General features: G+C 41.2%; 3 protein-coding genes and 1 pseudogene across 4 annotated transcripts; all 4 read right to left on the bottom strand.

The window, feature by feature from the left end:
- Positions 1-20,006: 20,006 nt before the first annotated feature.
- On the bottom strand, positions 20,007-28,851 carry LOC116046110 (annotated as a pseudogene).
- Positions 28,852-29,346: 495 nt separating this feature from the next.
- Positions 29,347-40,206, bottom strand: LOC116046113 (zinc finger protein 239-like). Its single transcript, XM_031294322.2, has 5 exons — positions 39,715-40,206; positions 35,387-35,492; positions 35,199-35,301; positions 34,156-34,420; positions 29,347-32,150 (listed from the first exon to the last, which is right to left on the bottom strand). The coding sequence occupies exons 1-5, from the start codon at positions 40,009-40,011 to the stop codon at positions 30,807-30,809; spliced, it is 2,115 nt and encodes a 704-aa protein (XP_031150182.1). The 5' UTR covers positions 40,012-40,206; the 3' UTR covers positions 29,347-30,806.
- An 817-nt stretch (positions 40,207-41,023) lies between these two features.
- On the bottom strand, positions 41,024-46,722 carry LOC116046111. Its single transcript, XM_031294321.2, has 5 exons — positions 46,192-46,722; positions 44,395-44,494; positions 44,190-44,313; positions 43,839-44,103; positions 41,024-43,545 (listed from the first exon to the last, which is right to left on the bottom strand). The coding sequence occupies exons 1-5, from the start codon at positions 46,582-46,584 to the stop codon at positions 42,226-42,228; spliced, it is 2,202 nt and encodes a 733-aa protein (XP_031150181.2). The 5' UTR covers positions 46,585-46,722; the 3' UTR covers positions 41,024-42,225.
- Positions 46,723-51,372: 4,650 nt separating this feature from the next.
- amotl2b (angiomotin like 2b) lies at positions 51,373-59,452 on the bottom strand. Of its 2 annotated transcripts, none has more exons than XM_031294318.2 (10): positions 59,232-59,452; positions 57,879-58,649; positions 57,197-57,356; positions 55,705-55,849; positions 55,470-55,559; positions 54,260-54,555; positions 53,970-54,145; positions 53,559-53,857; positions 53,168-53,299; positions 51,373-52,683 (listed from the first exon to the last, which is right to left on the bottom strand). In XM_031294318.2, exons 2-10 carry the CDS (start codon positions 58,559-58,561, stop codon positions 52,601-52,603), a joined length of 2,064 nt encoding a protein of 687 aa, XP_031150178.1. In that variant the 5' UTR covers positions 58,562-58,649; positions 59,232-59,452; the 3' UTR covers positions 51,373-52,600. The 2 variants fall into 2 exon arrangements, with proteins under 2 accessions (XP_031150178.1, XP_031150179.1); XM_031294319.2 differs by having other exon boundaries at positions 53,559-53,809.
- Positions 59,453-72,089: the final 12,637 nt, after the last annotated feature.

Raw genomic sequence — 72,089 nt, 5'->3', positions numbered from 1 at the left:
AATTTGTGAGATTGAGAGGTGCTGGTATTTATTTTGGACAGAGCCATGCTAGCCGTTTCCCCGTTTCCAGTCTTTGTGCTAAGCTAAGCTAATCATCTCCTAGCTCTACCTCCACACTTTGCGTACTTCTGATCTAACTCTCAGCAAGAAAGCAAATAAGTGCATTTCCCAAAATGTTTAACTATTCTTTTAAGCCTAACACAGAATTACCTTGTCTGGTTGATCAGCATCGAACCTTCTGATGAAGGAAAAATATGTTGGAAGAGGTATCATCTCTCACAACCACTTGAGAAAAAACACTAATTTAAACCATTCGATCACACACACGACAAACATCTCAACATCAACATTTGTGATCGCTGCAAAATGGCAACACTCTTCACTTCAAAGTTAGCAAATAATGGAAAAATCTGAAAACTCTTTACAGGAGAATTGAGCCAACTTGGCATGATTGCATTTTTGCTGAAGTGCTGACTGAAGATTCATCTCTTGAGAATGCAGTAATTTGTCTGCATGTGTAATTAGTAGAGAAACACACAAGGATGTGCAGACCTGAAAGGAAACCTGGTTTTTCTGCTTGCTACAAAAATCAGATAAGTAAGCAGGAGTACAAATGAGGAGGGTGGCTTTAGTGTAACAGATGGTGAGAGGTAATATAAAACGTTACACATGCAAATGAGCATCTAACCTGGCTACAGTGTGCTGGGATGCATACCAGGAACAAAATAATTACAAAAAACATTTGAAATGAAATCCTGAAATTCCTTTTTATCCTGAAGTATAATTGTTCTCAGAGAGCCCTGAACTGAAACTGAGATCTAACAGCCACTCTGATTCCAGAGGTGTTGTGTTGCCTCTTCAGTGTTGAAGTGAGCAGCAGGGATTTCTGCTGCCATCGTGTAACGCTGGAGGGCTTTTTCCAGTCAGCAGTGGCTGACCATGTGGATATGTGAGCTCTGTTTGGCCTCGTGCACCCTTCTCAAAGCAACAACATTTACAGGAGAAACACTCTCGACTGGACAAGCTCGACTGAATTATCTTTTCCTATGTTTGAGACAAGGACTTGAGCACATACAGTAACAGCTTTGTCTTGATGCTCAAGTTGCTTTTATTTCATTTTCAGGGATTTTTAAGGAGTAGTAGTACATATTGGAAAATGCTCTTATTTGCTTTATTGCCAGTAATTACACGAGAAGATCAATATAACTATCATGTCTGTAATGTAAATATATAGCCAGCAGCTGGTTAGCTGAGCTTATCACAAAGACAGGAAACAGGGGAAAACAGGTTAACCCTTAACCTGGCTCTAACCAAAGGCAACAAAATCTGCCTACCAACACATCTAAATTGCTTATTAATTAACATGTTATCTTGTTTTATTTGTACAAAAAACAAGGAGGAGAGGACAGAGAGAGAAAATGAGAGCAGAAGAGTAATGAGGAGAAGCAAAGAAAAGAAGGGAGAGGAGAGAAAAAGATTATCGATTCCTCAAAATCAAAACATTGTGAACTTTTTAAAGGTGTGTGTCTGCACTTTTTATGGAAGGTCACAGGCTAAAATGTGGAGGATTCAAACTCCTAAGGGACTGTTAGTTATTTAATTAAGGGGCCACTGGAGGAGTTTTGGGACCTTTAGTCAAAATAGACCTGACCCTCCCTTCACCAGAATTAAATTTTGGATGACCCTCCAAAATGATTTGGTGAAAAGGAACGACCCTCCCCCAACAACTTATTGTACTGTTTTGTGCTTGACAAAGATGTACAGATTACCATTGTTTTTCTACAGCCGTGATGTATGTAACTAAACCTCTGCATTCTCATCTGACGCATCACACTCCACTGTTATGGTGTGGTGGCCATTTCAGTAGATTTACTCTCTAACATTGTTGTGGAAACACAATAAGCATGGAAACTAAATGCACACTTCATGCATTACTGCATTACTTCAAATACTAAGTTATTCATCTAGTGAACTAGTATTCACATGAAATAAAACAATAAAACATTGAGACCATTCAGCAAAGCACACTGGGTAATTCAACACTGGTTGCTATGGACTCGTCACTAGGCTTCCTCAGTCATTGTATATTTTAGCATAGGTAAGCTTGCCGAAGCTGAACATTATCCAAAACTCAATTTCTCAGATGAGCGTCAATTTGGGAGCTTGCGTGTCTTCCTTCTCAAATGCCTTGAAAAGGCTGTCGTTTGCACATTTTCACAAATAATCACCGGGACCGAAAGGATATACCTCCCGTCTCATGCCCTCCCGGCTGCCGGCTGGTGCTGTCTGTGGCCCGAGTTTCGGCTTTTCAAATTAAAAGCTCGCGTCTCGTCAGCTATGTTTTCGTACGGTGTTTTGGATGTTTTTGAACTAAGCAGTACACCAATCATGCTAATGAATACAATTATTTTTTCAGCAGATGTCTTAGTTACAACACGATTGAGCTAGCAAAGCAGTTTTGTGTTTATATGTGCGAGAGGGATTTATTCAGTTTGGGTAATCCCACAGGTCTGGCTGACTAAACAGGGAGGGATCCATCTGCTAGCGATAGGGGCCGAGACTGAGAGAGCTACATGGAGCTACATGGATAAATATGCACCAAACAAGCCACTTTGAATTTTGTTCTACTCATGAATACAAAAGTTGGGTGACCCTTCCCCGTAGACTAAAAAAAATTGGATGACCCTCCCCTCGACAAAGAATAAAAAGACATGACCCTCCCCTATTTTTCTCCGGTGGTCCATTCCATAAATACCGAACGGTCCCTAAGAACTGTCATTTTCAGACGAGCAGAGGAGAAGAAGTGATTAAAACTTGAGTGTTTGGTGCTCTTTGTCTGGAAGAGAAGTGTTAGCCAGCAGAGAAAGAGAAGAGGGAGTTAAGTGGAAAGGAGGAGCAGCAGTCAAGGCCTCTGCCAGCCACTCTTTTCTCACATGGGATGATGGCTGTGATTAATTTGGACACTCAGCTGCTGGGTGGCATCAGCAATAACGTACGTGTGTGTGTGTGTGTGTGTGTGTGTGTGTGTGTGTGTGTGCGCGTGCGTGCCCGCCCAGGCCTTTTATCAGTGATGACATCTCCTGCACCCTCCTACTGAATGTTGCCCTTGAGGTGGCTATTTGCATTAGTGTCAGAGCAGGGCACATACGCTAGCTGACACACACACACACACACACACACACTGATATTTTACCATAAACAGACAAATTCAATATCATTAGGTTTGAATTAGGATACATTTGCTATTTGTTTTTAAGTCTGTGAAAGTTGTCATTGATCCTCTACCTCTGCAAACCTGCAGTTTGAAATCAAAACATGGTTATTAAAAATACATTCATGCCTTTTCAGGGCCATATAGGGCTGCAGGGCTGCAGCATATGCCAGGATACCATGAATACAAAGTGAATAAACTCCCTGTATAGGTCACCAGTCCATCCACAGAGCTAACATAAATGATTAAATAAAATATGAGTGTGAGTGATTGATTGAAGAGCAGTTCCCCTGGACTGCATGTCTTTAAACTGAGGAGATAGACGAGGACAGAGCAAGCAAGGAAAAACCTCAGAGTCTTCCCTGGCAGAGTATCAATCCATGAGTCTTTCTTGTTATGTTTTACATATGCACATCTCAAAGGAGGGTAAAATATTATAGAGAGCAACATCTTTATGAGTGCCAGGCATTAGCCAGCGTGTAGTCTCGGTTTGCCAGATCATCCACACACTGCAGAGCGGAGGAGGGTCTGGCTAGTCCACACAGCATTGCGGGATGGGAGAAAAACGTGCTCTGGTTTATTGGCATTTCTTTAAACCAATCACAATCATCTTGGGTGGCGCTAAGCTCTGCACAGAGCTGCTGTGAAATAGTCATGCAAGAGAAAACTCAGATTGGACAGATAGTCTAGCTAGCTGTCTGGATTTACCCTGCAGAGATCTGAGGAGCAGTCAACCATAGTCCTCATAAATCCACTGGAGTTTAAAATTCCAACACAAAGAAAGCGGAAGCAAACGGACATCGGCAAAAACACATGCATCTGGCGGAATTTCCTGCGGCTTCGGAGCAATCCTGGAAGTGGATTGTCAAAGATATAGACTAGCCAGCGCGTGACCACAACCACCTCCGATCATTTCAAAAACAACATATCTAGTTAATGAAGAAGAATAAAACCAAACTCATAGAGCCATCTGATTTTGTATATATGTATATCAGTCAAGCAGATAACAATTTTTTTTTTTTTGGCCACTTGGTTGCAGGGCCACAAGCTGCAAACACTGATATATTATCAACATAAATCATTACAGCAAACATGTTAGTAAACAGTGTCCAGGAATTATGAAGTAATATTAACTTAAATTTGCCGTGTCGTGTTTCTCGCCACCGGTTCCAGTGTTTACATTCCTTTTCGCTGTGCTTTGGTCTCCACTAACCCCTGAGGGAACAGGGAACTATCTCAGGTAGCTGCTAAAACAGCAAAGCTGCAGGCTGTAAAACCAAAACAATGAGCTGGGAGACGTTAAACCATTTTATAGTGCTGAGGAGAACTGCTAGGTGATAATTCTATGTGTATGTACTTTTTTCACTACAAGTAACCCCTTAAATATTACATGAAGTAATTTCATCCATTGTTATTACAAAAATACTCATTAGTGCAGCTTTAACTTCTGCATGAATTGATGATTGGGAGCAGAAATGTCATGTAGTGGTGATGACCATTAGGGCATGGATATGACATACTGTAATAAAGCAATGAGTGCAGTCAGGTAGCAGCAGTCTAAACCAACAACACTTTCAGCACTTCAGATATAATTACAATATAGCAAGCTGTCACATAAACCCAGTGCTTTGAGTTGAAATGGTTTTCTAATGCTTCACTGAATATGAAGTAACTTAGCTGATGAACATATTATTATTAGCTGAAGAAATATTCCTTCACAAAATGATTCAAGCAACCACTGGAGCAGATGCAAAACCATTGTATGCATTTCCTCATACTGTTATTTATCCAGGGAAACTATTGAGTACACTTGGTTCTTTTCAGTGACATGTTTCTACTGTTGGTGACTGAGATGAATGTTTCAGCAGCTGGGACACTCTCCCCACCAACTCCGCAACTTCAAATATGAATTTTACACTTTCTACACTCAGTTACTTGGAGTCTGAAGTTACTTTCACGCCAGCCATCAAAGAGCAGCTCCTGCAGTTACTGTATGTGAATTTCAGCTTCCAAACCAGACCGGTTTTTGGAGCTGTTGTCACTGTGAATCAGTTGCAACAAATTGCTAACATGAATGTGCGTGACTATACACTGGGGAATAGGAAATGTAACTGTCTGTGTGTTGGCTACACAGCATTTGTTTTCTGGTGTGGTTCAGAGATTCCTCTGGGTTTAATTCATGGGTTAGGGTTAAAAGGATTGTGGGACTGAACACAAAGTAGGTTTAGCTACTGCATCATAATTTTTTATTTCATATGCTTTTTCTGTCTGTCATCTGGACCAAATATCTACATATTTTGGGTAATAAACAAATTAAAATGCTGGTCAAATTAACTAAAACAAGGCTAATCGTGACTGGGCTCATTCTTGACAGTGTAAAAAGCTTTGCTTTCTGTGAGAACCTGAGTCAAGCCACGTATCCTCTATGGTGAGAGGAGCCAACTCTGGGGGCTCATGCTCCTCATGAGGCTGCTTCCAGGGTGTTTTTCACTTGTGGCTGACTGGCATGTGCAGAGCCTGGACACACTGGAGGGATTTCTTAGATGGCTTGAATCATCCAGGCAGCCCAGCATCCCCAGGAATAATGACCTTAATCTCAATAACCTGAAGTATATGTTTTAGTCGCCTAAAACTAACCATGCCTTAAAGAGATGTTACAGCAATTTAGTATTACTCTTCCATAAAGTTTAGGGCCTCACAAAGGACAGAAAAAAAACAAAAAACTTTTTAGTCTCTAGTATGGATCAAACACAAAAAACACTAAGTATCCTGTATTTCCCATAATGCAATTTAATAGCAACTTTCAACCCTTGCCTCTTAAATATTACAATATTTATTTTCCATAACTATAATCTTTACCTAACTTTAACTACAGTTGCCAAGCATAGATATTGCAGAAAGCAAACATAAAAAACGAACAACAAAAAACACCATATTTGGACGTAATTCTGGGTTTTGCAGAATTGATGTTTTTGTCTGGTGATAGGGTTGATAGGATGAGAAATTATTGAAGAGAGATTCCTACTTTCCCCTGAGACCTTGGCCCAAATGGATGAAGAGGTATCTATTTTTTTGTTTGAATGATAACTCACTTAGTCCCTGCAGTAAAGAAGGTTCTAAATGCATGCTTACATGTTCAACACTGGCTGTTAAAAAGGACAGTTAAAGGTCATTTAAACCATTAGCCATGATGGGACCTTGTTTTGCAGTCATTTTAAGTTAAACTAAAAATTAGTGTAATATGAGGAAAATGTGAGTGCAAGTGCACTCTTGTCTACTCACCAGAGGGACCTCGACATAAAATAATGTTCTGTCAATTCAAATTCAAAATGTACCCGTTGGGTACCAAATACTGGACTACAGGTCTGGCTCTGACTGTGGCCAGCAGGCGTTATTATAGATATTCAGAGTGCCCCCTAATGGTCCAGAGGGGATAATGACAAGCTGGAATCGAGAGTGAGTGCTGCCATTATACAGTATATCACAAAAACAATTAAATATATCTACTGCAAATGTGTAAGAAATGCAGATAAGCAGGGATGGAAGAGGGATATAGAAATGAGGATAAATGAGAACAATTGAGGTAGAGAGGAAGAAGGAGGAACAGAGGAAATGTGAATGTTCCACAGTCCTAATTAGTCAACCTTGGGCCGTCTGATGGAGGACAAACTATCGACAGAGGCAGCATTGTGCCTGCAGGCGGCCAGAAAGGGGAACACACACTGACACAAAAATACACACACTCTCCCTCACACACACACAGCTTTAATTAAATTTACAGATGTCAAAGCTCTGATCACGAAAGCAAACCCCCCTCCTCTCTTCTGTCATCCGTCCGTACATCTCTCCTTAAATCCGTCACTTTTTCCCACCCATCCCGAGCCATGAGGACAGCTCTGAGTAGTGTGACGGTTAATACTCTGTCGTTCAGACTAATACCCTCCCTTCTTACCTCTCTAACTTAACCAAACACACACACACACACACACACACACACACACACACACACACTCTTTCCTACATACACTCTGTCACGCACACATGCGAGAAAGTGACTCCAGACAGCTATTGATCTGTGATGTAGCTGATAGAACAGTAATGAACTTCCTGTAGAACAAACGGCAGAAATCTGCTCCAAATGTCCCGAGCACATCAAAGTTTTCTGACAGATGTCAGTTGTTTTTTGTAGTCTGTAGTGACTGAGCTGGTGTTTTTGCAGCACATAACACCGTCAAAAGGTTTGGTGTCATAATACTAGAAGTAAATACATTTTAGTGATGACAAAGCACACCACGGATAGATGAAATGTTTGAAATATAGACGGTGTTTTAAGTTTAACCGTATACTTTTCTTACTTCTTAGTTTTCCTTAAATTATGGTTTGATTGTGCAGGCACCAAAGCATAAACCATAAGTGATAATGAGCTGCTTTATGCTCTATATCAGTGATTCCCAATTAGAGGTACGAGTACCCCAGGGTGTACTTCTGCAGGTAACAGTGCATACGTGGAAAGATTGTGGAGTAACTCAGCTGATTGGAAAAACAGAATGATGTTATATTATGTATGTTTATGTTATAAAACATATAGATGCATCCACATACAGTATTTGTGTTTTGGTAGAAAAAAACACACAAATATATCGTCGCTGTTGGGTGAAAACCTTGTATGTCCCAAAACGTAGTTTTTCAGCAAATGGAAATTAGGCTAATTTGAAAACATTTGATTGAGCTATTTACCTCAGACAAAGTCAGATGAAATTGCCTCATCACTGTTTAAATATTTGTAAAACCCACAGACAGACGTAAGGGGGACCGATAGCATTGATTCATGAAGAAAAAAAATGTAAATAAAGAAATATGGAGATACAAGCCTTCTTCCCGACAGCGATGATATAATATACATATGCATACATTATAATAACTACACATAAACTTAAATCTTTTATAAGTTTGTTTAACTTTAGATACCATGTCTGCGTTTCTCATCAATGAATGCCTGTATGAAGAGACTCAAAGGCTCTCTCTGTTGAGCTGGAGAGAGGCCATGAAAGATGTCCTTGGAGCCGAAGTAGTAAAACCAGATGTAGAACCTGCACACTGACGACATGTTTTTTCTTTATCTGATTAAATAATCTCCATTCAAGTTGTAACACTTGAACACTTTGTGCAATCACAGGACAAGACACAGCTGGAGTGGGCAGGGAACTGGAATGAAAAGAGAAACACGATAGCGTAACAAGACAACAAGCTGACAAGGCTAGACCCACAGGTACAACGAAAGACATGCCAGGCAGGGCTACAGGGACACATAATGAACACACAGCACAAGCACAGAAAACTAGAAACATGAACCGAAAACCCCAAAACTGCTAGAAACAAACAATAGAGTAGCAGTATAGGCACACTGTCACACTTTAACTCAGAACCTGAACAACAAAACGTCTGAAGGCCTCTGGCCACAGAGAAGGATATTTTATTAAATTGTCTAAACGTTGGGGGCAGTAGGGGGTAGGAAGAAGGGAAGAGGCCATTGGCCCCCCCCCCTACTTAATGACTCTGGCCCGATGTGGCTTCGTGGCTGGTGTGATCTTATCGTAAGATGATCTCTAGTTTTGTTTGTTACTTTGCTTCTTTCTTTTTGTATTTACTGTATTTATACTGTACAGTATTCAACAAAATATTCAAATGAAACCATCTAAAAAGGGAAAATCAAACTGGTTTGAACTAGTAAGAGCTCATAGATGTGGCTACCTGCCAGGGGTCACAGGTCTTTCATTATTAAACTCACAGATAGCAGATAAACTCTACACGCTGCAACAGACTGAGTACACATACTCACTTACCTCGAATATAAGAGGATGATGCCACCTTTGAGTGTCACATTAGCGCCATGAAAAACTTGTCAGGCACTTACATGTATGACCTGAAGGGCTGATAAGCTCCATTACACTCTCTAAAAGAACCCAAGTGATCATGAAATAACATGATAAGGCCTGACCTTGCTTCTCCTTTTTTTATTGTGCAAAAAAACTACCTCTCTTTGCCTCGTTCTTCACCGTCTCCCTATTCTCCTCTCTCCTCAGAGCTGTTTCACCATTAAGGTAATTGAGTGTGCATGTGACAGAGGTAGAGAAAGTATGCCCTAAATGCCCCTGGGACCTCCTCTGAATTCAGTAAGGAGCCCATCAATCTTAATGTCCAGCTGCAATGACACTACAGTATGGTATCTGTATTTGTGGGTGTGTGTGTGTGAGCGTGTCCTGAAGGGGCCTTCTGCTAAAGGGAAGATAAAGGGATGTAATGGAGATGAGACTTATACTCTTTTTCTCTCTCTTTCTTCTATCTTCATCCCTTCCTCTCTTGCACTTTTTTCACAGCCTCTCCCTACAGACAGGCCTGTAACGTTTCACTCTCTGACTGACAGACAACATGCTATACAGTTAATACTGCGCCCTGGGCAGCAGCTGAACATAAATCTTAGATATTCCTGCAGGATGCGCCTTAGCCAAAGACTGGCTTTAAAAGTGAGAGAGCGAGAAGACGCTCTAGTTTCCAACCTGACTTCATGGGAAAAGTGAATCCAAGCTGAATTTTAAAATGCATTAATTTTGCCTGTCTGCTCTCTCTTCCTTGACGATAACAAGCTCTTAATCCACTTAGCAAGGTTTTTTTTTTGTCAGTTAAAAAAAAACCCACCAATAGTTTTCAACTTGTCAAGGATCATTCACTTCACTCCGCCCCAACAACATGCATAATCCAAAGTTTTAAAACCATCCCTCTTATCAAAAATGTCTACCCTCTGGTGATAGTGAGGAGAAAATAAACTACGAAAACAAGCTCAGATAATATACAGTTCACAGAAACACACACAGATGTATCATAAACACATATGTATGAATGCAATGTACACACACAAGCAGCTCCATCAGCATGACGCACGCACGGACGCACACATACACAGGAGCTTTAGAGGCTGGTTTCATGGACAGGAATTTACCTTCAGGATTTATCATAACATACATAAAAGCCCTGTAGGAAGAAAGACAGAGAGAGACAGGGTGAGAGCAACAAATAGTAAACTGTGAGCAGCACTGAGCTCCAGGCGAGAAAAAGCAATGTATGGGGAGAACTAAATAATAATTTCAAACGTTGCTTCCATTTATCCCCCCTTCCTTCCTTCCTTCCTTCCTCCTCCCTCCCTCCGCCTAAGTTATTCTCAAACATCATCCCTCCCCTTCTCTACTCTCACCTCTCCAGCCTGAAGTCGAATTAATACATCCGTGTTGCAAGGATGAAATCTGAGGCTGGAGGAGTTGGCGCAACACTCGTAAGTCAAATGGGACAGCCATTTTGGCGCAATGTCAATTACTTGTGACAGCACTGTAACTGTGTATGTGTTGTGCTGCTGGCACTGAGCCTTTTTTAAGTTTGTTTCTACAGAAAAGTGAAAATAAGATGAGACATATTTTGCATATTTCCGCATAGCTGAAGTGTTTGACATTTAATGTTCACACTTGCATAACAAGCGGCTCTATTTAAACAGTGTGATTGAATATGTAAGTGTATTTCAAAGAGTGTTAAAATGTGTTACGTCACTCATCAATTCAATCATAAATATTTCAAACCAGCATATTGTTCCATTAAAATTCAGGCACATTAAAAACGACTTTAGTTGGACTGTTACATATTTAAATCTTTAGTCAGAGATCACAAAAAGCCATTACAATTCATCCTGAGGGTGGATTGAATGTCTTTTTAAAATCTATCCATCCAATAGTTGTCGAGACATTTCCCTCAGAATGACAAATATTAACCTGATGGTGGCGCTACAGAGAAAGTCAGGGGATCACCAAAGTCAGTGTGATACATCATCAGGGAACCATGAATGTCTATACAAAAGTTTGCGCCAATCTATCTAGTAGATGCTGACATAAGTGAAAACGTAGGTGCTCCTGTGGCTAAAAAAACCCAGACATAACATCTGTCTTAAGGTGTTTTTTCGACATCCAAAAAATAAAATAAAAATGTCACATTTTGCTAAATGTGGCATTTTTCAAAGACTGCAATGAGCTTCCACAACAAGTGCACCATCAAAAACATAATTTCAATAATTCCTCACTGCAGCAATGTGCAGTAAGCCACTGATTTCAGCTTTAAAATGCAAAAGAGCAGTACAATAAATGACTTCATGATTCAAGTTTAGTGTCTAAATTGTACCAAAAAAAATCTTTATTGTGCTTGAAATTTCATTCTTGACCTTTGGAAATCTAAACTCTATGTACACTTGCTGTCTGTCAACCACATCTCTGGGTCTTAAAAACGAAGTGGATCTTAGCTGAGGCTTTATTGTCTATATCTTGACTTAACTAGTTCACAGATGTGGTTTTAAGTGCATTTTATGCCACTGGGAGCTGTGTGCTGTTTATGCAACACACTCAAGCATAACATTGCTTGCAAGAGTAAAAGAGAACTGAGAGGAGGACACAGGGATTTTTGTAACACAGAATCAGAAGTTCATACAGTATAGAATAAGATGTATTTACACCATAACCTCTGAACTTGTCACTTGTGTAACAGTATCATACATATGTTTTTAACTTAAGTTTATTAAGCTTATTCTTACTTTGAAAGCATCTTTAGAGCAAGTTCATCTGAGCGCAGTGCATTGGAAACCAGTGTTATGCCAACAAGGTCAGGCCGGGCCAATGATAATCATTTTATAGTGCTTATCAAACGCTATTACACACACCATATATCCTTTTATATGATCTGTGAATGGACTTTACAGAGGAGGATGTCCACTTTGCCCTTGGTTTAACGGCCTTGTAAGTTGATAGAGTCACTGCTACAGACGCTGTAATGTGCTTGATGTATCATATTCCTCTCTCTCGTTCCCCACACAGTCGAGCAGCAGCATGTATGCTTGTAAGGTCATCACCGTGATTTCACCAAGGGGTCCACTGTGAGGAAACGACCCATAGACCTTGAAAAGGTGTCGTTTGAGAGTAAATAATATTCAAGCTCTTCATATCACTCAACTTCTAAAAACCTAATCAGGACATGAAGCAAGCAACATCAGGAGGCAATGGAAATGGGTTATTTTGAGTTAATAGTTATTGCCAACAACATTTTCACCATATGTATGTGCGTTCCGCAATAACCATAATATTATTCAGTGATATTGTCTAAGAGAGGCCTGTCTGGTAGTAGAATGACAGCAGCAGTTAGTATGCACAACATGTATTTGAGTGACTGCGTTGAGATGGAAAGATAACAGTGCTACTTTCTGCACTGTTATCTGTACTCAGCGGTGGTATTTAGCACGACAACCCCTTCTTTGAAAGCCATTGATATTTTATACATATTCATGATTCCCAGGGTGTGTCCTATCCCTTATGACCTTGGAATCACTAACTCATCTGCCGCGAGTACAGTCTTGCACGCACGCACGCACCCACACACGCACGTACACACAGCCTGAATAATGTGCTGCCTCAGAGCCAACAAATGTCTATTTTTTTTTTCAAGAAAAATCCAATTTCTGTGGCTGGTAGAACATGGAAGGAAGGGAGCAGAGCTGCATCAGACGGGGAATGATGGATAGATTAAAAAGGTAGAATTATCTCTCAAACAGAGAAAATAATACAATGAATGTGACAAAGGGGAAACTGGAAAGCAATCAATCTAGAAAGACAGTATGTAAGGAACAATACAAGTGGATACAATTTTAGTAGTAGTAGCAAAGCTGGATCAAAGCACCACTCAAATTGCATTTTGTAATGGAATAACATACATCGCAGGAAAAGTGAAATAATGAAGATATTAGAGAGGGCATTGAGGTTGGCAGAGATATAGGTTATAAGTAAGGCTATAAAAAAGATGACACCACTTCTGTGGCCAGTAGATTGTTGTGTTGGCTGACTGTTCTGATCTTCTGAGGTCCGGGGAAACTAGTGTAGGCAGTGGCCCCAGTAGTGCAGTGCGCCAAGAAAGCTACTGTAACTGCAGACTGATCTCATGAAGTGGCCTATGTATGACACGGCAATTCGTATGCCATTATTGGAGTGTTATCAAGACGCATACTAGTTTTTTAGTGTGTTTATCAACGCCATTTGGCCTCCATTGACTTACATTACCGCGCGATTGCGTGTGAATTGACGCTGTAGCGAGTAGTATGAAAGGGCGAAAATCCGCGGATGGGTAAAACACAGGACCTTCACCCAGGAGAGCGGGGATCGCGCCCCGTGTGTGACTTTGTGTTCCGCGTGTGATGTTTCCTTTCCACGTTTGTTGTTTTCCTAAACCCAACCCCGTTGTTCTTTTCCTAAACCCAACCAGTTCTTCTTTTCCTAAATCCAACCCGTGTGTGACGTTCCTAAACCCATCCGTAGCCTCACGATAACACGCCACGTGGCCTTAGAAAGTTCCACGTTTGTGTGTATGTTTATGCTGTGACGTTGCAGACTGCCGTCTGCTGTATAGAGCGTAGACATACAGGCGGATAGCTCAAAATGTGTACAGATAGCACGCCACTTGGCTTGTGGCGTGTATGTTTACGCGAAGTCATGATATCACATTGGTAACTGAATAGAAGGAAAGGGTTGACTTAAATAAGGAGCTCTCCACTGTTCATAATCACTGTGCTCCTCTGCAGCATTTTAACCATCACGAAATTACAACATGCAGATTAGCAAAAACATAATCGACTTCATCAATGTTCACACAAAAGTCAAATTTCACAGTGAGCTGACAAAATGCAATAGGACAAGCAGCTCTTCTCTTGGAAAAAGGTTGGACATGCACTTTAAATTACAAGAGGACTGGGGAATTGGCTGAAAAACAGTGGGCAGTATTGCATATGTAATTATTAACAGGGTGGGGGTGAGAGCAGGTAATGTTAAAATCACTCCACCTACACTAGAGAAAGACATCCACCCTGAACGAAGCATAAGAGTACAGCAATACTAACAGCAGGCTAACATGTTCACAATGACGATAACATGATCTTTCCAGGCAGTGGCGCCTAGGCTGTGGAATGCTTTGCCTCCCTTTCCGCGTTGTGTGAATTCTGTTGAATCTTTTAAAAAGCAACTGAAGACTCTGCTCTTCAAGCAAGCTTTTAGTTACTCAGGGTTTCTTACGGTTGTTTTTTATGTTTTCTATTTGTATTTCATTTTCTTGTATTTTAATTTGTTGTACTGTATTACATTTTATCGTGAAGCACTTATCTGTGAAGATTTATTTATCTGTGAAATGTGCTATATAAATAAACTTTACTTACTTACTGATGTTTAGCAGGTATAATGTTTACCCCATCTTAGTGCGTGTCAGCATGGTAGCATTAGCTATTTAATTGCTACCCTCCTCCCCAGCACTGGGGAGGAGGGTCTGGCTAGTCCACACAGCATTCAGGGATGGGAGAAAAACTCTTTGGTTTATTGGCATTTCTTTAAACCAATCACAAATGTCATGGCGCTGAGCGCACGGTGCCGCTGCAAAATAGCCTCGGGAAGGAACTTGTTTTGGTGGAACATGTGTACGTTCAAAGGTTGTTTTAGTCGGGCAACAGAAAACTCAGATTGGACAGATAGTCGAGCTAGCTGTCTGGATTTACCCTGCAGAGATCTGAGGAGCAGTTAACCATTATTCCTCATAAATCCAAATTCCAAAACAAATAAAGCATAAGGTAACACAGCCGAAAAGGAGGACATACGGCAGAATTTCCGGCGGCAACAGAGCAATCCCGTAAGTGGAAGGTCGTGGGATGGATATAGACCATGTGGACTGTCATGTGTAATTAGTTTTTAAATGTGGACCCCAGGAAGACTAGGTGCTTAAGGCTGGCTAATGGGGATCTGATAAACTAAAATAACCTAAACTTTTATATACACACACACACACACACACACACTTTCTTTATCTGTTCGTATCTGAGGGTTAAATTCCTTCTGAGCAGAGCAACAGGATGCCCGAATGTATGCACAATGCTGCAGATCCTGTGTGTTGATATTATCTGACAGGTATCATTTGTTTTATGCTTGAAGCTTGTCGACCAAATGAATTGACTGTTCTGAGCTCCATGTGAACTACAAATATGCAGCATAAAACTGCTAAAAACAGAACTTGTTTGATTAAATCTCTGAACTGTAGTTACAGTGACGTAAATAAATTAGATAAGGCATGAAATTGGCACTAGACACCAACAAGCGCTGTCCACTATTGCTTGTTATCAGTAATCTTTCTATGTTTTTAGTGTTTAGTCAGTGTGCTGTGTTCTAAAAATACTCATATGAATGTTTCATGGGGAGATTCCATTACTGCAAATCAAATCTGCTCCCTCATGTTTAATCATTGAATTGCAAAGGAGCTGAATGCATGCATAGACATTTACATATGTTGCAACGTTGAATACCCAAAGGTAAAAAGGTAGCACACACACAGATCTTCAAGACAAAGTGTACTATTTCACCAATTTATTCTGGCCATGTCAAACAAACATGCTAACGTTTCGGACTAATGGCCTTCTTCGTTTGTTTGACTTGGCCAGAAAAAATTGGAAAAATTTAGATTAGTCCACTTTGTCCTGAGTGACTTTGTCTCTGTGTGTGTTCTACCTTTTTACATTTGGGTATTCAACATTAGAACTTTATGAATTTTGTTAAGCACCACAAAAAGATACTGGGGAGGCGCATTCTCCAAAACACCTAACATTTACATGTGTATCTCTGCTGTAAACAATATGGTTGACATTTGACACTCAGATGCTGTTCAGAGTGTTGCTTTCATATGTAGATTTAAATTCAGAACTGACAACACTGGATTTTTTGGCCCCTCTCCCATCAAATGTATGCTCGGCTCTGACTAAGATCTATCAAATCTCCCAACTCAGGGCAAAAACATCCTTGACATACTCAGTCCCTGCTGTTTTGGATTGACAATGCCGCACTGTGACACAGAGAGCAGACACTTGCCAGTCAACCAGGCTGGATAGCAGGAGACAAGTGATTGCAGTTTATGGGGGTAATTCTGCACAGAGAGAGGGTGGAAAGGAGAGGGGGTTACGATAAATAACAGAATACAATTGCTGTGTGATTGATAAAAAAACTATATGACACCACTCGGTCTTACCTGTGAAGGTGGGTGGAAAAGGAGGCCGTTCTAAATCAATGAATGACAATGAAAACTACTGCAGTAAAACTTTACAGAGGAAGAGATATACAGAGGAACATCTTTGCAAAAAAAAAAACCTTTAAAGCTACATTGTGTAAGAATTTCTCCCATCTAGCGGTGAAATTGTATATCACAACCAACTGAATATTACTTTCTAGCCCCTCCCATTCCGATCACATTTTAACTGCTACAGTGGCCGAACCCGAAATTAGCTCTTAGTATCTCCATCGTTTACACACAGCTGTTTTAGCCACTCCAATATTAACTTTGGTCGTGTTGCTTTGCCTGTTGTGTTGTCGTTTTAATTCTCTTTTTCACTTCCCTGGCAAGTAATGTCTGGCATTCGTCACGGTGCGGCGTGCCACTGAGTGTAAAAGGGCGAAAGGTGGAGGCGCAACATGCAGGCCGTCATTCAAGCGTCTCCCTCGTATGTATTCTGAATGATTCTAAATGGCAGATTCTACACTTACGAGAATACTTTGATTAGTTGGTGGAAGTAATTACACATGAATGAGCACATATTTGTGAAAGAACAAAGGTTTTTTTTGTTAAGAATCAACTCAATTCAAATTACACAATGTAGGTTTAAAGATAAACAGCAGAAAAGGTTTTCATATCATAGGGCCTTTGCTTTCTTGTCGAGAGTTAGATGAGAAGATTGATACGACTCGTGTTTGTACAGTAAATGTAAAGCTACAGCCAGCAGCTGGTTAGCTTAGCTTAGCATAAAGACTGAAAACAGCTAGCCTGGCTCTGTCCAAAGGTGACAAAATCAGCCTAGTGGAACACCTGTTTCCAGTTGTTTTGTTGCTGGCTCCAGCTACAATATAGACGTTCTCATCTAACTCTCGACAACAAAGCAAAAAAGTATATTTCCCATAATAGTGATAGTCAGGCTAGCTGTTTCCATCTGCTTCCAGTCTTAATGCTATGGGAAGCTAAGATAACTGGTTGCAGCTTTATATTTAACATACAAATACACAGCAATAGACAGGAGAAAAGTCTAAAGGTTGAGTGAATTTCAATAAACAACCAAGTAATGTTTATATGTCTGGGAAAGAAAATGTAATTTGGCCCAGGTGGAATCCTATCTGCTTGGCTTACGACATTTGAGCTCCCACGTGGGAAACCCATTTTGAAATCTGATTTCTTTAGCAAATACAGAAACCATAAAATAGGTTTTTGGTGCATCTAGCTGCTGGTGGTTTATACTTCTTACTTTCTAATCTCTTTTTTTCTTCTCTTTCTGTCTCCTAACGTTCCTGTCACTCTGACTCACACTGTGGAAGGAAATGAACACAGGGCACCTGTACTGTATCTTACTGAGTGAATTTATGGTATAATATTATCCTCACAGTGATGGTGCCAGTGGGCCACAACAGTAATTTTCTCCAGTATGCACTAGATTGATGCAGACTTGATCTGAAGAGATCAAGTCTGCATCAATCTAGTCTTCTGTCCACAGTGAGCAGCTCAGATTATCTAACTGACATCTTAAACAGACCAGCTTCAAATCATCAGCGCTAGAAAGGGAGTTATAGTAGGAGGAAAATATGTATACAGCTTTAACCTAATAGAAAGTAGAAAGAAATAGCTGTCCTTGTGACGTTAAGAAATGACAGTGTACATCGATTTTGCAAACCTCTGCAGCTGGCTCTAACTTCTTAGCTCTTATTTAATACTTACATACTCTTTGAGGGTTGGCTTTAGTATTTCGGTCACCTATAGAGTACAAATGGGAGAGGAAGACATACTGCACTAAAAACCTGCTTTCTCCTGGGAGAATCCACCAGGTTCCACAGGACAGGACAGGGAGAGACAGGAGGAAGAGAAGGGAGAAAGCACATCCCTGACTCGCTCAACAGGCTGGCTCAGGTAATGCAGCAGGATTAACAGTTACCATAGTAATTGTGTTGGGAGAGATGGCTGCGGTCTCTCTTTTGCAAAATTAGTTTGTGGGACAAGGACATCTAGTGGTGTTCCTGTAACTAGCAGGATACTATAATCACCCTGGACTAGCAGATATTCCAACATGGTTTCAGTGTTTCGGCCTGGCCTATCAGTTATCTATTGTAAACAGATGACTACCCAATGATCTACGGTACTGTACTCACCTTGCATCATCCCTCTCATAGCTTGGGATAAATACTGCTGTTGCAAAGAAACCTTGGAAAGGGAATTGACTGAAATGGATGTCATCTGGATTTAACAGTATACAGGTTTTTATGCTAATGTTTTAATGTAGTGAGCTAATGCTCCCTACTTCCTTTACATTCTTAATAATCCACCTAAATAAACAAAGTTTGTACCTAGATGTGCTGATGTCAATAGCCTGATGGTGTCTCACTCTTATTAAATTGCACACATCTTTATCCGTCACTCTGAAATGTATCAGCACAACCTCAAAGTACCAAGGTCTGTAGCTCACTAAAGTCAAAAGAAATTCCTTGTATTTCAGTTCTCCAGATATTAGTCCATGTTTAGACGTGCCAACCATCGACATATGTAATCCACTCAGTGCCCTTGGGCTCAACCAGCAATAGGCTGACTCTTTCCCAGAGAGCAAAGCTGAAGAAGTTTCACCAACAATCAAGAAAAACTTGTTGGGCCTTGAAGTTAGCTTAAGCACCGGCACAGAGACAGAGACAGAGACAGAGACAGAGAGAGAGAGAGAGAGAGGATGAACGGATTCGTTCAGGGTTTTTGATCAAAGTGGGAACTCTGAACACCCGTACATTTAAATTCAAGAACTGCAAGAACGGGGGGAAAAGTCAACTGTTCCAATTGTTGTTTCCCCTTCAGCAAGATAAACCCACAGCAGCTCCAGTGGAGTTGGCCAGGGATCAGTTAAATGTGAATAACTAACCTTTTCTTCCTATACCACACTGGACAAAGTAAGATAACATACTCTCAAAATGGCAGTTGGACACATTTATTTTGTATAAAAATCTGGGTATTTTGCATGTTTTATACCGTTTTCTACAAACAGCATATAGTTAACATTACTTGCAACTATGTAGTTAGTTTCTGTATGGTATAGCAATAAAGGTGCGGAGACTTGAAACTTACTTGGCACAGGTAATTCAATACAGTGAAGACTTTATTCATTTATTAACCTGTATTTTACTTCCTTATATACTTGTGTTCTAATACAGTGGCAAACAGGGACTATTTGCAAAACCTGCCTCAGTGGTGCATTCAGGGAAACTCTGAGGTCCTTGGCAGTCCATCTTAATAATTGTATTATTATGGAACCATACCAGAACCATAACTAACTTCTCTTCACTGTGATTACTCAGCTATTGTATCTCAAAATAGTTTCAAGGCTCAGTGAGCAGCTCCAAAATGGTCAGCAGCAATGTAAACACTATTATCTGTAGCTAATGGGCTAAACAATACAAAAGCATACGGTCCTTAAAGATGTTCTTTGACAATTCTCTGAGCCCAACAGTCCTAAACTTGGGAGTGTTGAAAAGACTTAGGAATACCAAACTGTTACATGTTTCTATAAATTTACATTGTGTAAAAGTACATTATCATTGAGTCTGATGATCTATTAGCCAACAGGTTAAATTGTTGAATATTGATTTAAAAACAAAAACATGTAGCAATGAATTGCTATCTGAATATTTCTACATTTCCCTACAGACTGATAAATCTCTCAAGTTACATAATGATGCAGCTTTATAGTGAATAAGTAAAGATAGAAACTGCTACAGGGCCCTGCTTCATTTGAAAGTATAAAAGGTATTTTTAGCTTTAAGCTTACATTATTCTCACGTTACGCAAATATAGTACACATTTCCCAGTAAGAGCCCTTTTTCCTACATTTGATGACCCACAATTTCCAAGGGTAACTTGAAATTACCTTTCCCTACACTCAGTCACTTTCTTATAATGCACCCAATACTCACTATTGAATATATTTCCAAATAACTTGTGATTTACTGACTGACCCTCCATTACTGCACAGTAAAAGACAATTTCATTCAGAAAGACGCTGGTAGATGTTTTGTTTCTCATATTCCAAATTGTTTTCTACTCGAGAGCTATCAATCCAGGTTTCTATGCTTACACCAAATTAATTCTTCAGCTCTGTGTGTTGTGAGAATTTTCAGACCGCTTGATTCTTTTTTGGTCTTCCTCTACGTTTCCCTGAGCTCTTACCGCTGCTCTGACTGCTGTATCTCTTTGTTTCTTCTTCTGGGTTAAAATCGTCGTCACTGTTATTTTTGGGTCTTCCTCTTGGTCTCCCCGTGCTCTTTCTCACTGTCTCCTTCTCTTCTTCCTCTTTCTTTTCTGCTGAGTCAAAGGATATGTCACTGTCGGATTGCTCTGTCTCACTTTCCTCATCGCTGGAACCGGTTTTCTTTAACTTTGGCGCCTTTGATTTTGCAGTGTTTAAACGCCGACCTGCTTTACCCCCTGACTGAACCAAGCTGCTTTCTGCATTTCTCTTAGGCCTTCCTACGGGTCGACCTGTGCTCCTCCTACCACTTTTTTTTCCTGTTCTCTCCTTCTGCACCTCCTCTTCTGCATCTGTTTTTTCTTTTACATTATCAAACTCAGAGTCTGTATCTTTCTTAATCCCACTGTCCTCAGCATCACCCGTGTCGCTCGCCCTTTCATCTATTTCACCCTTCTTTCGTTCGCATTCAGAGCTCGATGAGTGGTAACGCTGGACGTGACTCTTCAAGCTCACGTTGTGATTGAAGCTTTTGTCACAATGCTGACATTTAAAAGGCCTCTCCCCTGTGTGCACGCGCATGTGGGATTTCAGGTGGCTTCCCTGGTTGAAGCCACGTTGGCACACTGAACACGTGTACGGTTTCAATCCTGTGTGCACAACAGAGTGTCTCCGAAGATGATGTAAATCCTTAAACGCAAGATCACAAACTCCACATTTGTACTCCTTTGGGTTTCTGTGATTTGCCAGGTGAATTCTGCGTTTTGTATTGGTGGTAAAGGTCTCTGGACAGTCGGGACATTTATAGGGATCTTTCTGGTCTTCGTGGATCTGCTCGTGTTTAAGTTTGTCCACCCTTGTTTTGAAGGGAACGTGGCAGAATTTACAAGGATGGTCATAGGTTTCGTCGTGAATTCTACTGTGAACTTTCAGAGACGTCTTGGTAACACATCGTTTGCCACATACATTGCAGGAATAGGGCTTTATTTTGTGCTCACATGTGTGAGGCTTCAGAATAGTGAAAAAACGTCCACACTCGGTGCAGAGCTCATGAATTTGGAGGCCACCCGGAGAATCTTCCTCCTGTTCGCTTTCCTGTCCGCTTTCATTTTCATCTTCATCTTCGGATTCCTCTTCAGAGTTCTTTGTGAGCTCTTCAGCCAGCAAAATATCCTCAGTTGGATTCCATTCTCCATCTGAACTCACCCCACCATCATCACCTTCTTCTCCTTCATCTGACAGATCACCTTCTTCATCACTAAGGGTAACAATCTCAGAGAAAACTGTGCTGCTGAGATTGTCATCTGTTGGCACTCCCTGTGAAAAAAGACAATGACAAGAATGACTACCTAGCATAGGTAAAACATTTCTGAGTCTATACAGCACAGAACAGTATAGACAAAGTACCAAAAAGCAGGCAGGCAAGAGTAAACATTATGCATACCTGCAAACTCAGAAGGTCTGAAAAAGGTGACACCACCACCATCATCATTTAAGTAACACCTAAATAAGGCACTGAAATCTGCGTTGCTATTCGGTCTGGTAGATAACGGCTGTTAAGGCACGATGCCGTATTAGCACCGGGTCTCAGACACCCCGCCGCCCCCCCAAAAAAAATAAAAACTCTTCGGATCTACACAATTCACGTGGATGACATTTTCCCATTCAAAACGGCGATTTTCGCTGAAAAGCGACTAGTTTGCAGGTATGATTATGATTTATTATTCTAATTGAACTGAATTCTATAGGATTAATCCGCAGTTGTGAAAAGTCCAGTTATAATACACTGCCAGTTTAGGAAAACTGCTCTGCAGATACTACAGAAAGGAGAGATGATGGGACACTTTACATTATGCATTTATTTCTCATTACTCCTTCGAACTTCAATAGTAGACAGTAGGGATGCACAATATATCGACTCAATATCGTTATCGCGATATCACGTTGCACGATTTTATACCAAAAGTCTCGCGATAATTACGCAATATTTTGTTTGCGTTGCATCCCGCCCGACATGTACCCAAAGAGTATAGAAGCAACAAGAGGAGAAACTCAATAGAACGTTGTGTTACATTCAGTCCAAGATGGCGGAGCTGCAGTTCCATTGAGTTTCTCCTCTTGTTACGTCTATACTCTTTGATGCACCTCTCAAAAAATACACATCACTTGGTAGCGTTGTATTTCCCCAGACTCATTTCCTGGTTCTCCTTCTCCATAAACAACATGAAATCAAGGAGAGGGTTAACTTTGCCTAGCCTACCCCTGGTTGCTTGGCAACAGTAAACAGAAATTCTCCGGTGCTACCTTAAACCACGTCTTAAAAGTTACTTCAGAGGTATTGTTAAGTCACAAGGATTTAAAAGTATTTATTTCTCGATAAAAGTAACACAATATATGAGATTAAATGCCAAACATATCAGATATATACATAAATACGATGTCCTGAAGCGTTGTCCGCCATCTTGAATTATTTTCTTCGACTTGAGCCACTGACATACGTCACGCTGCCCTCACGCTGCCTTCACTCTGATTGGCAAACGGCCACTCCCATTGAAAATGAATGGTAGCTGTCTCTTGTAGCTAATGTGACTGTAGGGTAATGCCTCCTCCTCGGTAGCTTGGAAATACTTTGGTTTTAAGCCAACAGATGTGCATTGCATTGTTTTTTATACTGTAGTCGTGTATATACAACCAGTACAACATGTCCTGTTCTATAGACATGCTCTTTTTTTATTTATTTTATACTGTCCAAGCAGTAAAACATGTCCTGTTCTGTAGACACATATTGGACCAGTCCAATATGACTGTCAGTTGAAATAAACCTTGTGTTGTAAGAAAACTTGTTTTATTTGTTATAAATCTATTTTGATGCGTTTTCCCATAACTTTGGTAATTTTACATATGTTTAAAAATATTGAAATTAATATCGATATTGCAATATTCATTATCGATATCGCAATATCACATTTTTTCAATATCGTGCACCCCTAACGACCATGCTGACTCGCTGCACACTCACAACCCCTGCATGTAGTTAGTGTTACACCCATTATAAACTAATGAGCCTCAGCCATAATCCTAACAACCAAAGCACCAATGGCCAAAGCCATGTCAGCCCATGGCTACAGTCATAATCACAGTGACAGTCCGTCTCTATCAGCCAGGTAACGCAAAACGTATTGTGACGTAACGCAAAAGAGTTTCATGAAAAGATTTCCCAGCAGCATACTCCAGGGGCTCTGAAGTACTATATTCTGAGGTCATTAAACTAGAGTCAGAGTATCTTGTAGTATGTCTGACTAAAGCTGCTTACACACCAACCAGACGGCCAACCGTTGGCAGAAAAGTAGGGCTGCACAATTAATTGAATTTTAAATCACAATTACAATTTTGGCTTCCCACAATCAAATTCACGTGATCAAGCAATATTTAAAATGCTTCATTCCGTTCATAGAACGCTCTGTATCAAAGTTTTTTTTTTTTTTTTTTCCAAAGCTCTGTAAACCACTCTCTGATCACGTGCCTCCATGAGCCAATCGGAGTTGTTCCCTGCACCGCGCAGCTTAGTTTAGATGTAGAGAGTTACAGAGGACAAAGTAACGTGAGGAAAATTCCACAACAGATAGCAGTCAGTCATAAGTCGTCACGAGGTTTACCAGTAAACGCAACATTTTGTCCCGTCTGTGTTGTTTTTCAGACAACAGCAGCGACTACCAGTGCTAGTTTGAGTCTTTTAGCTCATTGCTTTAGCGGCAGACTGTTGTACGTCCCGCTGTTGATATCCTCTACAGTGAAATACAGTCACACTACACCGTTTAGCTGTCAGCATTTTAGCCGTGTTTAATCCAGTTACTACTGTAGCTAATGGTAGACTAACGTTAGCTGCTGTGTAACGTGTTATTAGTGTTTACTAGCATGACATTCAGCGATGTTTCTGTTGCCTCTAACGTCTGTTTTGGAGCATCAGAGCACAACGCATTTTCGTCCGGTAGATACCGGGGATTTTAACATGCGCCGTTAATGTGAACAGAAAATTGCGTTGCCTGTATCTTTTCACAGCAAATGCACATGTTTGGAAAGCGGTCGCACAACAGCTGAAATGGCATACTCCTTCATAGTATCCTTCAACAAAGGAGGAATGTAGCACAATATGGAGGTGAAAGCAGTTATAATTAGCCTATGTGACAATAACATTTGTTTTGGTTAAAATCAACAAATAATCGTGATAATTAATCGGGATCTCAATATTGATCAAAATAATCATGATTATCATTTTGGCCATAATCATGCAGCCCTACAGAAAAGGCAGTTGGACTGATCAGTCTCCCTGAGTTTGTCAAAAAAATGCCTCAGAACACACCAAAGCGACGAGACATGATATGTCTCCATAAAAGCAGGCGGCGCTAATCTGTATTGTCGCCCAAAAACGAAAACCGGCAGCTGATTGAATGAACGCATCACGTGGGTCTTGTTTCTCTGGAAATTCAAAGACCGACTGTCATGGCGGCTTGTTCAGAACACAATCTCATATTGTACTAAAACAGTTCACCGAAACGTGTTTCTGAAAACATTTTAAGCGAGAAATAGGCCATGCAGTTGCTGAATCTGTCTTCATTTCAGATCGACAAAGGTCAGTTTAAAAGATTTTCGTCAGATTTTGAGAGACTCTAGTCACGCTCATTCGGCTCCCCGTTTCCGGGTTAGCACTCTACCAATCAGATGGGTCATTTGAGTCCGACTGCCGGCAGTGCCCGCCCCGCCAATTATACATGTCAAATCGGTCAAATTGAAGGCCGACGGCCCCTCGGACGGACGGCGGCACGGAACACACTGAACAGACTCTAGTCACTGATTTTGCCAGACTGTCCAACGGCTGATTATCGGCTCTGTGTGTCCGGGCCTTTAGTCCTACCTGTTGGATCTCTGGAGTTAGGTCTACTTACTTCTGTCAGGTGTTGATCTTCAGCTGTTGGGACACTGGCATTGACTTGGCTTTTCCATTGGTTTCTGTAGTCACACTGAAGGCACTGTTGGTTCAAGATGATGAGCACCCCATGGGTGACCTTCTCCATCTGAAGCTTACATCCACATGACGGGCATTTGCGGCGGAACAACTGGAGGAGGCAGCGTTCATTCACAACACACTTTCCTTCCGTCAGAAGCGCAGCTCTAAAGAAAACCAATTCAAATTAAGATTTAAAAAGCCAACATAATGTAAAGTGTAAAGAAAACTTTTGAAAAAGTATAACTCACTTTTCCTTGTTCAAATCACCAGAGGTGACAGCATTTGAAGCATCTGGTGAATTTGACACCGGGCTTGCATGGAAACCTACAAAATAAAGTTCCGTTTTCACATATAAAGAAAGTTAGTAATAAATACCCCCTTTATCTATAAAACACACTCACGTATATATAGCACCCTTACAATGTGTACAATTTCTTACCAGTTATAGTATGTTTTGCTTTTTCCAAGTAGGAAGTTGGAGTATTACACGGTTTAATGTCATCATGACAAGCCGCTTCTGTGGTTTGAACAGGCTCCTATACAAATGACAAGAGTAAAAGCCTGTAGTTAAACAAAAGCTAGATACAATACACTAAAGTTGTGTTTAGAAGTACCTTGCAGTACTATGAGAACATGTTTGACTTAGCACCAGTGACATGTTAAGTGCTCATCATACTCTGTGTGACATCAACATCACTGTAGGGCACCTGTCAGTAGAAGCAGTATTTAAATGACACACAAGATGTGATGTAGCAAACAAATTTAAGAATATTTTAAAATTCTATTTTAATTTTACAATGTTGCGTAACAGTAGTGGACAGTAAATCTGTATTAAAGGGGAACTATGCAGTTTTTTTTTATCTTAATTTACCTTAACTGAACAGCTTCGGAGTCATTGGCTATGACTATATGACTTTTTTTCGAGTTGAATGGTGGTCATCTCGCTTCTCCCTAGCGCCTGTGAGCTGAAAAACCACCCTTGCAACTTTGGGCCGGCGAGTCGCCGGCCTCAGCCTCACAAAGTATCGCGTGATATCAGGTGTCGCGATGCAATGAATTGCTTCACGGCACTGAACACATACGCCCATTCAGGAACCGGCTAACAAGGTTTCGATGGAGTTTTTCCAAGTGGGTAAGCCAGCCTCCTAAACGCGTACCTCCCATGGAGCCATTTTGATGCTAATAAGCCATTTTGACACCGAATAACTTTACATCTGAAGCATTTAAAGACTCCTGGTAGCATCAAAATGGCGCCATAGGAGCTACTGGTCCGAGGAGAAGCTTACCCCCTTGCTCACAACCCGTAGATCCTATGGTGCCATTTTGATGCTAACAAGCACTCACCCCCCGTTAGCATTCCATTGACTGCCATTCATTTTGACGTCACTTTGACAGCGAATAACTTTACATCTGAAGCGTTTAAAGACTATTTGTCCATTGTTTATTTCTAAAGAAACACGACAATGTATGAAAGGCTCCATTACCTTGTACCTCACGTTATGGCTCCGTAGTAGACGTTTTTGTAAAAATAGGCCAACAATTGTGTCATAACCACGGAACTTTCTGTCGCATAGTAGAGAAATTACTGTACAGTACAGGAGAAGCTCGCAGGCAGTTTCGACTTACATTAGCTGTTTAAGTTTAATTACGAATGTTAACTAGCATTTTAGTTAGCAATAATTAGCCTGTGCCTATGTTATCTCCTTACATATACCTACGCTCTCCGTCTCTGCAAGATTCGGAATGATTGAGATTTCTCTTGGCACAGCTACCAGAAGACTTACAACTTTCAGACAGGTTGCTCACGTCACATTTACGTCGTCTCTCTCAGTTGGAGGCTGCGCAGTAACACTCAGCGCTCACTGGAAAAGTGATTCTAATATCCTTCACTGGTCTCCGTCCAGAGCAACGGGATCTGTTGGTCCAGTTGATATGTCTATGAGTTGTTCACACTATTGTCATGGCTGAGCCAGCAAAAAGAAGCAGAAAGCTAGGAAAACATTGGAGGAACAGAGAAAGAGGAAACAGCAGACTGACCGAGCAAGGAATCAGACACAACATAAGAGCTGCCAAATATCTATTCCAAAGCTGTAGGGGGAGCTCTATAGAGAAACCTGCAAGCAAAGAGAGAAAACAGCGAAGAAATGGCCAAAACTGCATAGCGCCCCTTTAAATAAAGGATGTTGACTTGTACAGTTCAGTGTGATCATTGTGTCATAAAGTATGTTGATTGTTTATGTAAATGTACAAAGGGCTTATCTATTATAGTTATTACAGTTCTGTGTCTCAAATATGTGCCTCTGAAAAATTAAGTCAATTATATTGAACAAAGTAGGCCTATGGAATTACCTGTGGTGTAAACACCTTACACATTTTGTTATCTAGGCTAATGCTATTATAACGAAAAGCAAACATGCAAAACTCCTATAACTATGTACATGATTACATTGACATTCTGACGTTATCCTACTTTATTAGTTATTCCCAAAATCTTATTAATGAAAAAAAGCATTTTAAGTGCATGCTGTCTTTATGATTAATCACCCGTTATGCATTTGTTTACTAAACAACAACAGCCGCTGAGAGCAGCTTTTGTAAATAAAAACAGTCTGCTAGGTCTGGCAATGCGAGACTAAACTAAGAATAAACCATTCACCTGAATTAGTTTGACATGTTTTACGATCCAGTGTGTTGAGGAGGAAGGAGGACGGGGATAGTAACATATGTTACAGCAGACTCACCACATACTGTGGGCTCTCCAGAGGTTCGTCTGGCTCCGACTTGATACACAGTGATGGGACAGCACCGGGCTTTAGATGGACCGTGCCAGTCCCTGGAGCCAGGTGTTCAAAGCAGTCATCAGTAAAGTGTTCATTACAAATGGTGATATCAGTCCAGGACGACTCTTTAAGTCGTTGCCCGTTGACTTCGAAAAGGAACTGAACCCACTCCAGTCTCCTCTCTGGGTCCTCCGGTAACTTGAACCGTAACGCACTGCGACGCCCCGAATCACATCCGACGACGGAGCACATCCTGGATTTAAGTTCGGTCACTTCAGTTTTAAAAGTGGCCGGACAGTTTTAATGTTTACGGGGACTGGAACACAGGCCTCGGTGTGGACTCTGCTATCCCGGCGTGGTCCCAAACAGCTAACAGCTAGCCACCTCTGCTTGGCGCGAAGGCTTGATGGGCGGGATTTACTAGCTGGGTTCGCGTGGTTTGATATCAGGCGTATCCCGACTCGTTGTGCAAAAGTAGTTACCCTCTGACAGAGAACCTTAATAAGTTTCCTTGCCCCTGGCAGAGGGAGCGCGCATGCATTCAGTGACGATGTACCAACATTACTGTGCTTCGATTTTACCTAAGGAAATTAAAAATAGAAGGTGCATTGTTTATTTTATCGTTTTGGTATTGTTTTAGCAATGAGGTTTTGCTAAATAACACATTACTCATCTATCAAAATACATGCTTTTGTTCTTCTGTGCGTGCAATCGAGCCTTGTAGGCCTTCATTACATTTAATTTAGAATGTCTACTAAAAAAAAGGCAATCATATCGTTTTTTATGATAGTTTGACAATGTAAAAATGTACCACGTAGTCAATTACGTGGTCACCCTATTACTGTTTGAAAGCTAGATCCATATGCTGTAATTCAACCTTTTGTGTGGAATTTGTTCATTCAAATACAGTTGATACTGTAAAATCAAGATCACCTCAATTACATCTACTTGACTCAAACCTACCATAACTGAATGCAGCACTGTAAGCAGTATTTTTTTCCTGTAGCCTAATCCACATTTCCATTGCAAATGAGAGCCATACCTTTGGATATTGTTGTAAATGATTCTCAATTCCCCGGGTAAATAGTATTAATCATCATAATGAATTGCATTTATATAGCGGTTATCACAACACAAAGCGATTAAGGTACATGTCCTACCAGGCGGACATGCGTTCTGCCACAAAACGTATATCCCCCTTTCTAAAATGTCTCTGCCCTACCATCAAGTATTTTATTTAGTTTTGTCCACAAAAAACTCTTAGAATTGTATACTTGAAGAACCTATCTTTTTCCACAACTTCTTTTGGGCACCATCTGAGGTCCCTCAAATAACCCATTTTTTAATGGTTCTCTGAGACACAGGTTCTTTGTGAAACCAGAAATTATTCTTCTAGGACATCTCTCGGAAGAACTAAGCTTGGTTCCAGTTAACACACTTATTTCTTTCAGCGTATTTTCCCAGAAAAAGTTATAGTGGCATAAACATACTTTCAGTTTGCAATATAAACAATATATAACAGTAATTTGGAATTCTTGAACATTTACAACACAAAAAAAAAAAAAATTACAACACAAAGGAAAACAGGCACTTTAAAACCAGCCCAGTTTAATCTAATTTTACCCAGGTTGATTCCATGGTTAACATCGTGAACAGGATTCTAAAGTATTTTGAAATCTAATTGACCTCAGCCCCTTTCACACAGAGATTCCGCAATTGCGCCGCAATTAAGGTCTGCCATTTGTTTATTTCCCACAGAACCAAGCAAGCCTGTGTGATTTTACACAGCATGCCGGCATTATGGGAGGCACATTTGCGTTTCCTAGGATGGCGAAGGCATAACCCACCCTACTCTGCTTCTGATTGGCTAGTAGTCATTGCCTTCACGGTTAGATTGGTTAGGTTTAGACATGAGGAGTGAGATTGGTTAGGGCAAGAACACCAGGCAAAGCCAATCAAAGTTCATGCCTTTGCCATCCTAGAAAAATAAATATTGCTTCCGGCAGCAATAGAGGCATGGGTCTAGTGTGTGTGAGCCGATCTGCAGCATTAATCAGCTATGTAAACCCGACCGGACCCTGTAGGTCGACTAGTCCATCATGCTGCATGGAACTTAGTCCCGCCATGTTGGCTGTCCCTTTCACACAGAACTTGGCTCGGCTCTGTGACTATCTCCACTGACGGCTTAAAGGCGCAACAATTCTGCCCCCCCCCATTGTAACTTTCACACAGACGGCGAGGGGACTTAAGGCGCATCAGTCCCACCTTTAACAGGCTCATGTTTTAACAGTTAGAAGCAAGTTTATAAAAACCCCAGCCCGATTGTGCATGTGCAGTTTCTCATCTTAAATTGTTCAAATGCATGATGAAAAACAGTCAACTTCTGTATGACATTCTAAATTGTATTTCTCTTAATAAACACTTAACTCTATAACCTTTTTTTCAAATGTTTCTTTACATGTCTTTAACTACTTGATTCTTTCTTGGTCTTCCCCTTCCCTTCCCTGAGCTTTTACCACTATTCTGGCTGCTGTACCTCTTTTTCTTTCTTTCTTCTGGTTCAAAATCAGAGTCGCAGTCAGAATTTTTTGCCTTTCCTCTTGATTTGCTTGCTCTCCTTGTCACTTTCTCACTATTCTCCTCTTCCTCCTCTGTTGAGTCAAAGGACATGCTTTCGGTCGGCTCATCCTCACTTTCTTCATCACTGCAGTGTGTTCTCTTTAACTTCCGCACCTTAACTTTGGCAGTCTTAGTGTTTGAAGTCTGGCCTTGCATTTCCCCCGCAAGAACCAAGTTGCCTGCTGGATTTCTCTTGGGCCTTCCTATGGGTCTACCTGAGCTCTTCCTTTTACGTTTTGGCATACCTTTGCTATGCTTCTGCAACTCTACTTCTTTATCATGTTCAAAGTCTGTGCCTCTCATGTTCACATTCTCCTGAGCATGAACACGGTCGCTTACAGTTTTGTTTATTTTACCCTTCTTCTGTTCACATCCAGAATTGGATGAGTGGTAACGCTGGACATGACTCTTCAAGCTCACGTTGTGATTGAAGCTTTTGTCACAATGCTGACATTTAAAAGGCCTCTCCCCTGTGTGCAGTCGCATGTGGGATTTCAGGTGACTTCCCTGGTTAAAGCCACGTTGGCACACTGAACACTTGTACGGCTTCACTCCTGTGTGCACCGCTAAGTGTCTCTGGAGAATATTGCGTCGGGGAAATTCAATCCCACAGATGTCACATTTGAACTGTCGGGGGCCTCCGTGATCCTCCCGGTGGATTCTACGTTTCTTATTTGTGGCAAATGTCTCTGAACAATCGGGACATTTATAGGGCTTTCTTTCACTTAGGTGGATCTGCTCGTGACTGATCTTGTCCACCTTTGTTTTGAATGTAATGTGGCAGTATTTGCATGGAAGTTCATAGTTTGCATCGTGGATTTTGCTGTGAAGATTTAGCGCAAGGTCACTAATGAATCGTCTTCCACAAACATTGCAAGAATAGGGTTTAACTTTGTGCTCGCATGTGTGAGGCTTCTGTTTATTAAAAAACTTTCCACACTCTGTGCAGAGCTGACTGTGTTTGGAGGCAAATGGAAGATCATCATCTTCTTCCTCCTCTTCATCTCCGGTTTCATCCTCTGATTCATCATGAAGCTCGTTAGCCAGAAGAAGCTCCTCCGCTGGATTCCAATCCTCGTCTGAATTCCTGTCACTTTCATCACCTGATTCCTCTGTTTCATCCGTGTAATCACTCTTCTCATCAGAAAAAGTTTGGCTGTTGTCATCTGTTGACACTGTCTGCAAAAGATATGACAAGAATGGGTATTAATAAAATTTAACATTTTCAAAGTTTGTAAAGGATGAATATTAAAAGGTGCAATATGTAATACTTACTGCTAGTGTTTAAAATAGTTACTGCAATACAAATTCAAAATACTGGAGAGAGTCGTCTCCCCCGCCCCCTCCTCCCTAGGCTCAAAGTTCACATTGGTTGCCAGGCTGACTGCAGCATCCACAACAATGTTGCTAGATGCTTGTCTCACATAGCCAGACATTACTTCACAGCACAGCGGAGTAGCTAACACACTTTTTCGGCTTAGAATTACGGTAGGAACCGCTAAAAACCCAACAACGTCGCCATCCTCTCCGCTAAAAATACCACTACCTTGCCATCCTCTCCACCTGACTGAACACATTTTATTGGCTTAGAATTACAGCAACAATCGCTAAACACACTGTAAACTCCCAGCCCTCCTAGCCCCCCTCTCTTGGCTTAAAATAACTCACCGTTGTCGGCTAAGTCCTCCGGTAACGTTAGCAGTTAGCAGGGTTAGCATGGCGGCGTTAGCCAGGAGTGGCTAACACACTTTTTCGGCTTAGAATTACGGTAGGAACCGCTAAAAATCCAACAACGTCGCCATCCTCTCCGCTAAAAATACCACTACCATGCCATCCTCTCCACCTGACTGAACACACTTTATTGGCTTAGAATTACAGCAACAATCGCTAAACACACTGCAAACTCCCGGCCCTCCTAGCCCCCCTCTCTTGGCTTAAAATAACTCACCGTTGCCGGATAAGTCCTCCGGTAACGTTAGCAGTTAGCAGGGTTAGCATGGCGGCGTTAGCCAGGACCAGTCGGGATCACTTTACTGGCTGTGTCTCAATTGTTTTTGCAAGTAACCAACTAGGGTACTCTATATAATTCAATGTGAGTACACGAATGTTGAAATTACATAAAATGCCCGTCCCTTGTAGCCATGATAAGTTAGCCTGAAGCTAATACTTAGCTACCTGTTCAGGAGGAAATTAGCCAACTCAGCGTCCTTTTGGGCTCTAAGCTGTCTCCATCTTTCAAATACATCTCCAATATTTACCCGGGGTTTGTTACGTCTCTGGTCACGCAACTGTTCGAAACATGCCGTTTTTTTTTTAGGTCGGGTAGAATCTATCTCTGTTGATCCTGTTCGTTTGTTTGCTGCTTTCATGGCTGTACTAACATTACAGCTGTAGCGTGCTGGGTTTACGCTTTTACAGGTATATCTGGCAACCCGGCCTGGCTGTCAAACTGGGCAGTTGATACCAAAATACAAACAGAAATTCCGTCACGGAAAAGAAGAAAATACTGGCATTAGCATTGTTGTCAGAAAAGATAGTATTTCAACTTAGCACATTTTATTAATATATGATGACGCATTGGGGTCATTTTTGGATTTATTACAGTAAATATATTACATATTGGACCTTTAAAAACAAAAAAAAAACAAAGAAGTGATTTATCAATTAACTATTTGGTCTATGAAATGTCGAATCCGACCCGCTGCCCTTTGCTGCGTGTCATCCCCCATCTCTCTCCCCCTTTCCGGTCTATCCACTGTCAATAAAGGGAAAATGCCCCAAAAAAATAATCTTAAAAAAAAATAAAATAAATAAAAATAAATTATAAAAAGCCAATCCCAACTGCCCAGAGTCCAAAGCTATGTCTTGTTTTGTGTGACAAGTCCAAAAGCCAAAGACATTCAGTTTACAACGTTATGACAAAGAAGCAAAGCCTCCCATTTGAGAAGCTAATAACTGAGAAATTGCAGCAAACATTAACTGCACAAAATTGCAATAACACTAAACACAAACATTATATATATATATATATATATAACTGTCTTAATATTGGCCAGTGTAGATTGTGTATGATTTTATTGCAAAAACTTCCTAGGATGCACAATTCTATTAAAAAGGAGACTTAACTCTTTAGATAGCAGTGTGTTTAGATATGTTGTAGGATGTCTGACTATTCAAGTCCTACCTGCTGGGTCTCTGGAGTTAGGTCTACTTCTACTACTTCTGTCAGGTGTTGATCTTCAGCTGTTGGGACACTGGCATTGACTTGGCTTTTCCATTGGTTTCTGTAGTCACACTGAAGGCACTGTTGGTTCAAGATGATGAGCACCCCATGGGTGACCTTCTCCATCTTTACTTTAGAACCACATGACGGGCAATTGTGGCTGAACAACTTGAGGAGACGCTTTTCATTCACAACGTACTTCCCTTTCGTCTGCAGAAGTGCAGCTCTAAAAAATGAGTTAAACCAAACCTTGTGAGATACAGCTTAATAACAACAACTAACAATGTGTAATCAAAGTACAACTGTTGAAAGGAGCAGTGTCTAGGAGTTGGGGGGGGGGATCTATTGGCAGAAATGGAGTCTAATGTTCATAACTATGTTTTCATTTGTGTATAATCACTTTTTGTTATTTAAGATTAAATAAAATGGCAGTGTCACTTTTGATAAGAGGACACATTTGTTATTTTACAGTTTATTTAAATAAAGGAATATTCTATATATAAGGTCATTTTTCTGCAGCTTATTCTGTTAAAACATTATGTGAAAATCGTATCTAACCAGGAGTTGAGTGCATCGTTACAGCCCTAATAATCACCTGAAACTAAGAATCCTTGTGTTTTTGTTTGGAAACTAAACTGTGTTTGCTCTAGAGAGGGCCTTTCACAGTTTTACGTTACCTAAAGGCCGCTGTAGGTGGTAGATACTAGAATGTAAGTCAACACTGGCGTACTGCGCAGGCAGCAACACTTGGGCTTTAACGCGATTCAGCAGACGGTTATTGGAACCCTGCTACAACGCAGCGTTGTAGTAAATATATGAGGCCAAATGCAGCAATAATCTACTTTATAATTCATTAACAAGATGTAACCTGTTTTGTTCGGTGACTCACTCGGCAACTACATTTGAGCATCTACCCTCACGCTGGGAAAGGGAGGGGTGAGCAAAGGGGTATTTAGTTGGTTGCAATCTCCCACACACTGCTCATTTAGGAAAGATTAACTTACTTTTCCCTAATCATATCAATGTTCACAATTTTTTGTAGCATCGGACCATAATCAGACATGAAAGAATCTGAAACATCACTCGGCGCAGGGCTTTCTTGGGCAGCTGTAATTAAAATGTAATGGTCATTATTCACATGGAAAAAGAATTACATTTTTAAAAAAAACATAATAATGTCAAGTTTTTTTACCTGTTGAAGATAAAGTTGATTCTGATTCTTCGGAATAGGAATATGGACTGTCACATGTGCTAAGTTGATCACATTGCGAAGCATCTTCTATGGTTTCTTCAGGCTCCTACACAAAGATTTTTAGATTTAGATTTTTTTATTATTAATCCCAAAAAATGGGAAATAAAATTGTTGCAGCAGCAGCAAAATTTAAGACACATAGCACAAAAAAATATACATGAAATAATAATAGAAAATTTCAATAATACACTAGCAATATTTAAAAATATATACAATTGGAATAAAATGTACAACTGTTTCAATATTATAGATAAAATTAGTGTGCCAGTTGGGGAGTAAAAATGTACAACTGTTTGACTGGTAATGATGAATGATGTGCATTCAGTGCAGTTGTGGTGTATATGCGTCTTATCTAACACTCAGAGATGAAGTGTTAAAATGTTTTATTGCTTGTGGTAGGAATGATTTCCTGTAGCGGTCCGTGCGACATCGAAGCTATCAGAGCCTCTTGGAGAAGGTGCTCCTCTGTTGGACCAGTGTGGGGTGGAGAGGGTGGTAATAACGGAGCCAGCCTTCCTGATCAGTTTGTTCAGTCTGTTTGTGTCGCTGGCTCCGATGCTGCTGCCCCAGCAGATGGCGGAGGAGAACAGAGCGCTGGCCACAACAGACTGGTAGAACATCTCCAGCATCTTGCTGCACACATTGAAGGATCTCAGCTTCCTCAGGAAATAGAGTCTGCTCATCCCCTTCTTGTAAACAGCAGTGCTGTTGACTTTCCAGTTCAGCCTGTTGTCGATGTTGACACCCAGGTATCTGTACTCCTCAACCATGTCCACATCTCCACCCAGAATGCAAAGGGGCTGCGGAGCCGTTCCCTTCCTCCTGAAGTCAATCACCATCTCTCTGGTCTTATCCACATTCAGCAGCAGGTGATTCTTACCAGACCACTCCACAAAGTTGTCCACCAGCGCTCTGTACTCTCCCTCCTGTCCATCCCTTATACACCCAACAACTGCAGAGTCATCAGAGAACTTCTGTAGGTGACATGACTCTGAGTTGTACTGGAAGTCTGTGGTGTATAAGGTGAACAGAAAAGGAGACAGCACAGTCCCCTGTGGAGCCCCCGTACCACTCACCACCACATCAGACAGAACACGGTCCAGGCGGACAAACTGTGGTCTGTCTGTCAGGTAGTCAGTGATCCAGGAGACTGTGGACGCACTGACACCCATCATCTGCAGCTTCTCACCTAGTAGCAGTGGCTGGATGGTGTTGAATGCACTGGAGAAATCAAAAAATGTGATTCTCACAGTGCTGCCACCGCCATCCAGGTGCAAATGAGCTTGCTGCAGAAGATAGATGACAGCATCGTCCACTCCCAGACGAGGCTGGTAGGCAAACTGTAGAGGGTCCAGAGAAGATCTCACCTGCGGCCTCAGGCGGGCCAAGACCAGCCTCTCAAGCACCTTCATCACATGGGATGTGAGAGCCACTGGGCGGTAGTCCTTGAGGCCAGATGGAGTCGACTTCTTGGGGACCGGGACAAGGCAGGACGTCTTCCACAGCAGCGGCACCCTCTGCAGGCTCAGGCTCAGGTTGAAGGCATACTGGAGAACACCAGACAGCTGACTGGCACAGGTCTTCAGGACCCTGGGGCTGATGCCATCCGGGCCGGCAGCCTTGCGCTGGTGAAGCCTCTCCAACTGTCTCCTCACCTGGCCAGGTGTGGATGAAAAGCAGGGGGGGGTGCTTGGAGTATCTGTGGGGGGAGATGCGATGTGCTGTAGTTGTGGGGGGAGTGGGCAGACCACAGGGGGGTGAGGGGGGAGGTGTGGGAGAAAGAGAGGGGGGGAGGAGGCAGAGAGGGGGTGTGGGGGGTTGGTGGAGTGGTAGAAGAGGCAGGGGATGGCTGTGAGCTAAACCTGTTAAAGTAACAGTTCAGCTCGTTTGCTCTCTCACGGCTGCCTGGTGTTGGTCTTCTTCTACCCCCACACCCGGTGATCTCTTTCATCCCTGTCCACACCTCCCTCATATTGTTCTCCTGTAGACTGGCCTCCAACTTCCTCCTGTAGGAGTTTTTACATTCCCTCAGTTTATCCCATAGTTTGTGCTGTGCTTCCCTCAGCTCCTGTCTATCCCATGACCTGAAAGCTTTCTTCTTCTCATTCAGAAGAACTTTAAGGTCACTGGTGATCCACGGCTTGTGAGTGGGAAGGCAGCGTACACTCCAGTTACTTTTGGTACAAAAGTACCAAAAGTAAAAACGTGTAGTTGTAGCATAGACTGTCTGAGTTGTAGTAACAAAAGTGACATACAATACACCAAAAGTTGTGTTTGGTTGACATTTCCATTGAAAGCACCACCTTACAGTACTACACAGCAGCTAGCTAGCAGCTCCTTCAGCAGCAGACTGCTGCACCCTCAGTGCAAGATGAGCGCAACCGCAGGTCCTTCATTCCAGCAGCAGTCAGACTCTTTAATGCAACATCATAATGTAGCACTGCTCGCTGTTTCTGCAATATGAGCCATCACTGGCCAATATTCTGCACTATGCACATTTATTTATTTATGAATTTATTTATTACTCTGTGTCACCTCCAACTGTGCATTATATCATTTCTATTTATCCACACATTTGACCCCCCCCCTCATATGTATATCTGTGTATACTGTCTGTTTATATTGTTTATTGTGTAAATATGTTTGTATTATTATTATTATTATTATTATTATTATTATTATAATAACAACTAATTCTGTTTTTTTCTATTTCTTATAATACTTTCTGTATGTTTTTGTTCTCCTGTCTATTATTTAAGGTGTATTTGTGTTATTCTGATGTGTGTACATTTTTTTCTTTTAAGCTGCTGTAGCACAGGAATTTCCCCAGTGTGGGATTAATAAAGTCTATCTTATCTTTTCTTACATGATTTATTTTATATGAAAATAAATGAGTTTACTGTCCGTATTAATAGTGAAAGGTTTAACATGCCTGTAATAGATATCTCTTCAGAAAAGACAAGGCAAGTGCTCATTATACAGTATTAACAGTACTATAGGGCTTGGTCGATAAAGGCACATTGTACACCTGTCAGTACAAACATTTCAACTGGGGCAATGAAAATATGCAGATGTGAATCCTTTCATATGCTGCAATCCACATGCTGCATATAGCACAAAGGCCTATAGCACCCCTGTTATGACTCTTAATCTGTGTTTCTCATGGGAGAAATCAGTTGATCAAGATGGTGCCCTGGATGGCGGACAGTTGTGTGGTGTGAATAGTACAGCCACTGGTGTGGTCAGAACAACCCGGAGCTGAACGCACTCTAAACTGTGGAGATGACAGTGGACTTTAGGAGGAGCCCCCCCTTCACCATACTCAACAACACTGTCTGCTGTGGAATTCCTCAGGTTTCTGAGATCCACAATCTCTCAGGACCTGAAGTGGACGTACAACATAGACACCATCAGGAAAAAGGGCGAGCACAGCATGAACTTCCTGCACCAACTCAGGAAGTTCAACCTGCCTCAGGAGCTGCTGATTCAGTTCTGCATTGCAATCATACATTGTGTTCTCTGCACATCCATCGCTGTTTGGTTTAGACTGACCACCAAACAGGACAGGAACAGCCTGCCAGTCAGGACTAAAGAGAAATTTATTGGCGCCAACCTGCCCTTCATTCAGGACGTACACTTCTCTAGAGTCAGGAAACGGTCAGGAAGCATCTCTACAGACATCTCACCCTGGACACAACCTGTTTCAGCTTCTCCCCTCTGGTCGGCGCTACAGAACACTGTTCTCCAAAACAACCAGACACAAGAACAGTTTCTTCCCACAGGCTTTCTGTCATTAAGATGAACAACTAACATCAGTCCATAGCGTCAAACCCTTAAATTAAATATGTTTTAAAGTGTTAAACACATCGTTTCAACATGTAAATATCTGTCAAACATACACTGTTTAAGTCATACCCACCTACCTCAGATATAGCCTATAAGCAACCTGTTATATTAATCGCTTTATTTATTCCAGCACCATTTGCACTTATGCATTGCAGTTTTACTGTTTACAATCCTCATAGAGCGGTTTGTTTACATGTGTGTGCTAGAGTCAGCTAGACAATGTGGTAATTAACTCCGTCCACTCAGTTTGCGAATCAAAACAAACAAACAACCCCGATAAGAAAGTAACGTTATGGTATCTGTAGAATTTGGTTGATATGCTGTTAAGTATGAACGCTAAATTGTGTATTTAGCTATGTGTAACGTTACTAGGGCCACAGCTTCAAAATGTCAAAGCAGAAGCACGTACAATTGTGGCTCACCTGATCCAGCTCTATCGTGTACAGCTCCGGTTCGTCTGGCTCCGACTTGACACACAGTGATGGGACAGCACCGGGCTTTAGATGGACCGTGCCAGTCCCTGGAGCCAGGTGTTCAAAACAGTCATCAGTAAAGTGTTCATTACAAATGGTGATATCAGTCCAGGACGACTCTTTAAGTCGTTGCCCGTTGACTTCGAAAAGGAACTGAACCCACTCCAGTCTCCTCTCTGGGTCCTCCGGTAACTTGAACCGTAACGCACTGCGACGCCCCGAATCACATCCGACGACGGAGCACATCCTGGATTTAAGTTCGGTCACTTCAGTTTTAAAAGTGGCCGGACAGTTTTAATGTTTACGGGGACTGGAACACAGGCCTCGGTGTGGACTCTGCTATCCCAACGTCCCAGACAGCTAACAGCTAACAGCTAGCCATCACTGCTCGACAGTGGCAGCCACGCTGGGGGCTCAATGGGCGGGGTTTAATGGCGGGGTTCGCGAGGTTTGATATCAGGCGTATCCCGGCTCGTCGTGTAAAGGTAGATACCCTCTGACAGGAAGAATGTGCCCCTGGCCGCGGGAGCGCGCATGCATTTAGTGAAGGTGGCACTTCGATTTTAAGTAAATGAGAAAAAGCAACATTAGATTGTGTAATTTATCGTTAGTACTGTTTTTTTAACGCGGTTTTGCAAAGTAATACATGGCTCATCTATCAAAATAAATGCTTGTATTTTTCTGTACGTGTTATTGAACTTCTTATTAGTCATTGCACTGAATTGAGAATGTCGACTGAAAAACCGACAATCATATCCTTTTCCTCGTGAAGCAAACTTGTTTTATGATCATTTGACATTTTTATAATTTACTAGTCTAGTACTTGGTCATCCTATGTTGTCTGGAAGTTAGATCCATTTCAGACACTCTACCTTTTGTAAGGAATTTGTCCATTCAAATATAGTTGAAATTGTAAAATCACTCTAATCAACCTATTTCTGTCCATAAGTTCCTCAAAGAACCCTTTTTTGATGGTTCTTATTTGAGACACCTTTGTCGATTGAGAAACCTTCATAGAAAAGGTTCTTTGAAGAATCTCCTAACCCCTGTGGACACAAATATGTTCAAATACACACCCAACCCTTCTGATGTTCTATAGTTTCACACATGTACTAGGGCTGGGCCATATAGCCAAAATATTGTTTCCTGATATAGGTTATTGCATATCACGATAACGATATAGCATGTTTTTGGTTATTTCATAAATATTGGTGAACCCTTTTTTGTATAGGCTACCTATATAATACATGACCAAAAAGTGTTCTCATTTTATTAAGACTTTTAGTGCAACATTACAGCTATTACACTGAGTATGTTTGCATGCATGCACACATCTTGATATAAAAACAAAACCACAATCTTCAAATGATATTTCCTCAAAATATCTCACATCAGATTTACTAAGAAACTTGAGTTAGTATGTTCTTGTATTCACAATTTAGATGGCATAAGTTGTATACCACAATATCTCAATACGATTCCATTGAAAGACAATGAATTCTTATATTGAACTATGGCCCAACCATTACATATTCATTACAAAAGATGACCTGTTAGATGTACACTGGAAGTAAATCTGTCCACTCAGCAGCATGTGTGACTAACTTTTTAAGCAGTTTACAGATCAATTATCATATACATATGACAGTTTTATAAGTATTGGAAATTTACAACGGGAAAAAAACACAGGCACTTGTTTATTATACTTTTATCCACTTTGATCCATAGTATACACACAGAGTAACATGATTCAAAAGTATTTTAAAACCAAAGCAACAGCTTCTCTTTATGGTAAAAGGCAATGAAATTTGACTTACACCCTGGCCTAGGTGTACATGCTTTGTCTGTCAAAATATGTAATTAATAATAAATTCTGTATGAACATCCACTTTATATGGCTCCTTTCTTTTCACAGTTGTTTAATTGGGGGGTTAAGGCGCACAATGTGTCTATTATCAGGAATTAATGAATGGATTGGCAAATTATTTTTTTAGAATTCATATTTTCATACGTTTTGCAATACAAATGTTTCCCTGGTGACACTCATCCATACAATACAATACATACAAACCTTCCCATCCTTTAAGGGTTCTTATTATAACCTTTTTGTTTTGGCTCAGCTGTGAGCCAGAACGCTAAGTTATGCTAGCAAGATTAAAAGTCAATAACATTGTGTATGGTTGACAAGTGTACATACAGTGGACAACAGTAAATATAATTTGACAGTATGTTTAACGTCAAGACAAGCCAGCCATGTCATTGTCCCTGAATCTATATCAAGATTTAAGAGATTCATTTCACACGTTCATTAATAATGGCGAACAGACAGTTTGACTAGAACTACTTAGGTGTCCGACCTATATCATGTTTTAATGGACAACCTGCAGCCAATCAGAATTGAGTATACAGCCAAACCCTGGCATAGACCAAATGAATTCCTTAGCTCTGTTCATTTTAACCCTATTCTTTAAGATTTTTCCTTGGTCTTCCCCTACGCTTACCACTGCTCTGGCTGCTGTACCTCTTTTTCTTTTTTTCTTCAGGATCAAAATCAGAGTCACTATCAGGATGTTTTGGTCTTCCCCTCGACCTCGCTGTGTTCTTTAGCGCCTTCTTGCTGCTCTCCTCTTCCTCTTCTGCTGGATCAAAGGATGCGTCACGGTACCTCGGCTCAAACTGACTTTCGTCATCACTGCGTTCTTGTAGATTTCCAGTCTTGGTGTTTGAACACTGGCCTCCTACGAAGTTGTGTGATTCATAGCTCTTAGGCCTTCCTATGGGCCTACCTGTGCTTTTCCTTTTTTTTTTGGGTCTATATATTCCCTCCTCCTCTTCCGTGTCGTCTCCTTCCTCTACATTGTCAAGTCCTGATTCTGCAGCTCCGTTACTTCCATGATCCTGAACATCACCAGCGTCACTTGCCCTTTCGTTTATCTTTTCTGTATTCGGTTCACGTTCAGAGCTCGATGAGTGGTAACGCTGGACATGACTCTTCAAGCTCACATTGTGATTGAAGCTTTTGTCACAATGCTGACATTTAAAAGGCCTCTCCCCTGTGTGCAGACGCATGTGGGATTTCAGGTGGCTTGGCTGGCTGAAGCCACGTTGGCACACTGAACACTTAAATGGCTTCTCTCCTGTGTGCACCGCTAAGTGTCTCTGGAGATTAAGTGGCCAGAGGAATTCAATCCCACAGACGTAACATTTCAACTGTGGGGGGCCTCTGTGATCATCCAGGTGGATTCTGCGTTCCTTATTTTTGGCAAATGTCTCTGAACAGTCGGGACATTTATAGGGTTTTCCTTCAGTTAGGTGGATCTGCTCGTGACTGATCTTGTCCACCTTTGTTTTGAATGTAACGTGGCAGTATTTGCACCGATGCTCATAGTTTTCACTGTGGATTCTGCTGTGAGTATTTAGCGTGAACTTGCTAACACATCTCTTACCACAAATATTGCAAGAATAGGGTTTAATTTTGTGCTCACATGTATGAGGCCTCTGTTTATTAAAAAACTTTCCACACTCTGTGCAGAGCTGACCTTGTCTGGGGACAAGTGGAGGATACGCATAATCTTCTTTCTCTTTAGTTTTGTCATCATGGTTATTTTTGAGCATTTTAGCCAGCACCAAAGTCTTTGGCTTCCAATCCTCGTCTGAATCCATGTCACCCTGATCACTCGATTCCCCTGTTTCATCCATGGCATCACTTTTGTCATCAATAACAGCAACAATCTCAGGGACTCCTGCGATATTGCTGGGGTTGTCATCTGTTGACACTGCCTGTAATACAATGACAATAATGGGAATAAATAAAATAAACATTTTTTGAACCTGTACAGCAGACAAAAAAACAAGGTGCAAGCAGATGATGCGTTAGGATTCTAACTAAACAGTCTTTAAAACCCCCAAAAATAGGATGTAGACAATACTTAACAGTGGTGTGTTTGTGTGTGTGTGTGTGTATGTGTGTGTGTGTGTGTGTGTGTGGTTTTCTTATAGGCATTTTCAGGATTCTTAGGGTACAAACAGTGTGTCTGGGTATGTTGTAGGATGTCTGACTATTCAAGTCCTACCTGCTGGGTCTCTGGAGTTAGGTCTACTTCTACTACTTCTGTCAGGTGTTGATCTTCAGCTGTTGGGACACTGGCATTGACTTGGCTTTTCCATTGGTTTCTGTAGTCACACTGAAGGCACTGTTGGTTCAAGATGATGAGCACCCCATGGGTGATCTTCTCCATCTTTACTTTAGAACCACATGACGGGCAATTGTGGCTGAACAACTGGAGGAGGCGTTTTTCATTAACAACATACTTCCCTTTCGTCTGCAGAAGTGACACTCTAAAAATCAAAGTAAATAGAATATTAAAACACCAACCTGATGTAAAATAAAGTAGTCAAATGAGCAGAATGTTAAGAAAACGTACTTTTCTTTCATCAAATCCAAATTCGTACTTGTTGGTTGCATCTGGCGATATACGGATATAAAAAAACCATCTGAAGAATCAGTTGAGGATGAGACACCTCTTGGGACTGGGCTTCCTTCAGAAGCTGCAAATAAAATATTCAAGTGTCAGAAAATCCTTCATTTTACTTAATTTTTAATTACACATTTTGTAAAACATTTTTTACCCGTTGAAGTCAGTCTTGACTCTTCAGGAAAGGAAGTTGGGCCATCACATGTTTTAAGTTGATCACGCTGATACGCAACTTCTGTGGTTTCCTCAGTCTCCTACACAAATAACAAGCAGTAAATGCTTGTAGTTGTAACCAAAAGCGAACAATACATAAAAAAGTGTTTGGTCGTTGTTACAGTACCATATGTTTTGATTTGATGTTCAAATGTTTAAGAGTTTTGCACCCAATGTGGATACTTACCAAGTGAATGGTAAATGACTACATTTGCATGTAAATGTGGACAGTGGGATAACACAGTATCACTATAGGACTAACGTTACTGTGTGGTAGCACTATAGGGCATTTAATGACATATTACGCTCCTCCCACTGCAAGCAACATCTGAGGCAACATGTAAGAACACAAAAGGTGGCTTAGTATTACTAGTCAGTTTGCTGATGAAAAAATGTGTCTCTGCACCTATTTCATATTGAGTGTGTAAAAGGAGAGGACATTGCATTTATGTTGCTAATGTTAAGTGTTTACTGTGTTGACAGGGCTCCGACCAAAATTTGAGAGTGTGCGACTGAATTTGACATCCAGTTGCACATGTGCGACCAGTAAATTTGCCCCCTTTTTTACTCGTTAAACGTCGAAATTTCGGTACCTGAGAGCGCGTAAGCTCAAGCTTATCTGTCCTCTCTGAAAATTGACAGAGAGCGGAGCTCTGACACAAACACACACTCGCATAGCTGCGGACGGTGCAATTCAATTTAATAGGTTGTAGGGATGGGTTTGGGAGGAGGAGGATTTTGTTTAATTAATAAAATAACATAATGTTCTAAGTACATAGGATAAATAGGTTTGACAATAATTTTTACAACTGAAATAATTGTTTTGTAATTATAGAGGGAAAGTACCAAAAAAAAGGTACCGTTGGGTAACAGAACCAGATTTCAGGTATCGGTACCAATATTGGTTCAGTAGTAGCCTAAACAATGCATGTTTCATTTTAAGTTGAATTCATTGTAATTGTAGACTAGAGCTGGTATATATATATATATATATATATATATTTTTTTTTTTTTCTTCTTTTCATGACAACAATGATGCTGTCAGTTAACCTTCTATGTTGCATCACATTGTAATTTCTGCATCTATTATCAAAGTATTTATTATTAATATAGTGGAAATTAGTAGAAATGTGAATATTTGATTAGCATGTTGGTTTACGGTGTGTGCCCCTAAATTTTCTGATTGCGCCCCTAAAATTGGTTGGGGCAGTTGGGGGGCACTGTGCTTCTAGTGAAAAAAGTTAGTCTGGAGCCCTGGTTGATATTCTGCTTGTTTAAGCAGTGCAGGGCATCCTACTGTACTTTTACTACCTACTGCAGCACTCCTTGACATGAAAATGCTTACAGTATAAATACCTAACTTGTACATCTCTCTCATGAGTTTTTATATTAGAGAGAACAAAAATAAACATTATTACTGACAATAAAATCATCTATCCTAACTTTATTTGATAAACAAGTAAACACCTAACGTTACTTGTATATCTGGGGGAAATAGGACGATTCTTGTACATTTACTGTAACGTTACTTGGCAATTGAATGCATCACGTTACTCTTAACCTGACCACCAACATATGTTGGTGTTTAACTCAACGTGAGAATTAATAACTTCATTCACTTAGTTTGGGCTTTATGTACAAACAACCCATGATGTACGCTTCTAACGTAATGTCAAACGGATGCAGCAGCATTGGGAGATAGACCCTATGATTGCTGCTCTCAAAGCAGCAGACTCACCACACATGTTGGGCTCTGCAGATGTGTCTCAAGTTCCTCTGACTCTGACTTGAGACACAGTGATGGGACAGCATTGGGATTTAACGTTAACGTGAACTGGTCCTTGCCAGTAAAACCTGAATGGCTCGGTGACATGTTGTTAAAACAGTCGTCTTTAAAGTGTTCACTACAAATTCTAATGTCTGTCCAGGACGCTTCTTTAAACCGCTGCATGTTGACTGTAGCGAGAAACTGAACCCACTCCAGTCTCCTCTCTGGGTCCTCCGGTAACTTGAACCGTTGCGCACTGCGACGCCCCGAATCACATCCGACGACGGAGCACATCCTGGATTTAAGTTCTGCCCCTAACGTTACACCTCTTACCGTTGTCAGACCGCGTTTTGTAATGCTCATAAAGAATATGGACGGATTAACTATCTTCCAACCTCAATAATAGCGCTAAGCTAATTTAGCTAACCGTTGTTGCTACAGTAGTGTGGTGGCGACGAATGGGCGGGATTTTACGGATAGGTACGCACGGTTTGTTGTCAGGCGTACACCGGGTCAAAGGCTAGTGTAGGGGATAGACTGTAGACATGCATTTTAGATAAATTAAGTTATCATTAAAGTTATTGTGAACACGATCTTATTCCATCAACAGACACATCAATTCATATGAATTATGTGGTAGTGACTGACTAGGTAATATGATTAATAAACGAGTTTAACGCATATTATAGTATTAACGTCCCCAAAGCATTTTTAAACAGAGTAATGGCTAAGTGCAGATGTGGAAAGTATCCAGCAGATGGCGATTTTCATCTTTTAAAGCTTTTGGCTTTGTTGGCAGTAATTGACTTGTAAATATGAGAAGTGATAATAAAAATCGTTTCTCATTTTTCAAAATCATTTGATAGTCAAACACGTGGGTAACTGATGGTATTTCTTATGTGTGTGCTTTTATTAAGATAGCTTTCGTATTACCTTATGAATCATTGTGCACACATGAAAGGTTTTACCACTATAACCTTTACTTAGGCCCAATCAGGGAAGTCCCATAGATTAAGATCTCATTTGCAAGAATTCCTACATACTGAAGAACAATAATGTAAATACATTATCAATACATAATGTGAAACAGAACATGAAATAAAACTTGAAATGTAAATAATAAAAATTAGTAGGCTTATCTCTCATTACTCAGTTAAGACAAAAAAAAAACATTTCAAAGCATGTCCCTAAAAGAGTGGCGTGTTGTGGATTCTGAAAGTGCTTTATAAATTGTTTTATGATGTTATAACTAATAAGTATTTTATTAGAATAATGCAGAGAGCAAATTTCCCAGTGTCTTTCTTTGAGTCACCTGGCTAACTACAGAAGCAGTTGTAATCTACAGTTTCCTACTATGTTAAAATACACACCAAACCCCCCTCAGTTCCCTAGTCATACATTCTCAAAGATGACCTGCGCACCAATGTGTGTGTGTGTGTGTGTGTGTGTGTGTGTGTGTGTGTGTGTGTGTGTGTGGGTGGGTGTGTGTGGGTTGTGTGTGTAAAGCAGTTAACATATCAACCCCCCCCCGGGTCCCCCTCCCCCCGCCCCCGCCCCCGCCCCCAAGTCAAAGAACACATGTTTTCCAGGAGGATAGAGCACATACTGTAGCTACAGTTTGTGTCTCAGAGGATCGGTAAGTGTAAATAATAAAAGAGTCATTGAATTATGTCTTTTAACTATTTAATGTATGTAGGGGCATTTGACTTCAGGAGTGAATCCAAAACATGCCCATTTTTTTGACACATTGTGCATCTTGTACATGTCCAGTAAGTAGCCTAATGCAGGCTAAGTTTCATAAATGTTTTGATGCAGAGGATTTTCAACAAATGAACAATTTAAGAATACCAACATGTATAATCTTTAGGACACCTGCTTTCTTTAAAAAGAAAAAAATCATAACAGTAGACATCCTGACCTGGCATTACATCTTATAATACTGACTTTTCACTGAAGCCCACATGAGGGATGTGTGGCTGAAATATGTGCTCAGGGTCATGTCTGTGGTTTTAAACAGATGGCCCCTGAACAAACAGGAGTGCCAATCACAACTGCAGCCTTTGCAGCAGGCTTGTGTAGCAGGTGTTGACAAGTTACTCTCCTGTGTCCCTTTGGGCATGTATCACCAATGTCCAAAAACATGCTATGCCTTTACGACAACAGAAAGAAATGATAGGGCTTTGTGGAGTTACTTACTTTCCCACTGGGTGTTTGGGGGATGTCTACTTCTTCTTTATCTGACAAGTTATTCCATGTATCCATTAATCAGAGCTACATAGGCTACATATCTGCCCTGAGGAGGCCAGTCGATCAATATCTCATCACACTTACTCAACATTCATTTATATCCTTGTTTTTGTTTGGGTGTGTGTACATGTGTGTGATAGGTATACAGAGCTATTATTTATTATTATATGAATTGTAGTTTTCTTTCTTAATGAGTTTTGGCCAGAAATAGAATAAGGCCATATTAGTTACCATACCAAGGTGAGTTGGGGACAATCTGCATTGCAAAAACCTCTCTCTTACTTTGATATCATCACTCACCATCAGCATATTTGCTGAATGTGCTGGAACTTCAAAGGCTGATGCTTAATAGGAATGTGCTGTTAAACTGTAAACATTAGGATGGCCCAATAAACCCGCCAGTGCACACAAACACCCAGTGTGAGAAGATCATTTCCACGGTTTACACAGCAACAAACCCATTCCTTTCATGACGGCCGCAGTCAACATCAGGTTTCCATGTGACAGAGCTAAAGAACGGAGAGAAAACTCTTCCAAAAAGTAGATCAAATGTAATTTCATTGGATGTTTGAGCACAGCAGGAATTTGACCCCTGACTCCCATTTACGTTGTATCCTCCTTCATCATATCAATTCTGGGAAAGAGAGAGAGCTGCAGTCGAAACATGTCATTCACAGAGGAATGTTGGCGAGTCTTCACAATGTTGTCAGTCAGTATGCCAGATAACAGCTCTCAGTTCATAAATAAGATTGATGACATCTCACATACCACCAGTTCCTGCTCTGTGTTTTCCCATACAAGCTTCTCTGTCAAAATCATCCACACTATCTCATATCCTCTCTGCCCAAGTCCAGGCATGCATCCAATTACCAAACCACACTACGAACAGCAGGATATAATCAACCTTTGCTTGCTCAGGTGTGAATAAGAAATCAAGGCAAATGTTTCAAAGCTGGCACAGAAAAATCACATTAATGGATGACTTAAAAAGAGTGTGTAATGGCTCCTCGATGCCACTCAGTAAATCAGGAGCCTTCAGAACAGCTCTGAAATGTAAAAAAAAAAATATAGCTCTGTTTTGGCGTACAGTACAGTATATCCAACAGAGTTCTTGCACACCTTAAAGTCTTATTGACTGATGTTTAGTATCGAAAGGAACTAGAAAAACAGCACACTGCCAGTCACTCACATAACCCAAGCTTTACAGGCCAAAAGGTTAAATAAATAAAGTGAGTTCATAATAAAGTGAGTTTCAACTAGAGACCACTGGGGATCACACCAGACACAACAACATATCGACCTAGGAGTGTGGGGGGCCAATGGCTCCTTCCCTACTTCCTACCCCCCTACTTTTGGCACCCTTGCTCAGACCCCACCCATCTTAGAACTCAACCTTTTGATCTCAACTATACACCTGTAAAGTTTTGTGACAGCATGTTGCACGCTTGTGACGCTCTTGTGGTGACAAAATCTATCCGCAGACAGACAGACAGAACACCTAGCAAAGTACCCAAAACGGCCTTTGTGGTAATTCCGCTACAGTAGGTGTCTCCACGACAACATTATTTGGGCATGATGACACACACACGCACACGCACGCACGCACGCACACACACACACACACACACAAGGTGAAAACAATACCATTGTTGCTGTCTGTTTTATTATGTTGATACAATAGAAAAGTACGCATCACACTGGCCTAACAGCTCCCTTACTAGCAACATTTCAACCTAATACAGGTCTATATGTCTGAGGATGAGTTGTGTTGGGTCGAAACATCGCTAATAAACTCAAATTCCAGCAGGCAGGTACTAATCTATTGTATTCTTGTGATGTTTTGATACTCAGCTTCAATCCCAATGAGCTTTTGTGGATGTGCACATGACTACTCTAGCCCACATTTTATTATGTCTCAACCGGAGTAACAGTAAGAAATTGTGATGTTGAACTAACAGAGACATTCACTGTTTTATTTCCTCACTCTACAGGGAGTTGAGAGCACCAAATGAGCAAAAAGGAGTCTCACGACTTATCGCTCCACTCAGCTCTGCATTTATAAACCAAAATGTGTGAAATCTTTTCTACCACAGCCATATTTTATATCACACACATGTAGTACGCAGCAGGACAACTGGTGAAACATGGGAGTGAAATGATGACACCATAATGTTCATTGTCATTCTCATTGTCCTGCTGCATTGTGAAGTCTCATTGTCAAACTGGTATACGTATACGCCCCAAAACTGGTATACATTGATGACCGTGGCTCTGTTGTGTGTGTGTGTGTGTGTGTGTGTGTGTTAGAGAGAAAGATCCATCCTGAAACAGACACCACATAACAGAGCTCTCCATTCTCTCATCTTCATATCCAATGGCACATCCTGAAATAGTTCATAAACACCTCTGGGTGTGAGTTAAATCGGAGGCAATGAAAGCATTTAGGAATGCATGTAAGCAAAGGTGGATGGAGGGCACACAGGAATTTCAAAAGGCATTAGCAGTTAATCTGGGAGAAACCTGTCTTTGTCACTTATAGGGTTACGTGTCCTTATGAGAATGTGATCTATGTCAAGCATGCTCTTCATGGCAAGAAGAGAACAAGAGAGCAGGCCACCCGAGAAAGTTGAACCCAAAAGAATGCAGCTCTGGTATTCATTAATGAAGAGCACTTCTCTGTGGTGGAACGAGAGGACAGCAATGAGAACATAGGGTGACAATGAGAAAGAGAGGAGGGCGTAAAAACAGGAATACAACATTGACCAGAAAAACTATGAGTTGGGTTGTTTTTGAACAATTAACAATTATGAGCATATTTGAGATAATCTTTATGTCAGCAAATAAATAATATGTAGATATTTTTGTCAAGAGCAAAATTGAATTATTCACAAGTCAGTGAGCCCATCAATGTATATTAGAATATTTTATTGCTTTATGAAATGTTGCATGAATTCAACTGTAATAACCTTCATATTGTTTGAAGTTCACAGAAATGTCTGTTTAAAGTCAACACTTGGTTGGTTGTGTACAGCTTGACATGACCGTGATTGTCGGCACATAACTTACAACAAACAACATAAAACTCTTTGGCATCCTGCTCAAAGCACTATCATATCTAAAATAACAATACAAACATCTGTATAAAATATATAATAATAATAATAATAATAATAATAATTAACCTGTTTGTTAGTTCAAAGCTCACAGTAAACAAAAAACCAACATGGTGTAGTTTTCAACTTTTCTCCCACAATGGTGACCAAACCAGCAGAATCACCACATAGGGAAACACACTCACATACTGTAATCACACATGCAAACATACTTTGAGAAGGAAAAAGTCATCAGAAAAACATATGATGAAATCAACACCATGATGCAACACCCTTCCAAAATCACAAAACAACACCATGACTGTGTCAGTTTGTCTTTTATATATTATGCATCTCACTGTTCACACCCCGCTGAGCCTTTGCAGAACCAGCTACTCGGGCGTCAGCAACATGGACAGCGAGAGCATTTAAATCAGCAGTGTTTCATGTGTTATAAGCTTAAATTATTGAACAAAGAGAAGTAATTTGATAAGATCCATGTGATCGGACATGTTCTTTTGGAGAGAAGGGGAATGGAGGTCACATAGATAACCTGTTATTGACTATTTATCTAGAAGAGCATGAGTCTGAAGTCATTATTTAAGGGAATGTTGAAACCAGATAAGATAAATATGTAGCTTCCTAATTCACTGGGTTGGGAGAGGAGAAAAACGGGGGGTAATAAAAAGGGGGGGAAAGCAGCAATTTTATATATATATTTTTTATATAAATATTTTGGCATACACACTCTGAGAACATGTTGCCCAATTACAATCCACAATACTGTCCAAGTACCTCAGAAGATTCATCTTTTATCTCCCAGCAGGGCAGACTGCCTGCAGCTGTCCAGCTTAGTGAGAGGGAGTGAGTCGGAGCACAGCTCTGTCTCTAAAAATGTGAAAACAGTCCTTTTTTTTGTGCGTTGGCCTCTTTCCACGACATTCTTGCATCCAATATTTAATCCACTCTCTATTCAAAGACTTGCACTCTTCACAGATTCCCAGAATTGCCCCCCTATTCAAAATCAACCTCTCTGTTCTTTAAATGAAGATTTCCACTGCCTCTGACTCCAGCTCATCCAGGCCTCTGAAGGGGTTTAATAGCAACTTCTTAGGCGCCTTGTCTGAAAAAAAGAAAGTATGAATAATTATATAAATGCTTTAAGGCTAAAACAGTGGAAAAATGTCCCAGATACAGCTCAGCTATCAATGATTAAAGGATAACAGCGATTTTCCACACTCAAACAGACCACTCTGGTAAATATGCTCAGTCAATAGATCTGCATTAGTTCCTAACCATGCACATTCCTCAAAGCCCACATTATGAACCATGACCTGGACAGATGGTATCTGAGTGGCTGGTTAGGCAGCAGCATGGTTAATCAATCTGAACATCCATGAAGCCGAGGTCCAAAACTCCTTTCATGAACAGTATACTTATATATGCTGTATTTGTGTGTTTTGTGTAGTGGAGTCTGAGCTTGTGAAGGCTTATTTATTTGTGTGTGCAAATAGTTTATCATTCAAGTTTTATACTGAGGGAGTTATTGGATGGATTATTGGCCCTCGTAAACAAACACACTCATGCATATTTGATAGATCACTCACCACTGTTGAGCTTAGTTGTGCTGGCAGCCTCTTTGGCTTTTGTTCCCTCCACCTGCCGCTCTAGCGTTCCAGGTTGAGACTGAGCAGAGAACTGATGGCTTGGCAAAGTCTGATCATCTGAAAGACTCTTACCTACAAGACAACAGGATCTGTCAGAAATGCTTGTAACTCATCGATTATGAAGATTTTAGTGACAAAAATGTTACTTTTAAGCACTTTGCTCTAGATCAAAAGTATATTTGAATGGAACATACAGTGTGTGTGTGTGTGTGTGTGTGTGTGTGTGTGTGTGTGTGTGTGTGTGTGTGTGTGTAATGTAAGAAGTACTAGGCTGCTAAGCCTTAGTACCACCCAAATTAATTATTAAAAAAGGCAACATTATGCTCCTCACCTCTACTCCTTGTGTTGCTCATGGTGGTGCTGATGGATGGGGTGGAGGAGGCGGGTCGGAGAGGTGCCCCCGCTGTATTCAGGAGGTTTGTGCGGGGACTTTGCTCGTCCTTCCGTCCTTGGTCCTGATGCAGCCGCTGGTTGAGGATCTTGATCACAGCGTCCTTTTCCAAAATCTGAGCGTAAAGAGCGCGGATCCTGTTCTCCATCTCCTGATTCCTGTAGTCGGCAAGTGGCAGGTCGTCGTTGAAACTGTTGTTAGAGGAGTGGCAAGGCGAGTGGTTAATGATGGTGGTGTCTCTGCAAAGGAAAAGATAATGTCCTGGGCTTAGCTCAAATGAAAATAATACACATGGAAAACGTATATGTAGGATGTTCCGGCAAATGTCAAGCAAAAGTCAACGATCCTTACCTCTGGGCAGCGGCAGTGGCAGCCACCTCCATTGCAAACTGCCTCATGGTGCTCTCTTCCAGGTACTTCTGCTCCCAGCGCACCATGTCGGCCTCGAGGGCCAGGATTCGCTCCTCGCGCTCATGCAGACGCTCTTGGAGGGAGCTCATGGTCACTCCTGGTGGCTGTGACTGCCTCTGAGGTGGAGAGAGAGAGGATTTGAAACAGATGGCAAGAAATACTAACACTACTTCAATGATAAAGTACAGAAATCAGGCTTTTTGTTAGTTTTCCTAGGGGATGATATTTACCTGTTGGGCCCTCAAACTCCTCAGCTCCTGCTCTAGTCGTGTCCTCAGCTTCATCTCCAGGCTCTCCCTCTTCTCACAGGTGGACTGTAGCTGAGCCAGCGCACTCTGAAGTCTCTCCACCTTCTCCACATAAGCCCTCTTCCTCCTCAACTCCTCCTCAAGCTGGCGACCTCGTCCACGAGCTGCATCCAGGGCCTCCTCGAGTCGCTTTGCCCTCTGGTTCTGCTCCTCCGCCGTGGAACGCAATCGCTCCAGCTCCCGCTCCACGCGCTCCCGCTCAAAGTTCTGCTCCTCATCTGAAGCGAAAGAAAAGCCAAGGTGGGCAGGTTAGTCACATGTTAGATGAATGTGGGCATGATCTTAAAGCAACACCAAAGCACTTTTCCTCTTCGGTCCCCCTACAGGTTGGAAGCGGAATTGTGTCCATTATGTCTTATTCAAACTACAGAGCCGCTACCCGATCTGGCAAACTTGCATAGTGCGGTTATAGCCGATAGAGGGCCACAAAGCGGATGCAGAAGTGCCGTTCACCCTGTTACGAGTTGATGAACCACTGAAAAGATTTTGGAAACATTATTTTAAGGTACAATCTTTGGTGTTGCTTTAATAGTAGTTTGGACACAAGGGGAAATCTTTCCAAATCTGCCTGAAGTTCTTTCTCTAAAACATATATGAGCGCAAATCCATAATTTCTCCCCTGAGTCCAACCACAGTTATAAGTACCAGAGTTGCTACATGGTGGCTAGTGTTCTTCATTTAGCGAAGCACTCCTGGAATGCTGAGAGGAGGAAGGAGGCAGAAGGGGGAGAAAGCTGCCCTATCCCTTTGACCCACATAGCACAAAGCATTCCTCATCAAGGCCATACAAACACCACCCCTCTGCTTGAGTCCAGTTCCTTAAACAGACAACATAAATCACACTAACAACAGGTGGGGGAACCTCATTTCTACCACTTCCACTGCTGCTCTGTGATTTAGAGCCCGCTCGTTTCCCTTTGCCAAGAGGTGCATGGATTGAATTCCCTATTATTAAGCCTTCTCGCCAAATAAGCTGAGGTTATGCAAGTGGAATTCCTGCATGCAGGATGCCCTCCTTAGCTACAAAAAGGGCCCCATGCTATGCTACGATCTGATCCAATCAAGCACGTTGATTACAAAAGGAGGATGTAACAGAGAGCCGGGGAGAGGCCAAACAGAATGACATACTTACTTTGTTCAAGGAGTTTGGCCATGATGTGCTGGTTATGGTCGGCTGCTTCTACTTCTTTTGCAACATGCGTTCTGGCATTTTCCAAGTTTTCTGTAACGCAACAAAGTATAGAATTAGACTACATTGTAAACTATGTCTGGATCTGATATGATGTGGTATTATGTGTGTGTGTGTGTGTGTGTGTGTGTGTGTGTGTGTGTGTGTGTGTGTGTGTGTGTATGGCAGTAGTCCATGCCTCTAAGGTCTCTGTTAAAATCCTGCAGCCTCCTGATCTCAGCCACTAGCCTCTTCCTCAGTGTCTGCTCCAGATTTTCCCTCTTAGAGCTGCCCTGCATCAGTGTCTCATATGCCTCCGAAATGCGCTGGATCTCCTGCTCCAACTGAAAAAGGGAAGAAAAGAAAAGAAAAGAGCAGAAGATGGGGGGTGGGGGGCAGGAGCACAGAAAAAGAGAAGGTGGAGAAGAGGATTGTTTTGGTTACGTACTGTAGATATACATATATGTATTATATGGGTACATATGGAACTGTGTGTATACAGTACACTCTGTGTGTGCGTGTGTGTGTGGTATAATTGTGAGAAGGAATTCAAGCCTGCACCACTCCCTGTGAGACTGATTTATATCTACATTCCTGAGGGCTGATTGCTCTAGTTCCAGGTGTGTGATCGCACAGGAGCGCGCACGTACACAACACACCGCAAAGCACAAGTTAACATGCACACACACACACACACACACACACACACACAGAGGTCTGGGAAGGCTGCCAGCGGAGGGAAGGTGTGCATGCCTGTTCCTGGGCTGTGGAAACAGCAAAGAAAGACCCACCATTATAGCAGTCACACAGGCATGTTTACTCAGGGCTGCGGCCTGACGGAGAAACTTTCCAACCCCAGCAATTATCATTCTTTAAGGCTGAGACAAGGCAATGGCCATGTGACATAACTCCAGCAGAGAGTGGAGTGGATTTTACAAAGATTGGCTGAGGTGTCAAATGTCTCTAAAGCTGTTGTTCAACCATGTTGAACAAGAAAATGTGTTCATTTCAGGCCTATCTGGTTAGAGAATTTATCATAGATGGCTAAACAAATGGCAGCAAACAAGAAGAGAGAATGAGGAAAAACAAAAGAAACCTTTCACTTTTTACACGGCAAGCCCACCACCTGCCACAGACCCCCACCCCACCCCCATCAGCTGAGTGTGCGGGTCACAACCTAATCGACTGCTGTCTGACAAGCCCTAGATTACGCTGAAAATCTATGGCCTTCCTGGAACTAAAACACGCACACTCTCTGGCCTCTACAAGGTCAGCTCCACAATGAAAGGAGTGTGTAAACACAGTAGCAGGCTGTAACCTCCGTTTGTGGTATGGAAGGTAGCAGCTGGTAATCTCATCTGTCCCATCCAGATGAGGGAGTGTGCCTGGAGTTGGACGTTGGAGAGACAACTGTTGACTGGGGTTGTGTTTCATAGACAGGTGGCTTGAGATGGAGCATGATGTCTGGCTGTTCAGCAACTAAATAACTTTGGAGTATTTCCTTCTGAAATTGATTCGCGTATGTTGCGACAACCCCTAATTTTGTATTGTGTTTAATGGGTAAAGTGAAATCCCCCAAAATGAAATGTAAAGGTAGCTTAAGTATTCTTTCTCCTTCAACAAAACCTGTGAAAGATGTCAGTAGCAATAAATAAAAATAAGATTTTCTCTCATGGATTTTCTCTCCTTACCTTCTGAATACGGCCAGTCTTCTCCCTGTGTGCTTCCAGCTCTTGCCTCAGCCTCTCATTCTCCATCAGCAGCAGCTCCACCTGGTTAGGTTCCTCCAAGCCAACAGAAGGCAGGGTGGTGAATGTGCTGTAGCAGGGGACTTCAGCCGACTGGACATACCTATGAGAGAGACAACTCATATCTTAATTGTGCATCTGAATTTGTGGCTGAATCAAACATTTGGGGGCTGCCAGCTAAAGTTAAAGGTGTGTGAACTTTATTTTTGAGCAAGGCATCTGAAATATCACTCTACTCCTGTCTACCAGCGAGCAGACAAGATGACTCCAGTGGCTGTAAAGAATGTAAAAGCCTATATGAGGAACATACTTTTGTATAAGCATCCAAGGCAACACAAGCATGTGAAACTATCATGTTCCACTATGCCAGGCATTACAAACACCTACAGGGCTAGACTTGTTCCCTTTAGGGAGTATTTCAAGAAGCAAATTGGTACACAGGCTACGGTGTGACTCACACTGATAAGTATGTGTTTACGCATGTGAAACACAATGACAAGTCCCGGAAGATGATTGAAAGTCTGGCTCTAGTTCAAAAACCACACCATAGAATATGATGTAATGTTTAAAAAACATGCACACGCAATCACACACATTATCATGCCCTCTCAAGTTGTCTTTGTACCTGTGCTGCTGTGCCTGCACCGGCTCCTGGACCTGATGAGGGATAAATCCTTGGCCCTGGATGGGGGCTGAGTACTCTGGAGGTGGGCTGCGCTTGTCCAAGCTCTGCCTCGTGCTCTGGAGAACTTGCGGTGCATAGTAAGGAAGTTCAGGGTAGCTGTGAGAGGTGCTCTTGATGGCCTCTGCTTTAGCAGCTGCATCCTTCCTCTCCAGAGATGTCTGCATGCAATGCTCACTGAGTGACCGCACATGGCTGCACTTCAGGTCCATCAGATCTGCCTCTTCGTGGAAGGCCCCCTCATGCAGAAGCATGTGAGAGGCCAGATACTGAGAGTGCACCTTGGCCTGCTCATAAGTTGGCAGCTCCTCCCCATGTAGCTGGTAGACTTGGTAACCACTCTCTGAATGGTGGTAGTCACCCTGGTGCTCCTGGCCCTGGGGCTCCTGCCTCGCAGAGAGCTGAGGGAACGGAGGTTCCTCCTGGGTGAGACTCTCCAGAGAGGATCGTGGGCTCCTGCCCATGTCGCCTCCACTGCTGGGTCCACTGTTGCTTCCACTGCCTCCACGCAGGGCCTGCTGCTGGATGGCTAATAAGGTGCGGGTGTCTGTGGGGTTTCCATAGCGCAGCTGCTCCTGGATGAGCCGGTGCAGGACCGTGCCAGACGGCTCTTCAGTGGACGACATAATGCTTTGTGTACGTTGTTATCTTCTCAAAAGACCTGTTGAGCTCGTTCTTATTTTATAAAAATATTTAAATAAATCAGCTGTGAACCTGGAACAGAGCAGAATGAGAGAATAACGTACAATCAGTTAAACATAATTAACAGGAGACAACTAGGTATAGCCTACAAGTCAAGTCGCATACAGAAGAAAGGTTGTGTTTGAGGCATGTAGGCCTTTGCAATAACAACAACACTGCAACGTGCACGTGCAACAATGACTTGAATGTGATGTGAACATATCTCCTTTCATATAAAATAAATAAAAGCTCTCTGACTGTGATCATTGTTTGAGCTCGAGTATATGACAATAGTGTAGCCTTGCGTCTACTTCCCCAACAGCGACAACACAGAGATGTGGAGACATTTTCCACAGCAGGCAAAAAAAAATGCACTCGCCAAAAATTCCAATCTCACGGGGGAGCAAAAGCGCACAAAACCGCATTGTAAAATAACTTATTTAGTCTTATAGCACAACTGTCGTCATTAAAACACAGTAAATGTCTTTTAATTCCCTCAAAACACATTACATTCTCAGAAATGTGAACCAGAAGTTACGATGAAGCTACTTTATACATGTTCGTGCTCCTTTTTATCTGTTGTGACAAAGGAAGAAAAAAAGACGCTCTTCTTACCAGCTCACGCTCTCATCATAACGAAATGTTGTTCTTGATCTCGAAGTAAAAAAAAATTCAGAGTAATTCCACTATTTCCATGAGTTTTTTTCGTGTCAAACGTGTCTCATGTTCCTCCCCCGGACGGGCTGCCGCGGTCCTCTCTCGCTGTGAAATGACTGTGGAGAGAGCAGGCGGCGATAATAAGTAACCGAGGAGGGACTGAGGTCGGAATGCCAGGAATGTAAAACGCGAGGTCCCTCTGGGATCAAAAGCGTAAAACCACACAGGAGGGGGGAGGAGGGAGGCTGCAAAGCGCTTTAGCATTACCAATGAGGAGTTAAAAAGAAGTTTAGGATAGGGCATTAGCATTTGAGCTTTGAGAATAAACGCAGTAATGCTCAGTGAAGGGCAATATCTGACTTGTTTTCTGGCACACGATCTCCTTCCTAGGAGGGTTTTCAGGGGAAGCGTTGGTGCTTGCACTATTTTTGTTTCTCTGATATGAACTCATTTAGTGGTGGAAGAAGCATTCAGATCATTTAATTAAGTACAAGTTGGAATATCATCACTGTAAAAAACAAGTCCAAGTTCTGCACTGAAATTTTAATTAAGTAGGCTAAGTAGCCTATCAGTAAAAACATGTAGGAAGTCCTCAATATGCAAAATGTCCCCTATCAAAGCTATATGATTATAGCTTTACATACATCTATTCATAAATTAAATGAAATTGTAATTGTAAAATGAATCCATTACAATTGATAATATTTTATAAACTGCCTGTTTCGCATGTACAATCTTAATCTGAAAAAGTACCTAACTATTAAATAAACATAGAGTAGTAAATCACTACAATATTTTTCCCTTATGTAGTGTAAAGTAACATAAAATGGAAATGCTAACCTAAAAGTACAATTTGGTCAAATAAAGTGTTACCTTGGATCTTTATTATTACTGTAATACGTTGACTTTAATGTTGTAGTTGGTCTAGATGGAGCTGATTTATTGGTTGTTTAATTGATAACAATGCTTCATATTTTGTAAACTGTACACGTTTTGTATGTAAAATCTAAAAGTAGGAACTAATAGCTGTTAGTGTTATACATGCAGTAAAGTAAAAAATACTATATTTCTCTTTGAGAAATAGTAGTAGTAGTAGTAGTAGTAGAAGTATAAAGAGGCATAACATGGACATACTTAAGTATACTCAAAGTTGTACTTGAGTAAATGTACTTCATTAATGCTTCTCTAATATCTATCTAATGTGCTGTTTGTGTCGTCTGTGTGACAGATAGAGAAGAGAGTTGTACGTTGCTTACCTTTACACTCCTAAAATTGGTTGCTAATAATTTTGGTGTTATAGAGGAATTCAAGCTCCTTGCAAACACTGCAGGACACTATAAGGATAAGTACAACTCTCATCCTCTGTGTTGAGGCTGTGCATGCCTTAATTGTGTGTGTGTGTGTGTGTGTGTGTGTGTGTGTGTGTGTGTGTCTGCGTGCGTGTGTGCGTGCGTGTGCATATGTGTGTGTGTGTGTGTGTGTGTGTGTGTCTTTGTGTGTGTGTCACTGGGTGTGTGTCCCTGTGTGGTGTGTGTCAGCTGTCCACTGGAATCTGAGGTCTGCTCACCCCATTACTACAAACACAGTGGCTCTTTGTACCCAACATCACACTACGTGCTGCAGAGCAGAGCCTGGAGAATGCCACACATGGGCACAAATCCCAAACATGCAGGGGTTGTCCTCCTGCTGAGATACAAAGAATCACATGTATGGATGGAAGGTTGGACAGTCAGGAGGATAGTTAACCCTCCCTCCAGTCACATATTAAGTCATTTATAGTAAATGGTCATACAGTTCAATTTATTTCTGCATCTTCTCTAGATGATAGACCACAACACGGTGGAACATCCATTTTTGTTTTCTTTAAGATATAGAAATCCCGCCTCAAGGGAGAAAACAAATGTTTATGACAGGCTTTATTTCTGTCTGAGCCAAAAGACAAGACAGAGCTATTTATTACCCACTTGAACCAAACTGCTATGTTGAGGACTTTAGACAGGGACTCTGACTTTTACTGTGGGCTTTTTAAATAACAGAGATTTTAGTCATAACAGACTAATCATGTCTTTGGGCAGTGGAGGGAGAGAAAGAAATAAACAAACAGGGAGGGTTACAGATGCTATCCTGTGTAAGCATAATCAACATGTTCCCTCCAGAAGCCTACAGCAGACAAAATGCATGCAAACTGAATCAGTAAAGAAATGGGTGCAATCAAAGCACATTAGTCATTGATTGTTGTACAGTATGTAGCCTCATGGCCTTAGGATGATTATCTCATTGAACTTAAAAATCTATACACCCAATAAGTTGGTATTGAACTGACAATGGTATGTGTCCAGATCATCTCTCTGGCTCTTTCCTCCTTAATTAAACACACATTCCTGTCATGTTTCAGATGCTGCATACTTTTAAAAGGGCTCTTTTAAAAAAGCATGCAGACACTGCGTCTCTATGGGCGGCACTCACATGGAGGCGACTGGTCAGCAAAGTGGAACATGTTTGCATTTTCCCTTCAGCAGCACAGTCTCCACCTTTTTAAAAATCTGGTCATGTCGTTTAACACCACCTCACTACTTCCTCTACTCCCAGTGTGTGTGTGTGTGTGTGTGTGTGTGTGTGTGTGTCTGCTGGTGGACAACGCCTCTGGCCATTTTGTCCTCCATTGTGCCACACTTCCTGTGAACTTCCAAAGGAATGCAAGGCTGACCCTTTGAAAAGTATGGATGCTTTCAAAAAGTCATTATAGGAGATGAACATCTAAAAATGGTGTGCCAATAAAATTCCCCAGTGACTGTCTGTAGACGACCGAAAAGCAGACAAAACCTACATTTCATGAGTTATTCCTTGTTTGTGCAAAGATGAATGTCTTTGGGGGAAAGAAAACACAATTGTTATGTTGCTATAGGCCTACACAGTGAAATCATATTGCTCTTGAGGTTTTGGTGGAAACATGAGCACAAATGAGGCAACAGTGAGAGTAGTCAAACTACCAGTTACACAATTGGAAACAGTCTGACTCTAAATTTACTCATCTGAGCCTTAAAGTCAGTATAAAAATATCTTTGTCAAAGGGAGGGAGGCAGGAAGACAAAATCTGTGTGTGTGTGTGTGTGTGTGTGTGTGTGTGTGTGTGTGTGTGTGTGTGGGGAGGGGGAGCCCTTAAAGGTACATACTACTTTTTCTGTTATTGTAAATGTTGTCTTTGATCAAACTTTGATTTCAAATGTTTTGATGTGTCTCCAGTACAAAGTGTAAATAAAGTACATATTAATAAAATATTATTGTACTATATGTATTTTCTGTGATTATGCGAATTCCAAGACAGTTCTGAAGTTTCACTTTCATGCAGTTTAATATTTGAAAGTTAACATTTATAAATAATGAATTCATCGCTCATGTTTGGACTATTTTCTACTTCCTCACTTTCAAAAAAAATCTTTCAGGCCTTTATGTACAACCCAGAAACCAAACCGTCTTTCTTCACATATTGTAAAATGGCTTGATTAATTAATTTATCCATATTAACTAACTGATTCATTGATTAAAAATGTACTTCACAGCTGCAGCATTGAAAATCCAAACTGTTCCCAACTGTTTTTTACGATTTTTATGTTCCATTCATGTGCACTAAAATGAATGACTGGAAAATACTAGTGTCTAAGGAAAGTCTTAAACCAGTGTTTTTCAAACTGGAGGTATTGCAAAATAAATCTGAGGGGTCGAGATATGATCAACAAAAAAGCAAACAAAAAGATGTTTTTCCCTTTACCTGACACATAAATATAAAATAAGAGTATTACTTTCAACTGTACCAAGAACCAATCCTTGCAACGGTAGTTTTCCTTCAAACTAAACATTGTTTGCTGCAGTTGAGGCTTCATGTATAGATATGTACCGCACATAATAAAGACAGCTGTTACTCTTCTGGCACTAACTGTAAGATCAGCAGTTGTTAAACCGCATCAAGATATTGAAAACAATCCATATTCTAAACAGCAAAGAGACAACTACTCAACAGGCTTGTAATAAATATAACAACATAACCTTGTAATTAGGATCTATTTTAATGTATTCTACTCTGGGATGGTTTAAAATGAGCTGGAGGCTTATATGTCGGCCGTTTCCCTTGTCATAGTTTAGATAAGTGATAATATAAAGAGAGATTTGTCATGTTGTTAAACTGAAGACCAAACAACAAGATGTTTGACTCTCTGTCTCTCTTTTTATCTCTCTTTTTATCTATTTATTTTTGATCCCCCATGCATCTTAAAGTCTGTAGATCACTTTGGATGGTCTGAGAATGTGATGACTGTATCTGGCTTGAGACAAGAGTTAAAGGGGCTGGGTAGAACAGGATGTATGTTACAGTGTCGGACCGTGTGGGAAAGAATGACACAGAATAGCAGACAAGGTCATCTGATACGGCAGGATTGGTGAGGAATGTAACTGATAGTGTTGGAAGGAGTGGGATGGTTTCCTCTCCTTGGCTCTCATATCTATGGACGGCGTCCTCATTCACACAGTACACAATAGACAAGGACAAGGTGCGCTGCACTCAAGTGGTATCCTATTCTCAGGAAACTACTGACGACGAGCTTCCCATGTATTCGTATTTCCCAACAGCTTCGATTGTGATGCCAGGGCTGATAAAATTTTGTCGAGGCAAGCAGGCAAAACATGATCTAACCTAATTCCTCTGGATGAACACCTGTAAAGTAGCCTGGCTCCGCCCTCCTACGTATTTACGCTCAATTTTCATTTCCCTTCAGTACTACGTCTGGGTTTGCAGTATAGTCTTGGGTTTTCTCAAGGGGGTAAGCGTCTGCTCGGAACGCGTAGCTCCTATGGTGCTATTTTGATGCTAATAAGCCATCACCTCCTGTTAGCATTCCATTGACTGCCATTCATTTTGCCGCCACTTTGACAGCAAATAACTTTACATCTGAAGCGTTTAAAGACTTTATTTGTCCATTGTTTATTTCTAAAGAAACACGACAATGTATTAAAGGCTCCATTACCTTGTACCTCATGTTATGGCTCCGTAGCAGGCGTTTTTGTAAAAATAGGCTAACGATTGTGTCATAACCACACGACTTACTGTCGCATAGTAGAGAAATTACTGTACAGTACAGGAGAAGCTTGCAGGCAGTTTCGACTCACATTAGCTGTTTAAGTTTAATTACTAATGTTAACTAGCATTTTAGTTAGCAATAATTAGCCTGTGCCTATGTTATCTCCTTACATATACCTACGCTCTCCGTCTCTGCAAGATTGGGAATGATTGAGATTTCTCTTGGCACAGCTACCAGAAGACTTACAACTTTCAGACAGGTTGCTCACGTCACATCTACGTCGTCTCTCTCAGTTGGAGGCTGCGCAGTAACGCTCAGCCATCACCGGAAAAGTGATTCTAATATCCTTCACTGGTCTCTGTCCAGAGCAACAGGATCTGTTGGTCCATTTTTATATATGTCAATGGGTTTTCTCCAGACAAATTTTTGGCGGCCCAATCAGCGAACAGAGAGAGTGGCTGAGAACGATGACGTTGAGGCCGGGCACTAGAGTTGTAGTTACCTAATGGCGGCGGAGAAAGATGCGAGCGAAGCCATTCGGTCCGTTGTGGCAACGCTGCCGAATATCCAGAAGTTAAAGCCTGAGCAAGAACAATCTTTGCTGAGTTTTGTTGGTGGCCATGATGTTGTGGCCCTCCTCCCCACGGGGTTCATTTTCCAGCTTGCTCCGTTAGTGGTGAAGGAGTTGGCTAAGGCTATGGCTAACGCTAGCGATGCTAACGCTAAATATAAGCCTTGTCGGTCGCCCCTCTTGTTGCACATGCGCATGACATACGTCACGACCAAACGTTAGCGATTGGTTATGGCAGATCCAGAGTGGCTCTGGGCTAGGGTGACCAGACGTCCCCGGTTTCCGGGGACTGTCCCCGGTTTCGGTGACCTGTCCCCGGCTGGAGCTGTCCCCGGAAATGTCCCCGGTTTTCACTGTGACTGACAGACCCGAAATTGGAATAAAAGAAAGAAAACATTGACCAAACGCGCACCTTAAACACCCATATTTTACGATGCTAAAATTACTGTTTATTTACATGGAGTCTGGTGGGTTTAGCGAACGCAATTTCGCGAACTTTTTATGTTTAAAAAAAGGATCTTACTCTTTAACAGAAAGGTCAACTTCCTTAGAAATCCTTTCCATAATGTTGTCGGACACTTACAAATATGAATATATATTTCTACTGGTATGCTTCCTAGTGACATTAATGCAAAAATATGAAGAAGAAACTATTCCACCTGTGTGTGCATGGTTAAAATTTTGAAGTGCAAAATAGTTCAGGCTACAGCACAAGTATTTCCATCCATAGATAAGAATAATCAAGTCTAACCTCTGAATTTCTTTTCAAAGTGCACCAGATTAATGCATTTAAACGTTAAAATAGACAACATTTTCTTCACAGGGGAGCATGCCCATGGATCCCCCTAATGGGCCCTGGGGCAGTGTCCCCGTTTTAAGTTTACAAAGATAAAAACATTACCTGTTTGGGAGTATTTACGCTTCTGAGCTGAAAATGTCCCTGGATTTTGTCTCAGAAATCTGGTCACCTTACTCTGGGCAGATCCAATAGTTTTAAACTTCAAGGAAGTTAACACTTGTCAATGGAGAGTGGCCAGACTCTCTGTACAAATGAAATGTATGAGAGTCTGGTAGGACCAGGCTATCTGTGAAGAGCAAAAGTGGAGAAAATAAATAGTCCATTGGTTACATATTTGTTCAAAGTGAAGAGTCGAGAAATCTCTGCATGTTGCAGCAAGCCGAGCTCCATTCAAGGGAATTTCCAGACGTTCATAGGAAACAGACTTCAGACGTGAGACAACAGATGAATCTGTTAAGTGTGCAAAGATGACACAACAGATGTGCAGTGCAGTCATAGAAGGCAGATTATGTTGTATTGACTTCCATGGCTGACTGAAAGTAAGATAAAAGTAATCAATCCGATTGTGTGCACAAAATGTTGCAGAAAACGGCATTTTAGGTAAACTACAACAACTACAACTTATCATTTTAACACTACAGTTTTTGTACGGGTTAAACAAATAGATAAAGATATAGTGTGTTAATTAGTGAGCTTTAGAGGTGCCGGATGGTGATAGATGGATTTTGTAACGTTTAGACACAGCCAGGCTAGCTGTCTCTCCCTGTTTGCAGTCTGTATGCTAAGCTAAGCTAAGTGTCTGGCTGTAGTTGCATATTTAACATACATACCTGAGAGTGGTATCAATCTTCTCATCTAACTCTTGGTAATAAAGCAAACAAACCTATTTCCCAAAAATATCAAACTATTCCTTTAACGTGACTCAGTATTACAATGCACAACTGAAAACATCTTACAATAGCAGTAGGCTAGATGTCACAACAATTTTTTTTTTGACTTGCTTCAATTGACCCCAACTGTGATGTTCAGGTGTGTTTTCTTAGAAACCACATGCACCCAACCCTGTCTGTCTGCAGAACTGGAAAATCCACATTTTTCTCCTCAGTCATGATATCTGAGAAGTCTTCTTCTGTTTTGTGCTTTGCTGTGTGAAAGTCAGTGTAACCAGCATTCAAAAATGAAAGGAAGACATCAACAAGATGTGCTCCATTTGACTAGAAGCTTTTACAGTACAATGCTGTAGGAAATGTATTGACCTCTGTTGGCAAGTGAACGACCGTAACATTAAACAACACAACACACTGCAGTCTGTAATAGTAGTCACAAGTAACCTGTATAACAGAGAGCTGCGAGCAAACTAGTTAAAGAAGATATTTAACAGAAATGCCTGGCAAAGACACTACACATGAACATATTGCACTATTATATTATTGCCAACAATGTACTATTGTATGGCAGTTGTAAATGTGACATTTGGGTTGATCAAAACAAAGAATACAGATTTTGAGTTTTCAAAAGCAGAAATCTCCCCGATCTGTTGAGCTAATAGTTGAGGTATTCAACAACAACCCTATTCAACATAGATTTATGGAAATGTTGGGTAATAAAACACTTGCATGTTGCACCTTTAACACGTGAGACTAAAATGTTGACATCACCATGGCTACTTTACTGTTTCTTTTCTGTTTCAAAACACTCCGAATATTTGGCCTCTGCTCTTAGACATATTACTCATACAGCGCTGAGGGCAAATAGCTGAGTGTCACTGTAATGATGTTCCCTTTTCCATTTTCTTCCCATCCTCTTATTTCTCCTGCCTTTTTTTCTGTCAGTTCTCTTTGAGTTAATGCAGCATCACTTTAAAAAACATAACATAACACTGCACAGCAATAATGATGTAGGCTGGCATTAAAAATCACAGAGGATAAAAACACAATAAAGTACTAAGGCTTATTTTCATTGTGGTCCTCTAGTAAAACACTTATTACACCACAAGATCAAACAGCACAACAACAAGTGCAGACAATACAATCAACATATAAACCAGGTGACGGGGTAGCTATGTCAACATGCTTTTTGCTTTCTTGGTCATAAAAAAGTAAAAACAAATTGAATTGAAATGGGAAATGCTACATGGTACTTTGTAACCATTTCTTTAAGGCCACTTTAAACATGCTCAGTGAAACACTCAGTATAACTTTGGCTGAGTTAATTGTAATTCTGGTATGTGAAAGGAAACTTGACAGGTCAAGTGTCAAGATGGAAATCAAGTCATAAAGTTATACAACAAAAAGCTATCTGCCACAGGGCTAGCACGCCAGACGATTATTTTGTAGAGTGACTAACATTTCAGTTTTCTAGATCCACTTAAATCTTCCCGATCTTTAGGGCGAAACTGCACCAAAGTGAGCACCGTTACTCTGAGGCATAGCCCCGAGGCCCTTTATAAATACCGGCCCAAGCTGCCCTTTAGAGGTGTGAAAACATTTTGCAGCCTTCGGCCCCGGAGCCAACATGCCTACCGCAGACTAATGACACAGCAACAGGCCGTGACACCCTGTCCTAAAACAGCCTTCCACCTCAGCGGTCGGCTGCCATCCTGGGAGGTCATCAGAATGCCAGTCATTCATTCGGGCCCCAGCATGTGTGCCCCCAGCAAATAGCTGTGCTCCTCTGCTGCTGAGGCTGCACATAGCATGTGATCTGATGGCTGGCTTTGGCCAGCGGCATCGTGGAAATAGAGAGAGGGGGGGGCTCTGTGTCTGTATACGGGCTCAGCAGCTCTGAAAATGTACCAGGGGCTTTCCATGGTCCAGAAGCAATGAGGGGAATGTGGGCTGGGATGGTGAGCGGGGGGCATGGTAGGGGTGTGTGTGAGGGTTCAGTTAAGGGTGAGAGGAGAGGCAGGTAGGTGATGAACATAGTAGGCTGTGGGGGGTCGGGATGTGATGGAAGGATGAAAATGTGTTGGAGATTGATTTGAGCCCTCAAATCTAAGATGTGATTATGATGTTACAGTTTTACGCAGTCTGGTATGCATTACAGTATTTCCAACAGCAGGGCATATCCTTAGTATGCCAGTACTACTTTCTATTAGGGTGTTTACATTTTACTGTAATCAGCAGGTGAAACATGAGCTACTTCTTAGCTATTTGCCCACCTACAACTGTCATACTAGTGTTGTGCAATACCCCAAGGTTATATTGTGCAATCTTACACACTGAGCCATCAAATTCTGTACAGCCACTGAATACTCTCCACATACTTGATTTAAAGTTTAAAAAGTTAGCTTCTACTTTATACTATATTACACTACATTTATGATATGTAGGTGGTGGCTATTTAAAGGAAAAACTTAACAAAAGCTGATGCTTCTGCACAGAGAGGTCATTGAATGGTTTGATGAGGATTAAACTGATACATGCTTTGGACCTCACAGTCACTAAGTATTATCAACCTGCCAAATAAGGGAATGTCTTTTGGAAGAATTCTTTGTCCGTCCAGTAGAGTTTAAGAGACTTGTAGAATCTATAAGGTAATTTACAAGTACAGTAGCTGTCCTGGCAGCTCATGATTGACAAACACCTTACTAAAGAAAGTAGGCTGCCTGGCAACAGTAGTAAACACATCCATGGTAAACACTGATGTACCGCCAAAAATTGCATTTGTGTATTCTAATTGTTAACGTTACTGTTGCTTAACACCCTTCGGTGTTATGCCTCTTCAGTGGCTCTCTATTACCACGAATTAAAGGCCATTTGACTCCCTGTGGTCTCTACATGAAGAATCATACAGATGTTTGGTGAACCTGCTTGGCCAGTCTGCCCAGCCATCCATGTTAAAATGGAAAGCGCAGCACGCCTAGTTACAAAGATTCAGAAGTGCACGACCAAGCATCGCAACAACATTTGGAGCCTTCCCGTTGGACGGAAAAGGTGTGATGACATCATTCTTTGGCGCGCGAACCTCACGCCGGGTACACTATGGTGACCATAAACCTAGCTTCAGACACTTTTTCTCCCTTTGTCACCATCTAAATTGGTATTTTCTTCTGTCTGTTTGCTCATGTTATTCTTGCTCCTTGATTTAAACATTGAATGTTTACTTGTTCTCTTATTGTTGTTGTATGTTTGCTTTGGTAAAGCAAGGGATTACTGTTTTTTACAAGTGCTTTGTAAGCATTACGATATTATTTACTGTATTTCAGAAAGGTAACTCACTCTGTGGCAGCGTATTCTTTTGTTTGACTTGCTGTAAGCCTGTAAATCAAACGATTTCTAAAAGTGTCAACTGGAAAAATCCATGATTTTACGGGTGACTTCCAGCTTTGGTGTTACTGCCAGTAACTGCTGATGATTCAGCTGTGAGATATGTTAATGGTTGCAACTGAAGGCCTGGATGTGTCTGAAGACAAACAAAGACACTATTGTCTTGATTTAAAGAAGGGCATTGTCTTATTATACACAGACGGTCTATTTTTAAGGCTAGGGGGGCAGCCAGGGGAAAATATCTATTCTGTGACTAATTCAAATGGGCAATAATACAAAAGGGAATTTAAAAAAAAAATCATTTTAGAGTTAATGAAAAGTCACATTGTGCTTTGATCCAGATAGATAAAGTCAGTGGATCAGCTATGTCTGCACTGTGTACTTAATGGTCTTAGGAAACAAAATCAGTAACATGCTTCTGATGTTGACAGACATTGCATCTCTCTCTATTTTACAATGTCTGTCACTAATCAGAAATGGCATGTCCTAAGTATCCAAAAAAAAAGTACATCCAAAAAACAGCATGTCATAGGACCTTTAAGCTCTGTTTTTAGTCTCCACCAACTCCTGAGGGAAATATCTGGTGTTGGGCAGGTAGTGTACAGGTGGTTTTTAGAGCTTTTTAAAAATCAAAAATTTTGGAAACGAGGTTGATGTTCAGTGACACTGAACCAAGCTGCAGGCCGTAAAACCAAAACAATGATCAGAAAGATGCTTAAACGCACCATAGAGCTGAGGAGAACTACAGAGTAGGGTGATAATTCGCTATGGGTTTGTCACTACAGACGACCCATTTTACATTACACAGTGGTCGTTAGTGCAGCTTTAAAGTGCTGCTACAGTATGTAACTTTTGAGAGAAGAAATAACACATTCTTCCCTTTTGCACATAAAAAATTGAATTTATATGTAATAAAATTCTCAATTCAATACCTTAAGGGACTATGCTGACCTGACATGACTCTCCACTTGTGTTGCTGTGATGATAGTTTAGCATGTTAGCTTAATGCTAAACAGTGGTTTAGCTTTTAGCTAAATTGTCACTTGTGTCTGCTGTCTAGCCCTGCTAACCCCAAAACCCGCCAGCGGGTTAGAAAAAAACATGTTTTGTTTAAAAGATTGCTAAAGAAAAACCACAAGACACCATGAAGACATTAGTACAGGTTATAATCTACAGACAGAAGTCAACAAGACACCATAAAGACATTAGTACAGGTTATACTTACCCTAGAAAGAAGCTGAAAAAAACCGAATTGTTTGTCGGATTCTCAGAATTCCGATGTTCCCTGAATGCGCCTCGAGAGGCTCCGCCGAAATTATGTAAAAAAGCTCCAAAGTAGGCCAAAAAAACACTAAGTGGATACAAACCTCACATAGAACATGTCCGATTTAAAAAAAAAATGAAAATCCAGTATTTGCATGATCAAGGAGCTGTAAAATTCCACAGCTTCTCAGCTATGCATAGGCAGCCATGTTTGTTTACTGCCCTGCACAGCCACGTGTGTTACCTGGTGTTACCTTTGTAAAAATGTAACTAATTCTTTGTGTGAATGATTTACAGCCCAAATTCTTTTTTTCCTGTATTGTATATACATGTGTTCCCTCAGGGAAATGTTGAATTATCTGTTTCAACTGTTTTTCTATTTTAAAAATAAATAAATGATCAAATAAATGTAATTTACATTTGTCCTTGTTGTTATGTTTATAACCGCTTTATAGCTGCTTTGTTATACTGCTCAAAATACATTTAGGAGTTATTATTCCTATTTCTGGCCATGGTTGTGCTTGTTAATTTGAGATGCAAAACTTGCAAAAATAGTGAGAAATGAGCTCACAGTGAGTAATAATAAGACAGGAGCAAAAAAATGCAAAAACAAAAATGGCTTGGGTTTCAGAGGGCTAGTAAAAGTACAGTCTTACTTTAAATGCTTTGTTTGAAAAAGCTTTACCACAAACTAGATGAGGATATGATCAAATTAGATTCTCAGTGGGCTATAAAAAAGATTTACTGTAGGCCTACTGAAATTATTGGCTTTACTTGCATCACCACTGTCCAATTCACAGTTTGCAGACATCTGCTAGCCTTCATTTCTACTCCTATAATTCT

The sequence above is a fragment of the Sander lucioperca genome, chromosome 9, assembly GCF_008315115.2.
Source record: "Sander lucioperca isolate FBNREF2018 chromosome 9, SLUC_FBN_1.2, whole genome shotgun sequence".
Lineage (NCBI taxonomy): Eukaryota > Metazoa > Chordata > Actinopteri > Perciformes > Percidae > Sander > Sander lucioperca.
This window is presented reverse-complemented; position numbering and strand designations above follow the sequence as displayed.

What these genes read in the sequence shown, in the direction of transcription:
- LOC116046111 (XM_031294321.2), bottom strand. Translation starts at nt 46,584, where the DNA reads ATGAGCATTACAAAACGCGGTCTGACAACGGTAAGAGGTGTAACGTTA. An exon ending in GTCAAGACTGACTTCAACGG is followed by an intron (nt 44,314 to 44,394) that starts GTAAAAAATGTT and finishes TTTTATTTGCAG; the next exon opens with CTTCTGAAGGAAGCCCAGTC. An exon ending in TTGGATTTGATGAAAGAAAA is followed by an intron (nt 44,104 to 44,189) that starts GTACGTTTTCTT and finishes TTTGATTTTTAG; the next exon opens with AGTGTCACTTCTGCAGACGA.
- amotl2b (XM_031294318.2), bottom strand. Translation starts at nt 58,561, where the DNA reads ATGTCGTCCACTGAAGAGCCGTCTGGCACGGTCCTGCACCGGCTCATC. An exon ending in GCCACTGCCGCTGCCCAGAG is followed by an intron (nt 53,858 to 53,969) that starts GTAAGGATCGTT and finishes TTTCCTTTGCAG; the next exon opens with AGACACCACCATCATTAACC. An exon ending in CACAACTAAGCTCAACAGTG is followed by an intron (nt 52,684 to 53,167) that starts GTGAGTGATCTA and finishes TCTTTTTTTCAG; the next exon opens with ACAAGGCGCCTAAGAAGTTG.
- LOC116046113 (XM_031294322.2), bottom strand. Translation starts at nt 40,011, where the DNA reads ATGTGCTCCGTCGTCGGATGTGATTCGGGGCGTCGCAGTGCGTTACGG. An exon ending in ATCAACTTTATCTTCAACAG is followed by an intron (nt 35,302 to 35,386) that starts GTAAAAAAACTT and finishes TTTTAATTACAG; the next exon opens with CTGCCCAAGAAAGCCCTGCG. An exon ending in ATTGATATGATTAGGGAAAA is followed by an intron (nt 34,421 to 35,198) that starts GTAAGTTAATCT and finishes CTCATTTTTTAG; the next exon opens with AGCTGCACTTCTGCAGACGA.